The sequence below is a fragment of the Lycium barbarum genome, chromosome 4 (assembly GCF_019175385.1).
Source record: "Lycium barbarum isolate Lr01 chromosome 4, ASM1917538v2, whole genome shotgun sequence".
In the NCBI taxonomy this organism is placed as follows: domain Eukaryota; kingdom Viridiplantae; phylum Streptophyta; class Magnoliopsida; order Solanales; family Solanaceae; genus Lycium; species Lycium barbarum.
Genome location: NC_083340.1, coordinates 30,054,453 through 30,122,075, shown reverse-complemented (window position 1 = coordinate 30,122,075; position 67,623 = coordinate 30,054,453). Strand labels below are relative to the sequence as shown.

The 67,623-nt window shown below is 35.3% G+C and overlaps 3 protein-coding genes across 3 annotated transcripts; all 3 read right to left on the bottom strand.

Annotated features, from left to right (window-relative positions):
- Positions 1-19,402: 19,402 nt before the first annotated feature.
- Positions 19,403-19,843, bottom strand: LOC132637356 (uncharacterized). Its single transcript, XM_060354456.1, has one exon. The coding sequence runs from the start codon at positions 19,841-19,843 to the stop codon at positions 19,403-19,405; it is 441 nt and encodes a 146-aa protein (XP_060210439.1).
- A 16,785-nt stretch (positions 19,844-36,628) lies between these two features.
- On the bottom strand, positions 36,629-48,223 carry LOC132638333 (syntaxin-61-like). Its single transcript, XM_060355261.1, has 7 exons — positions 48,171-48,223; positions 45,746-45,860; positions 45,306-45,422; positions 45,027-45,220; positions 37,077-37,167; positions 36,860-36,925; positions 36,629-36,739 (listed from the first exon to the last, which is right to left on the bottom strand). The coding sequence occupies exons 1-7, from the start codon at positions 48,221-48,223 to the stop codon at positions 36,629-36,631; spliced, it is 747 nt and encodes a 248-aa protein (XP_060211244.1).
- A 6,692-nt stretch (positions 48,224-54,915) lies between these two features.
- On the bottom strand, positions 54,916-59,500 carry LOC132635764 (aspartyl protease family protein At5g10770-like). The gene is made up of 2 exons (XM_060352275.1): positions 59,273-59,500; positions 54,916-56,423 (listed from the first exon to the last, which is right to left on the bottom strand). Exons 1-2 carry the CDS (start codon positions 59,457-59,459, stop codon positions 55,117-55,119), a joined length of 1,494 nt encoding a protein of 497 aa, XP_060208258.1. The 5' UTR covers positions 59,460-59,500; the 3' UTR covers positions 54,916-55,116.
- Between the last annotated feature and the right edge of the window lie 8,123 nt (positions 59,501-67,623).

The following is a 67,623-nucleotide window of genomic DNA, read 5'->3' as shown; positions in this document are numbered from 1 at the left end:
TATGGGCATCAATTTTGTGTCTTCAATTCAACGATTTTAAGCTTGTGTTTTGCCCAATTTTTTTCTTATATCAGCAACCAACACTCAACTCACATCACTCAACAACAAACAACAATTTATATAACAAGAATTTCAACAATTTCATCACATTTTCATGCTTAAATAAATGGAGAAAAAAAAAATTTAACTCACAATTTCTAACATGGAAAGATGATAAAAACAACCCTAGGGACAAGATAATGGAGGAATCACATACCTTGTGGTTGCAAGTTGAAGAAATTTTCCGAATTTTTGAAGTTGAATTTGAGAGAAAAATGAGATTTTTTTTTAGGAAAACTGAAGAAAATGATGTTTTAAGCCGTTATGCCCTTTTTGATCTGTTTTGATACCTGTAAACGCGCCTCAGCGCGTTCGCGTGACCTTCGGTCGCGATCGCGCTGAGTTAATTTTTTTTTTTTTTTTAAACCGCGATCGCGTGAGGTTGTTGCGCGATCGCGTAGAGTAAAATTCGCCCAAATTTTTCCAGATTCAGAAAATAAGCACAGAAACCAGTCTAACAAATTACAGAAACCAGCAGCTACTGATTTGTGGCTGTTCTGAAAACTCCACCTATTCAAAACAACTCCAAAAATTGTGAAATTTTGCAGATTAGTCACAAATCATAAACTAAACAATTCTAAAAAATCAAATTTCAAAAATGATTAAAAATTTTAAAAACGATGGGTTGCCTCCCACCAAGCGCTTAAGTTAACGTCGCGGCACGACGGATACCAACTTTACCGCTTTTCTCGCCATTTGGAGCTTATGAATTGGGCCCCTAACTTGGAATCAAGTTTGTGACCACGAGCAGCGGGGGGTGGTAAATATCTGATCACGCCAAGTAAAATATTGTTCATTCTACACTTCTTGGCTTTCAAGTGAGGAATGCCATTTTGCCTTGTTGAATTTTCAAATTGCAGACTATAAGGCTCTTGAACTTTTTGAACTATGACATCCTCTTTTTCCCCCGGATTGGGGTCAACACCAACCATATTGTTCAGAACAATGGTTGACTCCCATTCATTTTTTTCTTTGGCATTCCCAATAAACTCATCTTCATGATTTACCCTTTTATCTTGAGCATTGGGTAGTTCATAATGATTTGCCCGTGGAGGATTTTCTTCTTCTTTCATCAAACCAAGTTGGAGACTAGTTTCCAAGTACTCTTCAAAAGCTTTTTGGTTTTCATTACCCTCACCTAGTAGACACTCCATCATGAATTTGAACTCACCAATTTGGCCATGCTCACAATAAAAGTCATTACTAAACAAGTTTTCATGGAAAGATGCCATTTTTTTTTTATATATAAAATAAAACACAGAAAACAACTACACAAATATTTACGGTATTTTACCAACTTATCTCTTCTTTAATCTTATATTTTTGCTATGTTTGCTTGAGAAAATAGTGCATTTAATATCATTTACATCTATTTTACAGGTTTTATATGATTTATAAGTGATCGGAAGAAACCAAGTGAAAATAAAGTAAAAAAGAGGTCAAATTGGACAGATTTGCAAAACTGTCAAAACTGGACAGTTTTGCAAAAATGGGACAGATTCGCAAAAAACGGGCAGAACTGCAAAAACGAAAATCTGGGGCATATTTTGTCATTTTTTGGACTTGGAAAAATTGGGAAACATAAAAGGAAGACTAGGGGGCAAAAACATATCATCTTTGGCACAACACACAAGTTCTTGGAGGCTAGGGTTCATCACCAACACCTTGGAAGAGAAGATTTGGAGGCACCCAATGAGAAATTCTTTACCCATTTCTTCTACTCTTGTTTTGTATTGAATATTTATGTGTGTAGTATTTCATTTCAATACTTGAACCTTGTTTATGGAAGTATACATTGTTTAAGTTTGGATTGAATCTCTTGTTTTGCTTATGTGTTGAATGATTTTATTCCTAATGAAGTGGGTTATTGTTTCTTTAATTAATCTCATTTTGAATGATTCTTAAGGGAGTAGCTAACCCTAAGACTTGCCCATTTATTTCGATTTAAACTTGGAAGAGGCAAACTCGGGATTGAGAAAGATTAATTAACAAGAATTTGGGGTGTTAACCCTCATCTAATGGAAATCGACCTAGGGATAGGCGACACCACTTGTAGCCATATTCGGGTGTTCAATTAGGTAGTCTAGTTAGTCTTCGGAAGAAGCTAATTTAGAGTCATTATCCGAGGCTAAGTAATATAAACTCACCATTATTTGTAAATCATGAAGTACATTGGATCGTTACTTGAGCGTAGTTTCCCTTGTATCCATGCTTGTGGTCATTGATCATTTTACTTGTTTTCTAGGTTAGTTTACATTTTTGCATTAGCTATAATTTTCTCCAAAAACCAAAATATTATCAAGTGTTTGGCTTAGTGTAGAAAGTGAAAATTCCTACTTTTCCTAATCGCCTACATATTGTTCTCTGTGGGATTCGACCCCGACTCATAGTTGGGTAAATTATATTTGCATACGACCGTGCCCATTCTAATTAATAGGGTGGATTTGGACGTTATCAAAAATGGCGCAGTTGCCGGGGAACAATTTGGCGTATTTGGTTTAGTTTGGGATTTAAGCTAACTTGTTTTGGTCCAAACTTTCTTTGCTATATAAAAAAAAAAAAAAAAAAAAAAAAACTGATCAGTTTTTGCAAAACTGTAAAACTGTCTAGTTTTTATTTCTGCAAAACTGTCCAGTTTTTGCAGAACTGTTCAGTTTTTGCCTCTGCAAAACTGTCCAGTTTTTGCCTCTGCAAAACTGTCCAGTTTTTGCAAAACTGTCCAGTTTTTGCAAAATTGTCCAGTTTTTGCAAAACTGTCCAGTTTTTGCAAAATTGTCCAGTTTTTGCTTTTGCTAAAATAAATTAAAAAAAAAAAAAACAATGGCATCTTGTAATGAAAATGGGTCGGATGGAAGTTGTTCATACTTTGATGACCCTTGTCCCTATTGTGGAGGACCCACTCTTGGCAAAATTGTTTAAAGTCTCCCGGGAGAGGATTGTGCGCACAATCTCGAACCCATGAGTGGAGCATATGTGATAGATGTGTTGGTCAAAATGGCCATTGGGCTAATTGTGCTTATGTGTCCTTCCCTTCCCCGAACCCCCACTATGACGATTCTACTTTTTGTTGTGACAATGATAGGGAAATGAAAGTGGAAGAAGTTGAGAATGGACAAAATGGAGAGTTCAAGCTCATGATGGAATGCCTACTTGAAGGAGGAAATGAAAAGCAAAAAGCCTTGGAGGAGTACTTGGAAACTAGTCTCCAAAATGGCTTGATGAATGAATACAAAAACCTTCCGTGGGCATTTGAAGAAGAATTCTCAAATGCTCAATATGAGGAGAGAATGCCCATGTTGGAGGCCAATCGTAAAAAGGAGGAATCAAGAATTGAAAATCCTCCAAACGAATCCATTTTCATTAGAGATGCCAAAGAAGAAAAGAAATTGGAGTCAACCGTTGTCTTGAGAAAAATGGTGGAAGTTGACTCTAGTTTGGGGGAAAATGAGAATGTCAAAATCCGGAAAAATTTGCAAATCGGGAGGTTGAAGTCTCATTCCAAGCATTTTTCAACATTGGATTTGTATGGTGATATGGGAATTGAGCCACATACATCCATGTTGGATGGTGAAGAAGAAAGACAAGTGCCTTACATCTTGCAATTCGAAAGAGTAAGAACGCAAAATGACATTCCTCATTTGAAAGCCAAGAAGTGCAGAATGAAGAAAACGTTTGGCTTGTTCATCTACTTACCACCCCCCACCGCTCATGGTCACAAACTTGAGTCCAAGTTGGGTGCCCAATTCATAAGCTCCAAATGGCGAGAAAAGCGGTAAAGGTAACCGTCGTGCCGCGACGTTAACTTAAGCGCTTGGTGGGAGGCAACCCATCGTTTTAAAAATTTTAAATCGTTTTTGAAATTTTATTTTTTAGAATAGTTTAGTTTATGGTTTTTGACTAATCTGCAAAGTTTCAGAATTTTTGGAGTTGTTTTGAGCAGGTCGGATTTCCGGACAGCCCCAAACCAGTAGCTGCTGAAAATTGCAGCACTGTTAACAGAACTGTTTTGCACAGTTTTTGCAAAACTGTCCAGTTTTTGCAAAATTGAACAGTTTCTGCAGAACTGTCCAGTTTCTGCAGAACTGTCCAGTTTATGCAAAACTGTCCAGTTTTTTTGCAAAACTGTCCAATTGCACAAAAAAAATAATCTATTTTTATGTTTTGTTTTGATTATGTGCAATGAGGACACTGCAATATTTTTAGTTGGGAGTGGCATGTGGTAACACATTATATTTTGTTTATGCTTGATTGTGTGCCCTTGCCGGGCTTATTTTGTGACTGTTGGTTTAGCTGTGGATAAACGTTACAAATGGAACTTGCTCAAATTCTTGAAAATTTCGTTCTTTTTGCATGTTGTGGATTAGTCACTTTTATTATTTTATTTCCGTTCTAAGTTAGGTAGTTTAGGAGTAAAAATTTTTGTTATTTTATTTCCGTTCTTAGTTAGGTAGTTTAGGAGTAAAAATGGTGTTGGAATGTGATTTTTTACCCCTTGGCTAATTTTTGGCTTGCTTGGTACCAACTTATTTAAACCTTAACATATGAACTCTTGATTTTTGAAAAAGAAAAATGATTGAAGTAAGGTTTCTTGTTGTGACTTTTAGATTTAATTTTTGGCTCTTACTTTCACTAATTAGTCTCTTTAGGCTATGAGTGACTTTTTGAGTTCATTTGTTTCAATTGGTTCTTGGATACATATTCTACTTGAGTTTTCATGTGCCATGTGTGATGAGGTTTATTTGTGAGTTCTTTTGCATTATTTGTGGTCTAGAACTTGCCCGGAATGAGTTTCAAGGCGAAATCCTAGACTACACTTGGTTTGAAAAATGATGTTAGGCCTTCCTTGAACCGCTTTTGTGCCTTAAATATCCTACCCTTGCATATTTTCCCTAGTCAACCCCGTTTGAGCCTTTAACCTTTTCTTTGGCAACCATGTTACAAGTTTTAACCTTTTGTTCTTTATTGATCTATCTTTTGGTACCCTACCTCCTTAAGTGCGTTGAAAGTGCAAACGTAGGCTAAAAGCCTAAGTTTGAGGGTGATAGTTGGAAAAAGTTGTGATGTGGGAGTTACTTTAAGGTGAAAGAAAAAAAAATGAAGTAGTAGAAAAAAAAATTGGAAACTTCCTTGTTATTTTGAAAAAGAAAAAAATAAAAATAAAGGAAGGAATAATAAAGATTTGTGAATAAAGGGAAGACTAGTTGGCGAAATGAAAAATGAAAAAAATGGTGGAAAAGCTTGAAAGGAAGTGTGCTTTGATTGTTGAAAATTGTAGTGCTTAGGGAGGTTTTTGAGTCACTATTTCCAAATTATGTCCCTACCTTAACTAAAAGCCTAGATTACAACCCTTTAAGTCCTAATTGATTTTGAACCAAGTGTGTCTATATTGGTGGAGAAATACATGAAGGGCAAGCTTATGGTACTACTTGTGCAATTGAACTTCTTTGTGAGAGAAGAGAGTTAATTCTTTCTATTTAATATCCCATTTGTGTTTTGAATTACATTTTCTAAGTGTGGGATTCTCTCTTGAGTGTGAGGGCACATGAGAATTTAAGTTGTGAAAGTGTTTCATTTTCCAATTGAGAGGAATGAACAAAAGAAAGTTATTTTGCGATAAGGAGGCAAATTTTGAAGCTTTAGTGTCATGACTTGATTGCTACTTTGATTAATTTGGTGTTTGAGCACTTGAAAGGAAAATGAAGTTTTTAAGAAGAAGTTGGTGATTCATATGTTTTGAATTAATTGTTGGTACCAATCAAAGTCACGTTTTTGTGCTTAAAGTAGACTTTTTAACTTGGTATGATGTTGGTGCACTATTGAGTCGATTTCTTCGAAAGAGATTGTATGTTTTGAATTGCTTGAGGACAAACAATAGTTTAAGTTTGGGGGTTTGATAAGTTGGTATTTTACCAACTTATCTCTTCTTTAATCTTATATTTTTGCTATGTTTGCTTGAGAAAATAGTGCATTTAATATCATTTACATCTATTTTACAGGTTTTATATGATTTATAAGTGATCGGAAGAAACCAAGTGAAAATAAAGTAAAAAAGAGGTCAAATTGGACAGATTTGCAAAACTGTCAAAACTGGACAGTTTTGCAAAAATGGGACAGATTCGCAAAAAACGGGCAGAACTGCAAAAACGAAAATCTGGGGCATATTTTGTCATTTTTTGGACTTGGAAAAATTGGGAAACATAAAAGGAAGACTAGGGGGCAAAAACATATCATCTTTGGCACAACACACAAGTTCTTGGAGGCTAGGGTTCATCACCAACACCTTGGAAGACAAGATTTGGAGGCACCCAATGAGAAATTCTTTACCCATTTCTTCTACTCTTGTTTTGTATTGAATATTTATGTGTGTAGTATTTCATTTCAACACTTGAACCTTGTTTATGGAAGTATACATTGTTTAAGTTTGGATTGAATCTCTTGTTTTGCTTATGTGTTGAATGATTTTATTCCTAATGAAGTGGGTTATTGTTTCTTTAATTAATCTCATTTTGAATGATTCTTAAGGGAGTAGCTAACCCTAAGACTTGCCCATTTATTTCGATTTAAACTTGGAAGAGGCAAACTCGGGATTGAGAAAGATTAATTAACAAGAATTTGGGGTGTTAACCCTCATCTAATGGAAATCGACCTAGGGATAGGCGACACCACTTGTAGCCATATTCGGGTGTTCAATTAGGTAGTCTAGTTAGTCTTCGGAAGAAGCTAATTTAGAGTCATTATCCGAGGCTAAGTAATATAAACTCACCATTATTTGTAAATCATGAAGTACATTGGATCGTTACTTGAGCGTAGTTTCCCTTGTATCCATGCTTGTGGCCATTGATCATTTTACTTGCTTTCTAGGTTAGTTTACATTTTTGCATTAGCTATAATTTTCTCCAAAAACCAAAATATTATCAAGTGTTTGGCTTAGTGTAGAAAGTGAAAATTCCTACTTTTCCTAATCGCCTACATATTGTTCTCTGTGGGATTCGACCCCGACTCATAGTTGGGTAAATTATATTTGCATACGACCGTGCCCATTCTAATTAATAGGGTGGATTTGGACGTTATCAATGAACCCTAGCCTCCAAGAACTTGTGTGTTGTGCCAAAGATAATCTGATATTTTGCCCTAGTTTTCTATTTATATGAACTGGGATGGAAGGCATCGTCAAAATCCGAGTTCTGGTCGAAAACGCTGAAAAATCCTTCAATGCGATCGCGCCACGTCACTGCGCGATCGCGTGTAATTGCTTCGTTTACGAATCGCGAACGCGCGAAGAGGAACCGCGATCGCGCAGGGTCACGGACGCGCGTGACCGCGACCGCGTGAACTAACTGCGCGTTCGCGCAGAGTCACGAACGCGCGTCACCGCGAGCGCGTGATCTTGCCGCGCGATCGCGAAGAGCAATATTTCGCGAAAATTTCCAAAACTTCCAGTTATCCCCAGTTTTGCAACTTTTTTGCTTGCTTTCCACACTTAGGCTCTAGGGACCTCGTATAACCTGAAACATGACAAAAACCACGTAAAATAATACAGACTTGCTTAAAAACAAGTAAAACTTATAGTTAAAAAGCATCGATTATGGTGTAAATTCACGCCACATCAGCGGGATACGTAGGCAGCCCACATAGGGTTCGGTTGCATTTAGAACCAAAAAAAAAAAAAGATTTTGCATGGTACGAACTACGTTCTGACCTGATTCTCATGGTGAGATACGTAGGCAACCCACATAGGGTTCGGTTTCTTTATAACAGAAAATCCAAAAAATCCTTACACAAAGAAAACCACACAGGGCCTGATTCCCTTGGCGGGATTCGTAGACTATTAACATATAGATCCGTCACACCTAGATAAAATCCAACAAACCTTCTACCATTTATATAACAAAACTACGCCGACCTGATTCCCTTGGTGGGATACGTAGGCAATCCACATCGGGTTCGGTCCTTTTATTAGAAAACTTCAGACCATTTTATGTTTCACGAACTACGTTCTGACCTGATTCCTTTGGAGGGATACGTAGGCAACCTATACAAGGTTCGGTCACACCGCATCATAAATTTAGCATACTTTTCTGAACCCAAAACTGGGGCATATTTTGAAAAGATATAGACAAAAGAACAATTGTGCATCGACAAGATTAAGGCTACCAGACAGGAAGTATTATGAACCAATTACTTTAGAAGTGTCACAATCCGAAGTTGGCAGAATATTTTACAACTTACATACATATATTTACATATATATCTTTCCTTACGTACATACATTTACATATACATATTTCACAACTTATCTACATATAGTTACATTTCCTTATACATATTCTTACATACCCACCTTTCAAATGAAATACTTTCTTTCAATCATTTTCACTATTGTTCATCTACCGAGGTTTAAACGGAGATCACAAGATCCAAACAAGCAGGATGAGTGGAGCGCCAACAAAGTCAAGCTTCGAGTCAACACGAATCAACTTCCCCCCTCCCAAACTAAGAATTTTTCTTTGAGTGCAGGAATCAAAAGGCCACGAGATCAACAGTCAAGTCTATCACTCAGGGCAAAAAAGCATCAGTTGGCTTCATTATGGCCTCGCCTTAAAAGCCAAATGGCTTTATTCCCAACTTTATCTGTAATTTTATTTTATTTTATCACGACAATTTTATGACTTTATATACTTGTTTTTGTAGGTTGACGAGATTGAATGCGAATCAAATCAAGATTACGTGAATTATCATCAAGTCCCCGAAGACAACCGGAGACACATCATCAAATCTCTGAAGACAACCGGAGAAACATCATCAAGTCCCGAAGACAACCGGGGCATCACTTGGCTATACGGCCTCATGAGCCAGACGGCTACACATCATCAACTCTAACGATTTCACCTTGAACTTTATAGGAATATCATCAAGTCCCCGAAGACAACCGGAGACACAGCATCAAGTCCCCGAAGACAACCGGAGACACAGCATCAAGTCCCCGAAGACAACCGGAGACACAACATCAAGTCTCCGAAGACAACCGGAGGCATAGCATCAAGTCCCCGAAGACAACCAGAGACATAGCATCAAGTCCCCGAAGACAACCAGAGATGCATCATCAAGTCCCCGAAGACAACCGGAGACATAGCATCAAGTCCCCGAAGACAACCGGAGACGCATCATCAAGTCCCCGAAGACAACCGGAGACATCACATGGCTATACGGCCTCACTCGCATAAGCCAAACGGCTATACACTTACTTTACTCCTTACTTCATTTCTTTATTTCATCATCTACTTTACCTACTTTAACGAATTTACCTTAAATTTCGCAGATATCATTTATCGTTGAGTCCCGGAAGACAGCCGAAGGCCTTGTCATTATCATCTTCAACTGCAACTAGATACCTTATCACATCCTCAGCATACGCATCACACATTCATTTAAGTCCTTGAAGACAACCAGAGACAACATTTGGCCATACTGCATCATTATAAGCCACACGACTTCATCTTCATTCCCACACTCATGTTTACTATCATTTTACACTCTTTATAATTTTACACTTTCAACATTATTACTAATTTTGACACGAATTTCAGTTTTGGCAGAATGTACAACCTGCAGAGACGCAACACAACGTGGAACTTTATCTTACGCAGTGAACTGGGGCAAATTTGCTGAAGAGGAATACCAAACTCACAAGCAAAGGTCACGAATCTACTCTCGAACTCAATTCCACCTATGTCCACAAACACGTGATACGTAGGTTAAATTCTCTTTCACATCCTCCGCTAAAACTCTACTAAATCTACTCTTTTCATAATCGCATATTCCTTCCTACACCCCAGTGTCTCCATAACTCAACACTGGGACATCTTTGAAGGATTTACATCGTGCCTAGTAGGGTCCTACTTAAAGGTGTGTTGCGCGCCACATTTATAATTAGGAGGCTATAAGCATATGTTCCATTCTTGAACGCTCTCGTCACCTGTCTACAACCCCCGCAAGATTATGAATCTACAAAACTTTTGAACTACACATGGCCTGATTCTCGTGCAGCCCTAGATATGTAGGCAACTCGAAGCTGAGATTTGACCATAATCTTCCATAATTCGTTCGGTCCTCATAATATTTTCCATCAATTTTCCAAAACCGTAAATTCATATTTGTTGGTCGGAACAAAATTGGCTATTACGTCAACTTCTTCGCCCGAAAATTCTTACATCATATCCGGTCGAAGAGGGGCATCTGTTGACACCCAATTTTGTCCCTCTTTTATTTAATTTACTCGGGTTTCTAAATTTTCTGACGAGCTAAATACTTTATTTTTCACAATATCTTATTGCCACTACTATTAATATCACTATTTTTATTTTCAACATTATGAGCATTACTTTATCACAAATTGTAAACGGTTAGTCATCGTTTCATTTTCGGGCTTGGAATCGTTAAATTAATTACAAGACAACACTTTGTAAAAATATTTATCTTTCTACATATTAATTATTTATTGTCCTTACATAGTATATGTTGTATTAGTTATTAAATTAGAAGCCCAAAAATAATTAAATAGAGGAGGAAGGATCAACAATTTTCAGCCAAATCAATGGCCCAAAATACAAATGCAATATTATTTCCCTACCCAAATAAACAACCCACATTTAATACCCAACCCACATTTTTAACCCAACTAAAATACAAAACGGACCAGCCCATTAATTCCTACCCGACCAGCCCATACCCGTCTTTGACCCGGCCCAACCCCTACACTTCAACTTCTAGACCTAATCCCTCACTTCTTCTTCATTCCCTTCTTCTTTCTCCCTCTTACCCGCCGCCTCCCTCGTCTCTCTCTACCCTACCCCCCTTTCTTCACTCTCCTCCCACGCTCCCTCCCACTCACCACTGTCCCATACCTTCTCCCTACCATCTCCACCTTTCCTTGTTCCCCACGCCCTGTCCTCCACTAGCTACACCCCGCTCCTCTTCCATTTAAAAAAACCCAATCGCAATCCTATAAAAAGGGGGACGACCGAAGACTTTGGGGGATTCAACATTCTTTCGGTATCCCTACTTCTATTCTAAATCGGAGATGTGTTAAAATTCCATTGTGTTTTCGGAATCATTTTCAGACGCCTGAATCCTTTCTAAAATATTCACATTTTTTACTATCCCTGGAAATACTCTGAAGGATTAAGTGGATTATTCCTTCTGTTGTTACTTTAAAATTCGAGCGTAGATTCGAGACGTCGACACCCACTTCACTGCGCACGAAAAAGGTAAACTTCGACACGTTCATCGCTTATCGTCTTTAATTTCTGCTCGTTTTAAGAATTTAAGTTATTCTGCCGTCTTGAGTAGTTATATATTTTCTTTGTTGTTGTATCGCTTGTTCAATGTTTGGGAGCTGTTAGGATAGGATGTTAATCGCTAAAAGATGAAATTTGAAAGATGTCTGTTGTAGTTGGGGTGATTAGATGGAATTTACAGGACTTAGAACTTATTTAAAGGTCGAATATACATAGGATATACAGTGGGTTATCAAGGTAAGAAGAACGTATACATTCGATATACATCTGATATACACGCTATGGTGTGTATATCTTAGGTATATTATGTATATAATTAAAGCAGATCGACATTATTCCTCTTTGCTCTATTTGTTGTAAATAACGTATTCGGTCGTGAATGTAATTTATTTGGTTTGAGATAGGACGAAATGATTATACGACATGTCGATATTGGTTGTTGATTTTTCTACAAAGTCGTGGCTGTTTTGTTTAAGCTGATAAGATTAATGTGGAATGGTTAGTTTGAGACTTAGGTTAGCTTACCACGTCATTACTGCATGGTTTAAGTCGAATTCGATTAATGCTAGATGATAGTCGCCTGTCTGTTTAGTTGTGGTTTCCCCAGCTTGCATTATCATGATTGTGTTTGCTAAAAGATAGAATCTGGTTGATGTTAAGAGATAATGATGTGCTTTTATCTGTTCAAATGAGTTGGTGTGATTTTTTTTCTTTTTTTTCAGATTATATGGTTTGGCCTTCAAAGGCATAAGTGTTTGGTGTTAATTTAAAACTTGATTGTCGTAGTTATTTGGGTTAACTGTCTGGACACATACTAACTGTCACATGACTCATTTCAAAGTTCTGTGTGTGAAAAGGACTTATTTAAATGCTACTCTACTCTCAACATGTTTAATCAGTGTGTTTTAAAAAAAAATATGTAAACCTTCCATGTTTAAACCAGCCTGCTTGTTTAGTTGGTTTACCCCTCTATCCATGCTTGTCACACTCTGCGATGTGTTAATTTACTTCACTTGATTGGTCTATGCTACCATTGCTTAATTTTAGCCTCTGGTTGCAATGAATTCGTGACCAATGTATGGTTACTAAGGTCACTACCTATCATTCTTATAGTTATTATGCATAATATGTGAGCCTGGCAGTCTGAATTTTGCATAATAAAGCTATTTGTTTTAGTTTGTGTTGACTGAGGCTTGACTGTTTAGTGTGAACCTACCTGGGAGTTTGTTTGCTGCCAAGATTTAAGTATTGATAGGATGCCCTTGTCTTGAACTTATCATAGCCGCAATTTCTGAGTTTGCTTCTTGTTTGTCACTTGTTTTTTTTAGCTCCACTGTGGCCTGCTAAGTGTCTAAGTCCAAGTATGATATTCATGTCCTATTTCTATAGATAATACTACTTGCTTGCTTGCTGTTAATCCTGAGCTTATTTGCTTCTTGAACTTGCCTACACTCTATGCAAAGGTTAAATAACTGCCTTATATTGTCCCCTACTTGCATGGACCAGATATTGATCTTATGTTGTACATTGTATGTTGTCTCAGTCATGAAATTTGAACTCTTGGGAATATACCTTCTTCTTCTTCTTCTTCTTCTTCTTCTTCTTCTTCTTCTTCTTCTTCTTCTTCTTCTTCTGTTTCACCTCATCTGAACCATTGGAAAGTGCCCCGATTCTATCGCTATGGATTTTTTCTATCGAGTGCCATGTTCGACGTATCTCCAATGACATTGGGCTGCTTTGTTCCATCTGTGATTCAATGCTTGTTTCCTTTTTATACGTTCATGATAAAATGAAAACTGATTGTAAAAAAATGGAACTAAGAGGTGTTGATATTTTAATTCTAGCATTGTAAGCCACTGGCAGTGATAATATTTTCCTATAGATCTTAGTGTTATGCCTTGTCAATATAAAGAACGTGGATTAAAAAATGAACCTGAGTACTATGATATCTCTCTTGAACCTAATAGGTGTTCTGTATGTCTCAAATCTGCCATGCTTACACTCGGGTATGTACTATGTTTGACATTTGAAGAACATGTTACGTCCAAGTCATTCTTGATAATCAGTTTTCCCCTTTAGCACACTGAGATTCGTTATTTATTTTTTCATTAAAAATGCTTAGTTTGGACTTCCAGCATGTTTGTTTTGCTTGTCCAGTATTTTGTTATCCAGCTTTTTGCTGATTTGCCTGAATGAATACTAATTCTTTTCGTTCGTTTTAATGCATGACTATCGAGTACGAGTCCAAGGGACTCGTCATCTTCCGCATCCGGTGTTGGGCTAAAGGCCCAACGTAACATTCCTCGAGTCAGCCCCATATAGTAGCAGCCAATTCGCAGCCAAACAAGGGAAATAAAATCTGGGCCGAAGCCCAATAAGCGTGACAACAGCAGTAACAAATAAAAATTGTTACTGGGCCGAAGCCCAGTTGCAAACGGATCACAGCAATCCAAATGGGCCGAGCCCATTTATAATATATCTATCCCTCTATTTTCCAGTTTCTGTGTGCATTTAACATGTATTGTATGACTAACATTTATGCTTGTTAATTAAAATAAACTTTAGTAACATTAAGGGTTCTAGTTTAGTTATGGGTAGTTAATTCCACAAAATTACATTCACTTCTATTTATGTTCTAAACTACTTATATAGTATCTATAACATTTATTTGAGTAATTGATTTTCAAAATAGCATGATTACATCTTTTGGCTTAGGGAATAATAATCTATGCTTACTATTTTAGAAACTTAAAACATCGCAAATCTTACACTAATATTAGCTTACTCTAAGGAACAAAAGGTAACTAATTCAACGAACAACCCTTTCGCTTTTAGTTCTTTTTCAACACTTAGAAATACACATTGAAATACATATTTATCTATAATAATTTTTAAAACTTTATTAAATAACTCTTTTAAATTTTAGTCATTTCCTCCACATATAGACATTACATGTTCCGCTTTCTTTTAGTTTATTTTTAACTAAACTCTTTTATGCAATTGCTATTTTCTACAAGTATTATTTTAAACAACGCTATTATTACTTTCGTCTCAAAACCTTAACAACATTTATAAGTATTTCAAAATAGCATTAAAAGTACCCTTTTATACAAATCATTATTTTCTACAAGTTCTATTTTAAGTAGCATTCTTACATATCTATCTATAACTTTAAGCATACTTACAAAGCTACTTTCCCTTTTCTATAATACTATATTTACACTTAGCCTAATTAATTATAAGTCCGGTCGGTTAACCATTGTTAATGGGTCTTAAAGGATGTCTAATACCTTCCCTTTAGACTAATTGAACCCTTACCTAGAATCTTAAGTTTCGCGGATCTTAAACAGAGTTAACTTTAAACATAACTTTAATGAACTTTAGGTGTCCTAATTCACCATAAATAATTAGGTGGCGACTCCTTAACACAAACAAAGAACAGGAATCTCCAATATATTGTACTTCTAATTTAACCCGGTTAAAATGGGGTATGACAGTGAACCATTTTTAAAATTTCTTCCTTTAATTGATCTGGAAATTGTATACTTTAATAATTAGAGAAACGAACTTAAAGAAAAAGAGTTGTTAAGCCTCTATAAAAAAAAAACAGTTGGCAAATATGAACGATGGACAAAATGTGAAAACTTTTCCAAAGAATCACCAAATCATATATCCACCACCCAATAATAGATACCTGGCGAATCAATCACTTTGTTTCATGTTTTGCTCTTTCTTACACTTTTTTTTCTTTTCTATTGGGGACAGTGTGGAGGGGAGAAAAGGACCAAAATCATCCATAATGTTTGGGTTTGGATCAAAATCATACATATTCTTTCACATGGAGCACTAATAGAACATTATGTTTGCATAAGTGGTGCACTTTTAGTCAAACTCCCAAATAAATTTAACGGAAAAGAACAAAAATGCCCCTGAATTTTTAGAAAAGGTATAAAAATACCCTTTATTCATCTATTTTGCTAAAACTACCCCTCAATTCAACTTTTTGGCTCATTTATTCCCCTTGACTAACGGACAACACTAATTTTTTTTTTTTAAAATTAAATTGCACATGACATTTTATTACTGAAAAATTGATTTATTCTTTTAAAAAGAAATCTGAAACCTTGGAATTTTTTTAAATTTGATTTTTTTTTTAAATTTGGAAAACTTTTTTTTAACGAGTAAAACCTTGACTAACGGACAACACTAATTTTTTTTTCTTTTCAAAATGTGAAAAATTGGATTTTTATAAAAATCTGAAAAAATTAAATTTTTTATGGAAAAACTGTGTTTAAAAAAAAACAGAAAACTATCTTTTTTTTTTTTAAATCTAGAAGAAAATTATGGAGTATTAGTTTTGCACATTTTACTTAAAAAAACAATCAGTTTTTCAGATTTAAAAATTGAATTTTCTAAAAAAAAAATGGGGTTTCCACCCGTTAAAAAAAGTTTTCCAAACTTAAAAAAATTCCACATGTTTTAATGAAAATCCAATTCTGTTTATATATATATATATATATATATATATATAAAAGGCTTGCTACATTTGTTTTTTAAAGAAACGGATGTTGAAAAATTATTTTTCCTTATTCTACAAATAACGAGTTTTCAGATTTCTTTTTAAAAGAATAAATCAATTTTTCAGTAATAAAATGTCATGTGCAAATTTTTTTATTATTATTTGAAAAAAAAATTAGTGTTGTCCGTTAGTTAAGGGGAATAAATGAGCTAAAAAGTTGAATTGAGGGGTAGTTTTAGCAAAATAGATGAATAAAGGGTATTTTTATACCTTTTCTAAAAGTTCAGGGGCATTTTTGTTCTTTTCCGTTAAATTTATTTGGGAGTTTGACTAAAAGTGCACCACTTATGCAAACATAATGTACTATTAGTGCTCCATGTAAAAGAATATGTATGATTTTGATCCAAACCCAAACATTATGGATGATTTTGGTCCTTTTCTCGTGTGGAGGGGTAGGGCACACCTTTTGTTTGTTTCCCTTTAGGAGGGAACCTATTAGAATTTACATGGATAAAAATTTAAATAAAATTAATTCAAAGTAATTTTCTCGTTGTAAAGAATTGATTTTGTTCAATTAATCCGCGATAGGTCACCGGAAGGTAAAGTTTACATTGTAAAGCTTTACTCGAATTCAATATTTAAACTAAATCATAGCTACTTATTATGATTAGATATTTAGTGAGGTAAATTTATATATTAATTAATCATGATTACATGGGAATAATTTATATGCAAACATATGTCATGTCGTGTTTTTCTAGCCTCTTAAATTTGTCTAAATCTATTTTTTCATTCAAAAAGCCTGCAATCAATTTATCCAAAATATTTTTACCCTTAGGGTTAATATCATTTTTGGTCCCTCAGATATTGATAAAATGTGATTTTGGTCGTTATAATATCTTATTAAGCACACTAAATCTTTAATTAGATTTTGGTCGTTATAATATCTTATTAAGCACACTAAATCTTTAATTAATTAAATTATGATGCTTGGGTATATTCACAATTTTTTCATAATTATCAATCATTCCATCACTTTATTACTCATGTGTTATATTAAGTTTGGAATGTTATTTCATAATGACGGTAATATAGTTTTCTAAATAATCAAGTATGACATATTTTCTATATGTAGGGACCATAAACACATATTTAGTTTATTAAAAACTAGCTGAGAAGCAAATCGAATATACCAATAACTTAGGGACCAAAAATGTTATTATCCTTATATTTTATATTTAAAAGCTTTTTTTCAAATTACAAAGACTTGAAGTCATGAGCGTAGCTTTATTCATCTTGTTTTTTGGGTTTTCTATCCGGTATTCGATATCTATCTTGAGGCTCGACTTGACTTGACGTCTAACTGAAAGATTTTCCAACCTTTTTGAGCAGCAATAGCTAGTAACAACCTTATAATATCAAGCCTAGCAACTGGAACAAAAGTTTCTGAATAATCAACTCCAAAAATCTGTGAGTAACCTTTCACAACAAGTCTCGCCTTGAGCTTGTTAACAAAACCATCAGCATTCAATTTCGTACGAGAAACCCACTTCACACCAATGATCTTCTTATGTTGAGGCTTTTTCACAAGCTGCCAGGTCTCACTCTTCTCAATTATTGCAAGCTTCTCCTCCACTGCGGCTTGCCACTTGGGATTTGAAATGGATTCCTTGAATCTAGAAGGCTCTAAAATATGCACATTACATCTCTGGTATATATCAGAGAGCAACCTTGTTCCTCTCACAGGTTAATGATCAATGTTCTCATTAGAATGCAGCAGATTGCTTGTAATCTGCTTCTGCTTACCTTCTTCCCAATTCCGTTGCTCATTCTCCATAAGAAACACATCTCTGCTTATCATATTTTTCCCTGTTTGAGGCTGCAAAATTCTGTAAGCTTTAGAGATTGGGCTATAGCTGATAAACACTCCGGATTCAACCTTCTTGTCTAACTTGTCTCTCTTAACCTGTGGAATATAAGAGAAACACAAACAACCAAATATCTTTGAGTGTTTCAAGGAAGGCTTATACCCATGCCATACTTCAAAGGGTATCTTTCTCTCCACTGCTTTTGTAGGCAACCTGTTCAGCAAAAACACGGCAGTGTTAGTTGCTTTTGCCCATAAATTCTTTGGTAGGCCCTTCTCATATAACAAGCACCTAGACATCTCCATTATCGTCCTATTCTTCTTTTCACTGACCCATTTTGTTGTGGAGTATATGGGGCAGTGAGGTGATGCTCGATTCCTGCATTTTCACGAAACTTTTCAAATTGATCAGATGTGTACTCAGTACCATATCTAATCTCAGCATTTGCATCCTGCAACCACTTTGATTCTCTACCAAAGCTGTGAACTTCTAGAACACTTCAGGTACTTCAGAATTGAACCTGAGGAAATAAATCCAACACATTCTTGTCATATCATCAATGAATTCTATATAATATTTACTTCCTTGAAGTGAAGCAGCCTTATGTGGTCCACACAAATCAGTATGGACTAATTAAAGCTTCACCGATGCTCTCCAAGTTGCCTTGGGAAAAGGCACCCTGCTTTGATTTCCTAATTGACATGTGTTGCAACTTGAGTGTTCCTCCTCCATAGGTGGTAGTCTTTGAACCATATCATTCATCGACATGTACAAGAGTGCCTTGTGATGGCAATGTCTGAGTCTCTTGTGCCATACATATGTTGTCATCTCTTGGATCTGATAGGCGGCTGCTTTTCCTCCATTAGATCAAAGGAAAAACTTCTTCCTCTCATTTTAACTTGACAGATTTCTTGACCCTCTGAAGCAAAGATCACACACTTCTTGTCCGCAAAAATTAGCTTGGAATTATTCTCCAAAAATTGCTCTATGCTCAACAAATTTTGATCAATTTCAGGAACATAGAGCACATCCTAAATTAACTTTGTACCTGAATAGCTTTCAATAGCTATTGTTCCTTTCCCTTTGGCAGGAAGATAATCACCATTACCAATTCTGACTTTAAAGATTACAGATCTGTCTAGCATTTTGAAAAACTTCTCATCATGAGTCATATGATTTGTACAACCGTTATCAATTAACCAGCTTTCACTTGAAGTACTTTTACTTACAAAACAAGTAGCCACAAACAATTGCTCTTTTTCTTGTTGGTCTGCAATTTGTGCTTCATATAATTGTTGTGGTCCTTTCTCTTTGTAAATAATCTTAGCAGGAAGATAATCACCATTACTAATTCTGACTTTAAAGACTACAGATCTGTCTAGAATTTTGAAAAGCTTCTCATCATGAGTCATATGATTTGTACAACCGCTATCAATTAACCAGCTTTCACTTGAAGTACTTTTACTTACAAAACAAGTAGCCACAAACAATTGCTCTTTTTCTTGTTGGTCTGCAATTTGTGCTTCATATAATTGTTGTGGTCCTTTCTCTTTGCAAATAATCTTAGCATGACCATGTTTATGACACTTTTTGCATCTCATATCAGGTTTTCTCCAACACTAGTGTGGATGATTTTTCTTCCCACAATGCTGGCAAGCTGGATACTTTCCACCTTTGTTGTTGTTGTTGCTAGAATTGCCATCAGTTGCAGCAACTTCTATTGACGTAGCATAGCTCTTTTTCTCCTTTTGCTTCTTGCATTTGCCTCCGTAGTTGAATTGTTGCCTTGCTTGCAAGGCTCCTTCAACAGTTCCCTCATTCCTCATCAATCTTCTTTGTTCTTGTGCTTGTAAAGAGTTTAAAAGTTCTACCAAAGTAATGTTTGACAGATCTTTTGTATTTTCCAGTGAAGCAATTGTTGCTTCAAACTTTTCAGGTAAAGTAACAAGGATTTTCTGCATAATCCTTGTATCAAAAAGTTCGGCACCAAGTAGCTTTACCTTATTAGCCAGATTGATAAGTCTATCTGAGTACTCTTTAATTGTCTCAGATTCCTTCATTTTTTGCATTTCAAATTCCCTCATCAGGTTTAAGACCTTCATGCCTTGAATTATTTCATCTCCATGCTATTTTTTTTGTCCGAGAAAATCTCATATTGCCTTAGTCGATCTAAGAGTCATGATTCTGGAAGAAATAGTAGGAGATACTGTAGCATAGAGACACCTTCGCCTTCGACTTCGACTTCCTGGTCTTCTTCTCCTTGTGAGTTTTGAGCTGAGCCATAGTAGGATTTCCTGGTAAAGAAGGATCTTCATAATCCTCCTCTACTGCCTCCCAGAGATCACATGCATCCATGTAGGCTTCCATCCTGACAGCCCAAACCTGATAGTTTTCTCTATCAAAAACGGGTGGAGCAATTGATGAGAAAACACTCTCACCTTCCATAATTTTGCAAACTGATTTTATGGATGGTCTGGTTAAGTATTTGGGTTTCACTGAGTCAAAAACTCTCAAGCTCTCACAAGTCCCTAAGAACAAAAAAATCTTTGATGCCAATGTTAAGATTATGATAGCAGAAATAAACAAGTAAAGTGACCTGAAAAGGCTGATTTTTATTGATCATGAAAGCTTGCTTAAATACACAAAGTCAGTAACTGACTGCTAATGAAAATATGCTAAACTAAAAAAGAGGAACTGAACTTAAAGATAGCTAACAAGCTTTCAAAATAAAAACAACATCCAAAATATCTGTAAAACAGATCAGCAGATTCTGATGCATGCTCCTCGAATCTTGCAGCCCAACTGCCAGCAATTTCAGCCTTGAATTCAGGTCCAGTAACCCCACTTGCAACAACACTACAATTTTTGAGGCAACTACAACAAAACTACATGAGAAGTAAACTCTATAAGAGAATCGCCAAATATTCAAAAATTCAAATTCCATCAAGCTGTCTCCACTGAATTAATTTAATATCAAATAGACTTTTTAAAATTTTAAGTTTGCAAATATTGTATTTTATTCTTTTTATTTTTGTAATATAATGCATTGATTTAATTTATTTATTTTTGGTACGACATTGATTTAATTGGCCCACTGTGTTTACTTCTAATATTTCTCATGTTTGAATGAGAATATAACGAAGAACTCGTATTATTCTTTTTAGTTTTTTAACGTATACGTTGATTGACTTTCTTTTGATGCATACATTGACTTAATTAGATTACAAAATTTACTTATATTAGTAATGTTTTTCATATTAGAATGGGAATGTAAAGGAAGGGTCGCGAGAAAGTAATAAACAGTTAACAAGTTTTTAATATAGTTATGGATGATAATGTGCAACTAAAATTGCAGGATTTTAAAAATATTTGAGAGAAAATATATGATAGATTTATTATCCAACCCATGGTTAGGACCTTGCTTTAATTAATTAAATTTCAATCATTAATTTTAAATTATGACATGCTTCTTCATTCAAAAGAGAGTTGGAGAAAATGAAATATGAAGAGCAATCGAATCCCCCACTACGCATTCATTTTTCTTTTATCTTATCCTGGACCTCGTAATTAAAAAGTGGCACTTGGAAGATAAAACTTTACAAGATAAATCATTTAGAGCCAGTTTCTTATAATATTGGAGAGTTGCAGAGAGGAAGTTTGATATCTCCAAAGTAGTCATTACAATTTTTGCAAATAATAAGTCAATATACCAGATATTGAAAATTTAATAGTCAATATATACTAAAAGATAATGTAATTTTTGTCTGAAAAAGGTGGAGGTGGCAAAAGTACAAGTTGATATCTGTTTTTTTAGATCGTAATTGTAGAATTGTCAAAATGAATTTGGTCATGAGACCCAACTAAACCTGCTAGCTAGGTGAAATAGCTTATAACCCGTATACCATCAACTATTTTGAGATTCTTGACTCATTTAAAAGAACGAAATTTTGGTGTTACTTTATACCTCTTACTATGTGAAGTTGTAAAGAACACGTCTTATTTAAAGACTTGAATTTTACCAATCCATATAACAACGATAGTTTTTGTATCATCTTAATTATTAGTCTTTGTTTCTATGTTCTCTTTTTACATGGTGAAAAGATGGATGATGTTGTTGAATCTTGCTTAAAAAATGGCACCATATACCACTTGTTCACAAAGAGTGCATTACTAAGACAGTAGAGAAAATAAGATCTTTTGCCCTCTTATAATTTGAATAAAAGGGCTTCCATCTCTTTCAAATCAAAATTATTGAAGGGCTAACTTTTGGACTAGATGGCAACCAGGAGCGGAGCCAGCCCTTCGGGTGGGATTCGGCCGAATCCAGTAGCTTTTGTCCGAATCATATATTTGTATTAAAATTTTTGTCAAATATGTACAAATTATTAATTAAGAACCCAGTAAGTTTAAAGAATTAGAACCTCGAACTCACATGATTCGAATCCTGGCTCCGCCTCCGATTGACAACTTGCTTGAGCTAATAGTAATAGCGCGGGCTAGCCACATTTCATCCATATAATTGAAAAACAATCATTATTATAGAGTGTCAAAATTGCAGGAATTGAAAATTGGCTATTTGGAATTTTATTTGCTTAGCTAGGCTAACTCGTCCGCCTAGGCTCGACTAGAACTTTAAAAGCAGATTGTATAGACATGCAATAGCCCAAAAAAGTTCACAATAACGCTAATTTTTTTTTTCTTACAAATTTTAGCAAGTATAACTGTGTTAATCAGTGTGTATACATGCATGATAATTTTATTATATGTTTGTTATATACCGGTCAGATGGGTGAAATAGCTCCAATTTAAAAAGCCTGTTTGGATTGGCTTATTTTATGTGTTTTTAAGCCAAAATAGCTTTTAAACATTTTTGTAGTGCTTGGGTAAGATAAAAAGTTTTTTTAAACATGCGTTTTTAAGCCAAAATAAGACAAAAGCCGTGAGTTCCTAACTTATGACTTATGCTTATAAGCCATAAGTTATAAGTCCATCCAAACAGGATCTAAAAGTCCTTGCAAATTAAGGGTTGTCTGTTAGAGTAAGCTGTTGAATTCTATAGCCCTAAAGGTTGAGCTGAATTAAGTGAAATGGTTTTCCTCGTTTACTTAAAACTGTGAAGAAAGTGTAAAATAAATCTTCATTCGCTTGACATAATCGAACACAGCAAAATAATATCATCAAAAACCAAAATTGTTCACAAAACTTCAAACTACATCATTGTCAAAGTAAAATATTGAAAGCTGTCAACTTGCAACTTAAGAACAAACTATGTAGTAATTTATTATGGAAAATATTTTTGTTGTTATGTACCCAACTAAATTAATTTAATTGGCAGAGAAGGGAAAAAAAGAACCCCAACGAGACTTTGTCTAAGCGGAAATCATGAAAACTTGAATATTAGCTCTTTTCCTTTTGGTTTTTTCCCTTATCTTTTTTGGATTGTTTTTTTGGGAAATTAATTTAATAGGTCCTACTCAACATATGCAGTTTATCTTGATTTCGAAATACAAAATTGGTAAGCTTAGTGGAAGCTGTGTAGGGATAAAGTTGTTTGTTGCCTACTTATTTGAACGTAATCCTGCATTAGCTATTTGTCTTATTCTCCCCGACCTTAGGTATGATCAGGGAAGAAACTGAGTCGAACTTTCTCTAAATTTCATTATTTTTAATTATCATGCTTATTGGGCTAATTTCTAATTTGTCTATAGACAATTGTGACCAATTATTGGGTTTGGACTAAAACATGTCTTCATTTCAACTGATTTGAGTTTGATTGGTTCATCTGCACTTAGAGCCAAGGATCTATCGGAAACAACCTTTCTATCCTCACAAGGTAGGAATAAGGCTGCCTACACATCACACTCCCCGGACCCTACTTGTAAATTACACGAGGTATGTTATTGTTATTGTTGTCGTTGTTGGTTCATCTGCACTTATTAGGGTCAATTTGGAAATCACTGTGTAATTACATGGGTGTGTAATTACTAAGATATCAATTACACACTTTATTAATTATTTGGTATAGTAATTTCAATGATTAGTTTATCATAACGTAATTATAATATAATTATCAAAATCATGTTTGTTTGCAGGTGTTACATGCATGGTTGACTTTTTTTTTATTTTATCAAAGTTAATCATAAAAATTAATATTTTGTTTTATATAAACTAGTAAATAAGTTTTAGTATGTGAAGACAATATGTGTATATAAGAAGTATTAAAAATGGAAAAATAAATAATATGAAACATCTTTTGGATGTAATTACCCCTTATTCCGCGGTCCCGTGAGATATGAAGAGGGTAATTGCTCCCCCTCAATTACATTTAATCTTATGTTGACCAAGTACTAATTACTTAATTAGACAAATATGCCAAACTATGCAATTATACTCAATTACACCCAATGATAAGATGTACTTCGAAAATCCAGAACATCTCAGTAATCAATAACAAATTTTAGTTTCTTGGTTTTGCCCTTAACTCATGATTATGTGGATTAAAGTTCTTGTAATTTTAATTACAAGCAATTATAGTCTGAAAAATGAACTTCGCCTCAATTATTTGAGTTAGTAAAAAATGATAGGGAGATCGGGTTTATGGCGTGTTAAAAATATTTTGTAGTAACATGACTCATTTCACAAATCTTTATGTTAAGATGTATGAGATCGGTAATATAAAATAAGAGATATATTTATACAGTCGTTTTCTTTTATTCAAATTATCAATGATCGTAGGAGATAATTTTCTCGCTAGCAAAATATTTTAGCTTATAATATATGGTGTTATATGACCTATTATAAAAATGTTCTTATGATTATATGGCCCATTTCTTGGGAGATTTTTATGTTAAAATATAGCAAATCCTAATATTTTAAAATACAAAAAACTTTGTTGAATTATTCTTTTTTGCTCAAATCATACTGATTACGTTTTTTATCATTTCATCTATATTTGTTGTTTGTCTAAGGTTGACCGATTCAACCAAGTGTGATGGCCAGAAGGGGATGGAGAACCGAATATTGGAAAAGGACCGTTCAATTTGAGAGCTATCAGCGCCTGTAGAAACTAAATAGTAACATAGAGGGTGTGTTTGGTAGGAAATAAAATATTTTTTTGAAAATTTGGTAATTTCTTATTTATGTTTTAGTGTTTCATAAGTAAATAAAAATATTATCTTAAAATTATCTAATATATACTTTGCCTAAATTCTATGAGGATGAAAATAGGATGGTGTGGATGAGGTGAACGTCGAGGGGCGGGGGTGAGGTGGGGTATTGAGGATCTTAGGAGACAATAGACATTGAATGTTACTTATAAATTTTTTTTCCTCTTTTACTTTATTCCTATTAAAAAAGTCATTTTCTCAATTTTAACTTTTTTTAAATGAAGTTAAAAAATATTTTGATCAACTAAATATTCCTTCGTATGAATCTCCAAGAGCGATGTGAAGAGACGGAAAGGCTACAGTAGCCACAACTTAGGCAGCATGTTTAGGTTAGTGGACCAGAAAAAGTACACATTGAAGATACAGTTACATGTCTTAGAATACTCAATAATAAGCAGCTTCTTAATGGAACTAGACTTCTAAGTCAATGATAAATTGCAAAAAGAAAAAAGGGAAAATGGATGAAGAAAATCACATCAAGTTGCTCATATAGTGGATCACAAACAGTCAAGTGCACCTCCCTTCTTTTAATTCAACGAGTCAGTGGCACACCTACCCACTAACAAGTCACGGCATCTAGAAAGGAAAAATGCTGGAGGTTTAGTTTTCATTTTTGGTTTTGAGTTGAATTGTAAATTATTTAATTTATTCCAAATTAAGTTCACGTGACATTATGAAATAAGTTGGATAGTTTCTTTGAATTATTTATATTGCATTTTCTAGCTGAATTTGTGTTCTCAACTTCTACATCTTGGAAAAGGTTAAGGAACAAACCGGTGCCTGTGACTTAGTCTGCTAGGCATGTGTAGTACCCTCATAGTCAATTCTTTTTTTTTTTTTTTTTTTTTTTAAAAACTAAAAAATGTGGAGCGTGTTACATATGAAGCTACAACAAATGACATCACTGTGTATGCAAATATCATAGTTTGGTTTCCCGGTTATGTGCGCATGTTGCCCTTACAGCATACTTTGGTAAATCATTATTAGGTTGAGGATCCTAAAGGATCGCAATGAAAATTTTGGTGTTTGCCTACTCGTTAAGAGCTAAGAACTATGTTTATAAATTATTAAATCCAGCTACTGAGCTACACAGCAATAGATATGTTCAGGTTCTTGTTTAAGAAGTCTTGTGTACTGAGGAGAGTCAACTTATTAGATTTTATATTGCCATGTATTCCTACACTAGCATTATTGCCTTTGCGGAAAAGAAAAAAGAAAAAAAGGTTGGGGTCTTTCAATTTTGACCGGGGTCGTTTGGTTTAAAACCAGAATCGATATTCTGTGATTATAATCAGGATTATAACTTGGATAATTAATCCCACCTTTTAAATGAGATAAGTTATATCAAGACTTAAGTATAAAAATAATATTAATTTCAGCTAATACCTCTAATCAAACACGGGATAAGTTTATCCCCAAAATTTATATCAGAATAACTCACCTAATCCTTTAACCAAACGTCTCCCTAGTGTATGAAGGTAGGGCTCCATGTCAGTTTCATCTCGTAATTATTTTCTATTAATAAAATGACTTGTCTACAGATTGTTATTCTTCAAAGTACTTCCCTAAAAAATATGTTGATAAGCATGCTTCTTAAAATAAACAATCACTTAAAAGTCTGGCCAAACAAACACTCTCAGTAGGTACTGTAATTCCTTTTCCTTATTATATATATATAATAAACATTAGTGCTTTTCTAACATAAAATAAAACACTTAATTGATGGAAGCAAATGGGCAGCGGGCTTAACTTTCAGGTCGCTGTCGTGCTTTCTCACAAGTCGTTAATAATGAATGCCACATGGAATCTTGCTGCTAGTGCGACTGACTCACAAAACCTTAAAGAAAAAGTAAGAATCTCAAAGACACTAAAATTTGTTCCCCTTTATGAATATTCGTTGATTAGCAATTTAGGCGTAACATCATATTCTTATTGTTAGGATTTGAATCCCAAATCCGACCTTTGTAAGCAGGTTCCAGGAAAGATTAGAGGGTCACAGCTGGACCACTTAAATACCAACCTCCTTAGACAGAACCTACTTACGTCGTGATGTAAGCGAAGAATAAATAACACACACAGATTTATAGTGGTTCACCCTCAATGTGAGAGCTACGTCCACGTTGCTGCTGCAGATCTTATTAAAGAAGAAATATTACAAGTGTTTACAACACTCAACCTCACAATCCCAATCTCAATTACACTGAAGAATTTTTACTAAAAATTCTCTCAAAGACTTCTCTTACTTAAGCCTTTCACTAAGAGTATTTCTCTTAGAATTTTTTTTTCTTTATGGGATGTGTTGTCTTCTTCAATTTTTGGTGTGTCTAGCAAATGAGAAAGCTTCCCTATTTATAGGTATGAGATGAACCTATTGATGTCATTAGCGACTCAAGCAAGCACTTGACAATTTTCCAAAGACAAGGAAGATGTTTTCTTCCTCAAAACAAGGGAAGTGTTTTCTTCCCTAAAATAAGGGAGGTGTTTTCTTCCTCAAAATAAGGGGATGGACCCAACAAATCTCCCACTTGAAGACTAATTTTAATTTGTCTTCACACTTTGATCGATGCAGCAGCTCTTTCCTAGTTTCATACTTCATGCAGGCCAACTGAAGCTGAGCATAGCTTCAGTTTGTCTATCGTCACTGCCTTTGTCAGCATATCTGCTGGATTCTGACTCCCTGCGATCTTCTCAAGCACTAGCGCTCCATCTTCCAAAGCTGATCTAATGAAATGGTACCGGAGTTGTATGTGCTTCGTTCGAGCATGGTAGACCGGGTTCTTTGCCAAATGAATGGCACTTTGGCTATCACAATATAGCACACTTCCCTCGTGGTCCTGATCCAATTCCCGCAGAAAAGATTGTAGCCACATCATTTCCTTTGTGGCCTCCGTCACAGCAACGTACTCAGCCTCACAACTAGAGAGAGCTACTATCTTTTGCAACTTGGAAACCCAAGAGATTGCAGTACCTCCGAAGGTGTAAACATACCCGGATGTGCTCTTTCTGCTATCAACATCACCACCATTGTCAGCATCAACATACCCTTGCAATCCTGTTTTTGATTTTCGGAAATACAGAGCTGAACTCGAGCTGCCTTTCAAATATCTGAATATCCACTTCACAGCCTCCCAGTGTTGCTTTCCCGGATTGCTCATAAATCGGCTGACAACTCCCACTGCATGTGCAATGTCTGGCCTTGTACATATCATTGCATACATAAGACTACCGATTGCAGATGCATAAGGTATCTTGTCCATCTGCTTCTTCTCATCCTCGGTTGTCGGCGACTGATCCTTTGACAACCGAAAGTGTCCAGCCAAGGGAGTGCTGACTGGCTTAGCATCATGCATGTTGAACCTTTTGATAACTTTCCTCACATATTCTTCTTGTGAGAGTTTGATGCCCTCCTTGCTTCGATCGATTCTCATCCCAAGGATTTGCTTTGCAGCTCCCAAATCCTTCATTGCAAACTCTTCCGATAACCCTTTTTTCAACCGATCAATCTCCTGTAGGTTTGCTCCTACGATTACCATGTCGTCGACATAGAGTAGCAGTATCATGTACGAGTCTTCAAATTTCTTGAAGTAACAACAGTGATCTGCCTCGCACCTTGAAAAATCAGCTTTCTTCATAAAGCTGTCAAACTTTAAATACCACTATCTTGGAGCCTGTTTTAGTCCGTACAAACTCTTTTGAAGTTTGCGCACCAGATTCTCCTTTCCTTTGACTTTGAATCCCTCCGGCTGTCGCATGTAGATTTCCTCTTCTAGATCACCGTGAAGAAATGCAGTTTTCACGTCCATCTGTTGCAGATGTAGATTTTCCTTTGCTACCAGTCCAAGAACAGTTCTGATAGTCACCATCTTGACTACGGGAGAGAAGATCTCCGTATAGTCGATGCCTTCTTTCTGTTGAAATCCCTTTGCAACCAGCCTTGCTTTATAACGCTTGCTTCCATTGGGTTCTTCCTTTATCCGATAAACCCATTTGTTTTGCAATGCCCTCTTATCCTTTGGCAACTCGGCTAATTCCCATGTATGATTTGCCGATAGTGAATCCATCTCATCTTTCATTGCCAGCTCCCACTTGGTCGATTCATCGACTTGCATTGCTTCTTCATAACATTCCGGCTCCCCTCTATTAGTGAGTAGAATGTAGTTGAGGGATGGAGAGTACCTGTGAATCGGCTTTCTGATCCTGGATGATCTACGTAGTTCTGTGATTGGCGTCTGCTTATTTGTTTCAGAATCGACACTTTCATCAGCACCTTCTCGGATTGTTTATTCCTCTGCCTCGGCTGTACCTGGCTGCGGCTCAGGTGTCGAGAAGTCCCTCAAATCGACTATTTCCGATTCCTTGTCCTGACATTCTGAATTTTTTTGCAACTTGTCTTTGTACAGTACCTCTTCGTTGAAGACAACATTCCTGCTTCGGATGATCTTCCGATTTTGTTCATCCCAAAATCGGTAACCAAGCTCGGTGTCACCATAGCCAATAAAGTAACACTTCTTTGATTTTGGATCAAGCTTTCTTCTAGCCGTATCATCATTATGAACATATGATAAGTAGCCGAAAACTTTTATAAATGAAAGATTTACCTTCTTGCCACTCCAGACTTCTTCTGAAATTCTGAAATCCAAGGGAACTGACGGTCCTCGGTTAATTAAGAAGGCCGCGGTATTGACTGCATCTGCCCAGAATGTCTTGGTCAGTCCAGAGTGTATTCTCATACTCCGAGCATGCTCGTTCAACGTTCGGTTCATTCTTTTGGCTATTCCATTTTGTTGCGGCGTTCCAGGAATAGTCTTCATCATCTTGATCCCATTATTGGCACAGTACCGTTTGAAATCACCATCAGTGTATTCTCCGCCATTGTCGGACCTCAAACACTTCAACTTGAGGTTTGTTTCATTCTCAACCATGGCTTTCTATCTTTTGAATACACTAAACACATCGGATTTATTTTTCATGAAGTAAACCCACACCTTCCTGGCTGAATCATCAATGAAGGTCACGTAGTAGTGTGATCCTCCAAGAGAGGGGACAGTGGTATGTCCCCACACGTCTGTGTGCACCAATTCCAGCTTCTCGACCTTCAACTCTCTGCCTGCATTTGAGAAGCTTACTCGCTTTTGTTTTCCGAGAATGCAGCTCTCACACGTATGAAGGTCCACCGTCTTCAGCTCCGGAATTAAGCCATTTGTCACCAACAGCTTCATCCCCTTATGGCTGATATGTCCCAGCCGACAATGCCACAAATCTGTCTTCTTTATGTTGTCAACCACAGCAACAGTATCACGACAGCTAGTCGTCATGTAGAGAGTGCCAATATTCTTTCCTCGCCAACTACCATAGCACCTTTCGCCACCTTCCAAGACCCATTACCAAAGTTGAGATCATATCCCTCATCATCAAGCTGACCTACTGAGATCAGGTTTCGCATCAGCTTTGGAACATGTCTAACTTTTGTAATCTTCCACGAGGATCCATTTGACATCTTCAAATTAATGTCTCCCGTGCCAACAACGTCTAGCGGCTCTCCATCGGCTAAATAAACTTTGCCGAGATTCCCAGCCACGTAGTTTGTCATTATATTATGATGTGGGGTGGTATGAAAGGACGCTCCTAAGTCAAGCACCCAAGACTCTATCGGGCTGTCAACCGATAGCAACAACGCATCGCCAATGTCTTCCGTAGCAGCGTTGATTCCAGCCCCCTTGTTGTCCTCCTTCTTTGGTGCCCTGCAGTTCTTCTTGAAGTGACCTGGTTTTCCACAGTTCCAACACTCAAGTGTTCGTCCTGGTCTGGATTGACCCCTACCATTCCTTGACTTCGATCTGCCCCTATTTCAGTTGTAGTTTCTGTCATAATTTCTGCTTCTGTTTTCAACATTAAAAGCAGAACTCGTCGATGCCTCTCCAGAATCTGTCCTGCGCACCTCCTCAGCAAGGATACGATCCCTAACATCGTTGAACTTTAGTTTGTCACTGCCGACAGAATTACTAACCGCTGCTCTCATTGGCTCCCAGCTATTTGGTAGGGATGCCAACAAAATTAGAGCTTGTACTTCATCATCGAAATCAATTTTTACCGATGACAATTGATTTACAATGGTATTGAATTCATTTATGTGTGCAGCAACATGAGCATTTTCCATCATCTTTAGATGAAATAGTTTCTTCATGAGAAATACCTTATTATTTGCCGAAGGTTTCTCATACATATCAGACAATACCTTCATCATATCTGCTGTGGTCTTTTCCTTTGCCACGTTGTGAGCAACGTTCTTCGACAGCGTCAGCTGAATGACTCCCAGAACTTGTCTGTCGAGGAGATCCCAATCTGCTTGCTTCATCTCCTCTGGTTTCGGACTCAGAGGTTCATGAAGCTTTCTGCCATATAAATAATCTTCAATTTGCATTCTCCAAAACAAAATCTGTACCATCGAATTTACCGATGCCGTGCGCCGTACCATCTTCGCCTCCCATCGTTTCTAAATCACAACACAACCTGTTACTCTGATACCAGTTGTTAGGATTTGAATCCCAAATCCGACCTTTGTAAGCAGGTTCCCAGGAAAGATTAGAGGGTCACAGCCGGACCACTTAAATACCAACCTCCTTAGACAGAACCTACTTACGTCGTGATGTAAGCGAAGAATAAATTGCACACACAGATTTATAGTGGTTCACCCTCAATGTTAGAGCTATGTCCACGTTGCTGCTGCACATCTTATTAAAGAAGAAATATTACAAGTGTTTACAACACTCAACCTCACAACCCCAATCCCAATTACACTGAAGAATTTTTACTAAAAATTCTCTCAGAGACTTCTCTTACTTAAGCCTTTCACTAAGAGTATTTCTCTTAGATTTTTTTCTCTCTATGGGATGTGTTGTCTTCTTCAATTTTTGGTGTGTCTAGCAATTGAGAAAGCTTCCCTATTTATAGGTATGAGATGAACCTATTGATGTTATTAGCGACTCAAGCAAGCACTTGACAATTTTCCAAAGACAAGGAAGATGTTTTCTTCCTCAAAACAAGGGAAGTGTTTTCTTCCCTAAAATAAGGGAGGTGTTTTCTTCCTCAAAATAAGGGGATGGACCCAACACTTATTGTTATCAAGAAAAGAAAGGATTGTCCCTTGTCCCTTTTAATTGATTTATATGTCCTGCCATGAATTGCGTTACAAATATTTTACCCCTTTCACACCCTAGAGAATGATGTTGAAAGGTGAAAATGAAAGGAAGTTGTTCATGGTTGGAGTTTATTGGATTGGATTACTTATTAGGTCTTTGTTTATTTCTATTTAATTAAGGCTAACAAGCAGTGCCGATTCAAAATGTTTACTAAGGTGATTCAAAATATAAAGAAGCAAACATACAAAGAAGCCGAGGAGGTTCAACTTTAATATCTACTATATATACATAAAAATAATATTAACCTCATGTATTGTTTTTTTTACGATGGGGGATCAGATCATGAACCTCCTTGTCGTATATACCCTAGCTTTGCACATTGCTACAAGACATAATTAATCTTTTAAGCTTTCAGTAACGAGTTTGGTTCCTTCCGGTCTCTACTTTTAGGAACAATTCTACTTGGTAAGTTCCCATAAAATGAAAGAAAAAGAAAATTAACTTTTAATGATTTTGTGCAAGTGGCAAAATTGAGGGGAAATTTTACATAAGTAACATTTTATAGTTAAGGTTTCAAAAAAAAAAATCTAGTGATAATATTGCTTTTTTAACAAAATCAGGTCTTGATAACTCAAAACAAGCAAAGAACATAAAATTAGATACTTCGAATGATTGACTACTAAAGGCATTTCCATGTGCTTAGCTGAATTGACAGAAATAATATGTGAAACCAAACTTTAAGTCAAGACTTTGTCACATTATTTTACGCGACGAATATAAATGACTTGGAATTTGGAATTCTGTTTTTTTTTTTTTCAATTTTATTTTTGATCTTAAGTATGCTTAGGTTATCACGAGATAGTAATAAGAACATGGAATGATCAGGATAATCTGACATGCACACAACAATAGTGGATGATATTTTAGGACTGTGTTAATAATGTAAATGAACGAACAGAAAGTGAAAAATAAGCCTAGAATTAATTATTATAACTAAAGAGGAATATTAACAAGTATTATTCATTGATTTTATGTCAAAAAGAAAATTAGGAAAAAGACTTCCTTAGACTTGCACCAAATTAGTAAATACATGACATTTGTCATTCTTTTTCACTTAAATATAGATCAATTAAGAAGTATTTCATAAACAGTGTGAAGTAAATTCTAAGAAAAATTCAATTTACTTATTTATACTTTTAAAACATACAGTAGCATTATATTATAGTGTCATCATAATATGGAAAAACAATTATTGCAACTGGTAGAACAAATTTTTAAAAAGTCATAGTAATGTTTCACGAAAAAGAAAAAAAAAATGATAAAACAAAACTCACCTCAAGCTTTAACTGGCTTTTTTTTTGTCCTTTTACTACCGATCAATGTCCATTTCAGTGGGTTAACGCGGTTTCTTGAGTGCACATTGCATCCTTTGTTGCTTGCTCGGACCGTTCGCAAGTTTCAAAACTTGACTTGAGGTGACAATGGTAGTTCGTCTGCTCGGTCATCTGATTGAAAATGCATGTTCGATGTCAAGAGATTGTCCATATCATGTGAGAGAATTATATTAAAGAGTAGTTATACTATATCTCATGTTTAATTTTCCTTTTTATTGAACTAAAGTTCAATCAATAGATATTGTATTTTTTAGAAAGGCCTTTTCATAGCATATTAACTTTTTTATGAGCTACTCATTTGGTATGATTGTATAAGAATTAGGGAAATTTTGATAGTTTTCACAACTTGTAAGGTTTTTAAGTTTATGAGAAAAAAAATACAACTTATGAAATCCAAATTGCATGTCCAAACAAAACTTCAACTTCAAATCAACCTGATTCCATATCATGATTTCAAATCATGTCCAGACGGAGCCTAAAAGTAATTTTCTTTTAATATATATATATATATATATATATATGTAGACTATTAGATCCCCTTAACATGATGAGAAAAATCTGGCATACTAGTAATTGGCATTCAAGTTCCCAATTATGATATTCTTTTAATGATTTGAATTCTGTTTATGTAAGTTTCTAATTCATTAAAATAGAATTTAAAATTCAAACCCAAATTATTCAGGAAAATTTACTTGTCATAACTATCTCTGAGAGGTATTTATTGATAATAACTACTATTTAATTTATTTATATTTTAGTAGCTATAGTGATTTTCTAATTTACATATCGTAGCTATACCAAATATTATTCCACTATATCAAGCTTCTCCCTCACCTCTCTCTTCTTTCCCTCTCTCTTCAGCCCCATACTCCTCTTTATCATCCTCTCCCTCCACCAAAACCCTAGCCCTCAAATCAGAAAACCCTAATTTTCACTTTCTCTCTTCTCTCTACCTCAATATTCACCATGCATAAGAAGCGAAAAAGCAGAGCTTCCGAATCCACACAACAACAAGTTGAAGAACCACAAACATTAAACAAGAACCTGATGTTGAACAAGAAGAATAAGAAAACGATGTCGTAGAAGAAGAAACGGTACATGTAGAAGACGGAGAAGAACCAAATCCCGAAGACGAGAACCGTAAAGAGACATCGATTAGATCCGCCACCCACCTTCCAGTCACTGGCGGAAATTCTTCCACCGGTGAGCAAATCTTTGAGGGATTGGATCTGAGGCTTGTATTCGTTTTTGAAAACTGGAGACAATCTCAAATTGAGCAAATACACTTGCTCTTCATTCTCTTTTTGTATCTTAGATCTGAGTATATTTAAGTGTATTCCATGGCTTCTTCTCCTTCTTGTATCTCAGATTTGAGTGTATTCATCATTTTTTTCAATGCAAATGTTAGTTTAAGGTGTTTGGCTGATTGTATTTTTGGGCAAGCTAGATGTATTTGACTATATGTGTTGTTTGAATGATCTATATACGTATGTTTGTATACAATTTTTCGAGTAAATACAGTGTATCAGAAATTTTGTACCTGAATTTTTCTTGCTTGTATACAATTTACCCGTCATTGGTTGATACACCCAAAATACACTCTGTAGCAGTGAAATACTAACCGACGACAGCTCAAATACAATAAAATACAATTGAGCACACTCAACCTTTACGACGTCCGGCTGTGACTTTGCTGGTCGGAGCTCGAATACATTCAAATATAGCCAAACAAAAGGATACAACAATACATAAATATACTGGAATACACAGCTCCTTCGTGTATTTAAATAAAATGGAATACAATTATTTTGAATACACATGTATTCAAAGAAATTAAGGTTGCATATATTTAAATACATGTGACATCAAATAAGATTGGATACAACTAAACAGTGTATTCAAATACACTCAAATACAGTGAATTGCCCTAAATTAGCTACGAAATGTAAATACATAAAATGCAGCTAAGATTGTTAAAAGTTCTTAAAAGATAGTGGTTTATGTAAGTTGCCCAACTAGAGTGACTTTTCCTTGTATTCTTTTCCTTATCTTCTTTTATTGGAGCATGTATTGTTTGATAAAGTGCTATTGCTTATTAATTTAAAAAATAGTAAAAATTCTAATTACAACTACAATTGTCGAAGAAAATGAAGTATCGAACTACAAATACCATAATCAGGAAAATTACAATCAGAAACTCCAGAATTTAAACTTTTAAAAATTCTCGTAAAATAACGTATTCATATTTGTACACCAAATATCTTTTTATCTTATATTTGCAACAAGTTATATAAAATAATGTCTTAATTGTAGGTGATTCTATGATTTTACTTGTTACATAATTATAAAGAAATTTGCACTTTTAGTCCCATAATATCCACAAATTATGTTATTGGTCCTTGTGATTTTAGGTTAAGCACTCTCAACATTTAATTAGTTGATATATTTACTTTTGCTCCCTCTGACAGTGAATCTTCGTAAGTTTATCCAATAATTAAGTTCTAAACCATTTAATTTTTAATGTGTTATGTTAGTCTATATTCGAGAATAATATATATAGTTCTAATAGTCTAAATATCGCTTATTTTATATATATAGGGACCAAAAACACACATTCTATTTAATTGAAGAGCAAATCTTAGCTACATATATATGACAAGAACTAAAATCAAAATCTATCAAAAATCTTAGGACCAAAAGTAATATTATATTATCCCTATATAACAATTTGTTCTTTTCCTTACAGATATATTTTCAAGTATATGTGCCACAACCCACAAAGTATTAGCTTTTCTTTACAATGGATAGAAAATAACACAATTACACAAGTGTTTTGCACCCCTCATAAATGATGATGTTTATTCTTTAGGGTTTCTGCAAATGATATCGACCAAAATGTGGATTAAATAATGTTAATAATGGGTACCAACTATATACGTTTTGATGAAATTTAGCCCCGTTTGGTCATAAGAATTATTCACTTTATTCCGGATCTTTTTTTCACTTTTTTCCGGAATTAGCGTTTGGCCATGAGAATTCCGAATACAACTTGAAATTGTATTCCGGAATACTAAAAACTCAAAAAACTTGTTTTTCAAAAATCAGAATGAATGGAATAAAGCAAAACTATCAGAAAACAAATAAAACTAGGTCAAGAAAACTAGAACGAAAAGGACAGTGTACAAAACTATCAGAAAATAGATCATCATCATCTGTCCCTTGACGCTGGCCTTCTTCATTACCATGGCGACCTTTTTCTGCACCAAGTTGTGGTTTCCGCATGATCAGAATACTATTAACAATTATAAATGTTCATAGAGGATGTCGCTCAAACAAATGGAGAGAATTTTGAAAACTAGAGAAGCACTGGCAGTCACCTCAACAAAATCACGACGATTAGATGTACTGTCCATCTCCATGCCCAATTCATTTACGATCTTGTCCTGCAAGAAACATATATTGATTTAACTACATTTTCCTCCAAAGGAGTTTCAATAGAAGATTGAGAAAATTAGTAAAGCTGCTGCATTTGTTAAGTACTAAGAAATCCAAGCAACTGATTAAGCAGGTTACACTAGTAGTACTAAATCTCACCTGTGCAAGAAGTTCATCATGTGTGGTGAGCCCGACATCACCAATTCTAACTACACTAGCACTAAGCTCGTCTAGCTCATCATCCTGTTGCCTGCACAGGGCATCCATTTTGCTGTCAGACGTGCCCCAGAGAGTGGCTGCAATCTACTCCCAAGGAAAAATAAAGAAAACGGGCTTTCTGAAAGTTTACATGATGACTGAGAATAAATAAAAATGAAAACCATGAGAACGCCACAGTACAATAACAAATAGATCCAAGATTCTACTACATAGTCTATAGTTAATTAACCTCTCTGCATAATTTAGTAGGTATTAATGAAGTTGAGCAGACAATTTCAGAAAGCTAAAAGGACAAAGGCAGAGTGGTTATGATTATGACATAAAGATCTTGGGGAGGTTGATGATACATATCCTCCCCCCACAAATAGAATCAATGTGTGAGGTTGATGATACATATCATCCCTCCCACAAATAGAATCAATGGGTTAGGTTGATGATACATATCCTCCCCTCCCACAAATAGAATTGATAGTAAAAAAATAAAATACCATGCATAAATATAATAATATTTCAATTTTAATACTATTACTTTATTTTTATTGCGGGAAATAATTAATTTAATCAACAATGAAAAAACATGATACAAGGATCTTAATTTTGCAAGAATATTAACTAATTAATACGGGTGTTATATCCCATATTTTTATATATTGGGACAATCCAGATTAACTATGATAAGTTAGGGCCAAGACTATTCCGGGATTTGAAGTCGGGACTTTTGACCATTTGATTTTATTTTGAGACATAAGTTATATATGAAATTGTTGGTATTTGAACACTTAGGAGAAATTGGGACCACAATTCATAAAATTGGAAAAAAATGTGGTGCAAAATGCCTTGGTGGCCGTGTGAATTAAAAAGGGGTCTCACACATTATGTGGCCAATTTTAATTGGTCCAACACATTGTGTGGGCCAAAGTCACTAAGAGATATTTTGGTATACTCTTAAAAGATGAAGACCAAGTCTTCTTTTATCATTTGGCTCATTTTAACACTTAGAAAATAAAAGAGAGAGAGAGAGCACTAAGCCATGGAGGCTCTCGGCTGAACCAAGGGAAAACCAACCCCATTTTTAACTTCCCTAAAAATTATTTCCTTGGTGTTAACCCACTATATTGAGGTCCCTAAGTAGCGTGGAAGAGTTGTTTGGGTCATCCAACCATTAGTTGTACCCATTTGCAAACCCTAGCTATTTGGTGGATTGAAGAAGAGAGGTATGTCTTGCTCTTGTTTTTGTGTTGTGAACGTTTATTTCATGTTGTAGTATGCTAATATGGAAGAAAATCATGAAATATAGAATGATGAAGTTGGGTCTTGTGTTTGGTATGTGGGCCGTGTGGGATGTATATGTGTGGTGTGGGCGAATGTGAATTTTATAATGTGTCAAAGATCGTAATACTATCGCTTAGTATTTTAGTTGTCGTCGATACGAATTCTAGTTGGAAGTAAGTGTTTAAGTGACTCAAGATTGATGTTGAGAAATTGTGGGCTGTTTTGAGGCTAGTTGTGCGTTTGACGTAAATTGTATATTTTATGAAAATCATATCGTTATATTGTGGATTGTGATACAAAACATGACTTGAAAATGAGGAATGGAAAAGGGGGGGGGGGGGCTGTTCTCGGAAAAAGGGGACTGTTTTCGGCCAAGCAGTGGAAAAAAAAAAGATTTCGGGTCGTTGGAAATGGTATGTGAATTGTTTACAATGTCCTTGAATGTTGTTAGTATGGGCTTGGGTTAATAATCGAATGTATGAGCGATAATAATGTGGCTTGAATGTAAGCCGTCGAAACGAATATTTGGAAAGTTGTTGAAAGATGTAAAAGAAAGCTATTAATGTTGTTTTGCCTTTCGAATTGGTTATCAATGTTACTAGGTTGGTTATTGTGGTTGTTGTTGTTGATTTTGAGCGAGATAAATTCTCGGGATGGCCTATTTGCAGGGGAAATGCTACCGAATTTTCTGTAGAATTTAGTGATCAGTTGGAATGAATGGCTTAAATGCCCTTATCTAATGTTGGTATTCATTGGCGTATTTGTAGACCTTGGGGAGCCCGAGGCGTAGATTGGAAAGTTACTTAAGGTTGGCCATCTTGGGGTGCGTACGAGGTATGTAAGGCAACTTCCTTTCTTTTTGGCATGTCTTAGTTTTTCATAGGCTAAATTAGAGCCTTAAGGAAATTCCAAATCCGATATCCGAGCATGTTATGATCCGTATATGTTCTTTGGCATTCTTATGCATGATTTGATGAAATATGAATCTTTATGTATTCGAAATAATCGTTCTCCGAACTTTGCACCAAAAGGGTTTCACTTTAAAGAATTCGTAAAATTTTGAATGTCATATCTTTCGTATAAATGCTCGGATTGCTCCAATATTCTTATAATGAGTATGTTTTCCATAAGCGGGCCCGACTTGGGTCCCGTCCGTGGGTTCCGCGACTTTCCTTTATGTAATTCAGGAACTTTTGAAAGAGTTTGTTAAGACTATTATTTCGATTTTCAAATATGATTATTTACTTATGTTTGAATTTATGATAATGATTTTATGCATATGACTACTCACGACTCTATTCGTGCACTTTGTTATTCCCTTCGCCGAGTCCCGGGCCGGTTCTGTTATCGTGCGCGCTTTGATATACTCCGGAGTTATGCTGTGTTTATGGTTCTCCGAGCTACTCGCTAATGAGGGTCGGGTTCCACTTATGTTTGGTGTTATGCTGTATATGGCGTTATGTTGGGTTATGATATGTGACGGGGATTCGGAGAATTGAAACTTACATCTGGTGTTATGCTGTGTATTGGCGCCGTTGACAGGCGGGCGACCATATTCTTCTGTACCCTATGCATGACTTACATATTTTTGAAAGTAAACAAATTTTGATATGTTGGATTTGCGCTTATGTTTGATACTTCCATTTCGCTTATGTCTCATAATTGCTTTCTGTACATTCTGCTTTGCATACTCAGTACATATTTCGTACTGACCCCCCTTTCTTCGGGGGGCTGCGTTTCATGCCCGCAGGTACAGACGCACAGTTCGGTGATCCCCTAGTGTAGGATACCCCTTTTGTTGTTGGAGTGCTCTTCTCCTTTCAGAGCATATCTTTTGGTATATACTTTTGTTCGCTATGTGTGTATGTATTCGTTCAGGGGTACGGCGGGGCCCTGTCCCGCCATATGATTCGTTTGGTCTGTTTAGAGGTCTGTAGACGTATTTGTGGGTGTGTGTGCCTACTTCTGTACAGTTGTGTTTATATGATCTCTTTCGTTATGGCAGCCTTGTCAGCGTGCGTTTTGTATATGTTTTGGGCCGTTGCGCCATTTGATAGCCTTGTCGGCTTTTGACACATTTGATAGCCTTGTCGGCTTTTTGATATATGTATATGTATATGTTTGCGCTGAAATGTGTCTAATACAGTTTGATATAGTTTGAGACGGCATATAGCATTTATAGCCGTATATGTTGTTTATATGAGATTCGATATGGGTAGGTATGTCAGGGTGCCCAAGTAGGGCACTAGTCACGGCCTACGGGGTTGGGTCGTGACAACGGGTTTCTCTACTTCTCTTGCGAAATTCAGAAATTAAGATCCTTGTATCATGTCTTAAATATTTGATCGTCCTCGAGCAAAAGAATTTAATAAATATAGTGGCTAAAGATTTTAAGCAAAATCATAAAAGCTTTGGTAAGGACGAGGCAATTAAGATGAACCATGAGGTTAACTATCTTTGATCGTACACATGTTCACTTATTGAGAACTAAAATAATTATATATTTTTAAATTCCAAGTGTGTCTCACCAAATGAAGAGAGATGATCATATATCACACAGTATACCGATATAGAACATAAAAAGGAATAGATAGAAAAATCCGCTCACTCTCAACAAATAAGTAGCTCTAACTACCAGAAATTGTCATAAACTTGATTATCATGTGGTTCCCCACTAATGTATGAGTCTTTGAGTTGAGATCATGTAGGAATTTTATAAAGTTACAATGTAGGTTTAGAGATGAGTAGGATTAGATATATACAGATAATAGTGACTTAAATCCCTTATAGACACAACAATTTACCTTGTCGTTTGAACAATCTATACCTCCTTCCATATTTCAATCCTTATACAATTTTTCTTCATAAGTGGAACTGCTTCTTTATTTTTAAACACGATTATTTCCCGATCCTCCTAACAGTATTCTTAAAGATCAACAATAATCTTTTCTTTCTACATTATTCACCCACACTTAGTTTTTAAAATTAGATTAGCATTGAAAGCGCCCCAAGGGGAATAGGGTGAACAGATAACAAATTATGAGGACGAACAGGTTAAGGGTTAAAGTTTTGCTACCAAAAGAAAATAAGGGATAATTCATTTAGGCTCAACAGGGTTAACTAGGGATAAAAAAATCGTAAAGGTAGGTAAATTGAGGTCATGGTTTAGCAAGGAAGGTCTACTTTGATTTTCTCAACTAAAAGATCTACCTAAAATTTCGCCACAAACCACATTTAAGACCAAAATAGAGAAAATAACTAAAAGACCTAAAGTGTTTGGTTCAAAATATTACGATCATGGCAAAGAACCGAACAAAATATCCATAAAATAAATTACCTTCAAATAAAGCGACTTATATGTTTTTTTATAACAAAAATACGTAAAAAGGAAATACATATCTTTTGTAATTTTTTTTCTTTGATGAGTTGTCAAATTCTTAACTCTTTGGACAAGAACTATTTCCATTAAACATAGGGAAAAATTATAATCCATGTACATTTAGGTAATTATAAATACTATGCATCATTATGCTAATATTTATCATATACTCCCTCCATTTCAATTTATGTGAACCTATTTGACTGAGCATGAAGTTTAACAAAGAAGAGAAGACTTTTAAACTTGTGGTCTTAAATAAGTCACATATATTTTTTGTAGCTGTAAATCATATTGCATAAAGGTAAGTTGTTCTCAAATATAGAAAGGAGTCATTCATATTGACGGGGACTAATAAAGAAATAGGTTCACATAAATTGACACGGGGACATTATTATGCATCCTTATAATAATATTTAAGCCGACTAGAAACAGAAACTACTCCTAGCTGAGCTCTTGCTAAAGAGCTCATACAAAAATTTGTTTCTACTTACATAGCATACCCACGTTATTTCACAAACACCAACCAAACAAAAAAGCACAACCATCCGATAATTTAATTTTTTTTCCTAGACCGGGACTACGCACAAAAAGGTGTTACCTCCCCAGTACTTAAAATCTTACATAGTCCTATTTGTAAAACTCAAGTTGGGGGTAGCTGGTTCACTACTCCTCATCACTTGTATTGTTGTTGCCCTCACTTTCCTCGTGAACTTGGTTCAGTTTCTGAGAGTTGTTTGTTCCTCCACCAACCTCCCGTACGAAAATCATATTGATGTCACCAATAGAGACTGGTTACCAAGTCCCGAATACTAAAATGTTCCTGGGTTCATGGCAAAATTGTATCCATTAGTCTATGGTGCCAATCCTAGTGGTATTAATTCTTTATGCTCACCTTCATTTACCTGTTCCACGTCTCGTGGATTTCTCTGTCTATCTGCATATGGATCATCAAGAGCTTTACCTGAGCTCAGAGAGATGGCTTTGAGATGTTCTTTTGGATTTTTCTCAGTGTTGCTTGGCAGAGCTCCTTGAATTTGTCCAGTGTTGCTAATTGGCGTACCTGGATTTCCAAATTCTTAATGGCTGAATGTTGACTTTCAACCTTCTCTTCAGTAGTTGTAATATGTTTGTGTATAAGTCATCAATAGTCATGATGTGTTTATATATTAAGTCTTCGAGGCCTAATTGATAATTTATTTGGGGTTGTTGATATTGTTGGAAGTTTTGTTGCCCGTTGTTTTGATTTTGGAAACCACGTGGTACTTGTGCCTGCTGCTTTTGACTGAAGAATATTTGAGGATTTTCAACACCATTAAGACTACTCCATTGGAATGCAGGAGGTTTTGGTGTCTTTTGAGATGGTTGCAACACCACTCTGCCCTGCTGGAACAAATTGACATGTTGACGTCCGCAGAAATCAGGCCTAGTCTGCTACTAGAGATCTCTTAGTTTACCAACAAAAGTTTGGATGTTATTTTTGAATGGTCATCTTGTACCAAGTCTAAATACCAGTCCGAGCACTTAGGGCTGCTTGGTTGTATGCAATAAAGCATCGACACTCTATCAATGTGGGCCAGATGTGGGCCAAATAATCTGTGAAAATATGAAACGTTGTCGTGCAAACTCATTAGTAATCTCTTTTTTTCATGCCTCTACTATTAATAAACTGATTTTCCTGTACGATAGACGACCACCCATTGATATGGGATATCATCATTCTTCTGATATTGGAATGGACACTTTCTGTACTCCAGGGCTATGTGTTAGACCCGCAAATGAGCAAGCACAAGTTCCTGCACAGGGAAGGCGATAATAACAATTGGGGCGCCCGCCAAATGCTACCCATCTTCAAAGGATCGAGGACAAAACTGATAACCTTCTTATGAATCAACAAATATGCGTGAAAACATCACTTTTATTAGGACCACTTTTCTTAGTTCCATGGTGAACTTAATGTGGAATATTGGAAACACCCCAAATATCCCTGCTATATTTCCCCACATATCAATCCGAATATAGTTTTTCAATTTGAAAATGCAGGTTTGCAAGAGCAACAAACCATGGACGCCAACCAGTACCCGAGGTTTGCCTTCGAACAACAGCATCTCCAAGAAGCTGTACCGCTAGGATTGGCACCACAGACTAATGGATACAATTTTGTCGTGAACCCAAGAACATTTCAGTATCTGGAAATTGGTAACCTAGTCTCTTTTGCTGAGAGTGATATCGATATAATTTTCTTACTGGAGGCAGGTGGTGGAGCAAACAACTCTCAGAATCCGAACCAAATTCACAAGGAAAGTAAGGACAACATCAGTACAAGTGGTGAGGAATAGTGAAACAGTTACCCCTAACTTGAGTTTTACATAAAGGACTATGTGAGATTTAAGTGTGGAGGAGGTAACACTTTTTGTGCTTAGTCCCAGTCTAGGAAAAAAATTAAATTATCGGATGGTTGTGTTCTTTTGTTTGGTTGGCCTTTGTGAAATAACGTTGGTGTACTATGTAAATAATAATTAAACAATTTTTTGTACGAGCTCTTTAGCAAGAGCACAGCTAGGAGTAGTTTCTGTTTCTAGTCGGCTTAAATATTATTATTAGGATGCATAATATCTGTTAATTGGTTTTTTTTTTATAATGGTAACTTGAACCATAGATACAGAGAAATAAGGCAGCAGATCCAACTATGAAATCCTAACCGTTACAAAGCACCTATCAGATCTACTAAGGATACTGCATCCTCCACAAAACATTCTTTACACCAAAAATGAAGAAGAAAAAAGCTCTTCATCTTAAAATTATGTAAAGAGCTACTTCTTCCTTCAAAAATTCTTAAATTTCTTAATTTCCAAACTGTCCACATAAGGGATTTAAGTCACTATTATCTATAGGTATCTTACCCGTCCCAAAGCCTACACTACAATCTTATAAAAATCCTACATGATCTCAACTCAAAGACTCCTACATTAGTGGAGAACCCATGATAATCAAGATTATGGCAAATTCTGGTAGCTGGAGCTACTTCTTTGTTGAGAGTGAGCGGATTTTTCTATCTTTTTTTGTTCTATATCGATATGACAAAGCATTTCCTCACAAAATATAAATGCATCAACTGCATGCAACACTTTCCGTGACAACTACTACGCCTCAATCTCAACATTTTCAGTGAGACTGGATTATCGATCAGGATAAACATGATATTTGAGGAAATAAATACAAAGAAATGCAGGGAAGATTACTTCATAAGAAGCAATTGTCTATCTGATTCTGATGATATAAAGTCATCATTATCTCGGGCAGAGTATGCATCAGATCGCTCATTCTGATCAGAATCTGGCAGTCTCAACAGTTCTCGCCGCATCCCATTAAGATTAGATGTACTTGTCCCGTTTGACTCCTTTCCAGCTACTACTGCTTTCTTCATGCTTCCTACCTAATTAAATGCAATTAAATTAGCTCTTTTATTTTAAGGAACAAAGGAGATTGAGAACAAGTATATATGGAATCAACAGCTATACTTGAGCACGGGCATTGCTGGTCCATCTTCTTCTTTTATCAAGCTTGATATGATCAACGCCATACCAAGAAGGATCTCTCGCTGCAACAACAATTGTTTTGTCCAATTCATCCACCATCTCATCAAGAAAACAGGAACTTAGTATCGATAAAAGGATATGAAGTTAGTTAAAGCTGCAGAAGATCAATGTCAAATCACATCCACAGAAGCTAATTTTTCCCTTCAGAGAAAAGATCGACAGATTTGTCAGTACAGATTCATAACCCGAGCTTAAGAGTTAATACAGGTACAACCCATAAAAGAAGCTATTGCATATGGCTCTAAAATCATCATTTTTCGTTCATGAGCAGACAATCAGGAAGACATAGAATGAGAATTTAACGAACAAAGAGCAATAAATATCAATTGATCATGTTTCAAGGGCCATGTTTTGGCACATACCTGCCACTCAATGCTCTCACATGCAGCAAGAAGTTCCATTGTAAGATGTACTTTCTCACCACTATCTGCAAGAGTTTGCTCCCATCGATGAAACGTGGACAAGAGCTTGTCAATCTAACCAACCAGAAAATTCAAGAGTATTAGATTCTGCAGTCAACAGACTTCAGCAAGATTGAGAACAAACAGATTCTAACACGAGAAAAATTATTTTTTGAGAAAGAAAAATTATGTAAAGGTATGCTTGTTAAGAGGTTCGAACGCGAGGAAAATTCTTAGTTTATCTTTTTTTTTTTTTTTAATAGTAAAACAAATGGATAAATTTCAGTTTATCTTGCTTGCTATTCTATTTTCTACAATAATAGACACTAACCTCAAAAAAATTCCAAAATTAGCTTGCATTCTTTTTTCTCTGTCATTATTTCCCCCCTTTCAACAGGATATAGCTTATGGGAAAAAGATCTTAAGGACTATCTTTTGATAGTGACAAAAAGCTAAGCAGGTCTCTCAGGTTCTCTATGATCAATTACTAATTGCTATGCAAACAATAAATAAGCACGTGGGTAAAGAATTATGTGCCCTACTGGAACACAATAAACATCACTGAGCTCTAATAGAATCATCTCAAATCAAATCATATGCAGATGAATGACACTTGAGGCCTTTCCAGCTCACAGAACACACCTCAAAAGCTTTACCTTAAGAAATTACTTTGATTCTTTTTTTTTTTTTGGGGGGATAGGTAGATACTTTGCATTCTTCTGTAAACAAAAACGAAAAATAGACAGAGTCTAATAATTATGTTCTGTCATCACAGAATCACTCGGCCAGGAAAAATCTGGTGCCACTATTCTCGGTTTCAGGAACTGTGACGGGAAGACTGAAAGAAACCAAGGAACTAAGTGACCAATATGTAAGGATATATAAGGGAAAGAAGAAACTTCTAACTGATATTTGAAAGATCTAGACTCTGACTTATGTTTTGGGAAGTGGCAGGTTAGTAAGATGGAAGGCCAGTCCTAATCATTAAGCATTTATCACATGATTTGCATTACGTGGCTTATTTTTCAAGCCATGCCAAAACTTTTCTTCTACATAAATATTAGTGAAGGATATATACAACGAACACTTGCCAATATGAATGACTAAGCTTTAATACTTCGAAAATCACGTTATTTGAAACTCTGTTGGTGAACTTGACAGTTCGAAAATCCCCTATGAACCACCTGAAACAGTTGGCTGGAATTGTTAGAATTACCAACATCAATATTCTGGCAATTTCTCCCATATACCGATCTGCTTGCCCAAATAAGCCTCATGTTCCCAAGTTATTTTGTCTTTTGCAGGCAATAATTATCTACCTTCAATTTGTGTAGTAACATTTTCAGAGTTTTTCGTTTGTCAAGACTATTAATGCCTCTTACATTGCAACTCATAATTTTGAAGTTCAGTTGATCATTCTACGATCTTGTTTCCTGCCTCATACTGCTGTTCCCATACCCTTCATAATTATTATGAAACTTCAGCTTTTTCAAAATCCTCTCCTTTTTAAATGACTGAGCTCGGATTTTTGGCCTCCAGCTTTCCCCTTTTCCCATTCTCCCTTTTTTGTCATTCTTGGTCTCAAAAGTCTTTGCTACAATGACTTCCCTTATCCTTTACATTTTTTTTTTTGAAAGGTTATCCTTTACATTTTCTTATAACCGTTAGCAGAACTTGGAAATTAGGAAACATTAGATACATGAATTTGGCCCTGCTTCCATTTGTTCGAGTCTGTTTGTTTTGACCGAATTAATAGAAGAGTCAGCCTAAGATTTAATTATGTAGGTCAAGCCACGTATCAATACGTCTGCCTTACCCCTTTGTGTATCCGCATTCTTTTGTGCTGGTCAAAACATACTGCTGTCCTTCCCAATGTCTGTCGCCACACTTTTTCAGCAATTTGCATCGGCGCGACGACTAGCTACGCAAATACACCGTAATGTCTAAAGAAGACACCTTAATGAAGCCCTCTAGTATCAAAAATTATGTTTTAGTCAGTAACCTTCATCATATAGATCATTTCCTGTGTAAACAATGCTAATTGATTATAGAAAGCATGATATTTTATAAATAGAAAACTAAAAATATTTACTGGACCACAACAAATATTGCTTTGCATGTGTCTGCTCTACCTAAAAGACCACTATTTTTCTATTTGGAATCGTGTTAGGTCTAGTTCCTATTACTTTGGCTGGATTATGTAACTGCATATTTACAATATGCATATGAGGTCAAATTCCGATTGTTATTAACTTTCTAAATCTTTATCCCATTCATGAGGATGAACAATACACTTATTAAAAAAGCAAACTTTAGACAAATGACATTTACTTTTTTTTTTTCAAGACTACTAGAATATTACTAGATAGTAGAAGATGAACTTAGAGATTCTTGAATTTGCTCCTTGACAATATAAAAGGGATCTTGAGCTGAAGACATGTTATCACCAATAGTACAATGTTTACCTGCACAAATCATATAATTGTGAATATAGGTATGAAAGGCATCAGAACAAAGCAGTAGTCGTAACAACTCTACTCAAACGAGAAAATTTGATCCACGAAATCGGAGAATAAAAGCTTAAAGTTGTCTGAGAAATAGTACAAAATGAGATGTGCCAAAATAGTGAAAAGAAGCAAGCTTTACTTACGGTATTTTATATCATTTGAAATTATCAAAATTCAAACTAAACTTATCCTCTTTAAATAAACGTAGCGACGCCGGAGAATGGACCGGAGAGAAGTTTGAAATAGGCCATTAACGCAAAAACAGAAAGAGAACATGAAATTGGGCTGATATACAATAAAGGCCTGTGTGCAGTACATAATTGGGCTTTTCTCTAGCCCAAATACAATCAATCGAGTGAAAATTACATCACAGGTCAAGCTTTTAAAGTTAGACACATAAATAGCACAACTTTTAAAGTTTTTCAAAAATAACACCATATATATATATATATATATCCTATAACTCCAAAATTCATCCGTGTATAGCTTTCAAACTGAATTTCTCTTTCACCCTCAAATTCACTCTCTCCCCCTCAAACCCACTACCATATGCTTTAGGATAAAAATTGATGGTGCTTTTGGTGGAATTTTAATAGCAAAAATTTATGAACAACGATAATTTTAAGGAATTAATCCCTCCCCCACCCGCCCTAAACCCCTTTCTCTCGCTAAAATAAGTATCCCAAAAGTCATAAATTCTTCTATGCTTTTACTATTGACATGGAGAAAATGAAAATTTTGTGTGAAATAGAAGCAAGAGCATTTTATAAAAGATCGTAGTTTGCATGTTCAAATCTTAAGTTGTTGCATTTGATTTCTCCTAATTCTTCATTTTTCTCAATTGGTTATTGTATCTAGGTACTTCTTTTTCTGTTCTTTCTGAACTCATGTATATATCAAAATGTATATTATTAATATAGCAGTGATATTGTGAGTATAATAATATCTACTAATTATACTAGTAATAGTATGAGTATAATGATAGTTATACTTGAAATATACTATAAATATTACCTATTCAAAATACACCATGAATATTTCTCTAAATAAACATAAACACATATATATTATACCATTATTATACCACATATATAAACACATATAGAAGTCATTCTAGTGTATCTTTTGGAGGGAACATAAAACATAATCAAACTATAGCTGATACGATTTATAAACTATAGCTGACACGATTTGTAATTTCAATAATGCTGCTAAACTTTTGTAAATATTTTAAAATAACGCACAATTATGTTTTTTCCCCATAAATCAACTGGCCCATTTGATGCATTCAACTCTGGATTTTTTTTTTGGGGGGCAATTCGCAGGAATGCCCTTTTTTTGGGGCGGTCTTTAATTTTTTTCTTTCGTTAGAACCCCTTAGTTTCGGGTTCGAATCCCCGTTCAGTTAAAAATTAAAAAAAAAAAAATCGCAAAGCAGAGTTTCTACCTTAAGGTAAAATTCTGCCTAAATGACTTTCATGTTGTTTTGCATATTCTCAGCATGGAAAGTTGGCAACTCATCCATGCCACTGCTTGATTTTTCAATCGACCCATTTTCGTCATCATGCACAACCATCACTGCTTGCAATTTTACAAACATCAAGCATTTAGAAAACAGAAATTCAAAATGCAGCAAAAGCGACTTGGAAGTTCTGCCTTAAGGCAGAGTTTTGAAGGCAAAATACTTCCTTGCGATTTTTTTTTACTGAGCTAGGATTCGAAGCCAGAACCTTTGAGTATTAGGTGAAAGACAAAAATTAAAGACCACTGAGGGCAAAAAATTAAAGACCACCCCAAAAGAAGGTCAATCCGCGCAAAAAAAAAAAAGAAAGATTTTTTGTAGAATTTTTGCAGGGAGATACCAACTGAGTGAATGATTGCCATGAAATCGACAAATTTTATATTAATGGCAAGATCATGCTCATATTGGTATTTCTAATTCAAAATTTGGCAAACCTATAACAACAACAACATATTCAGTGAAATCCCACAAGGGTGGTATGAGAAGGGAGAGTGTACGTGTAACACCTCGTGCATTCCGGCTAAAGTTCGACTCGTAAGACGGGGGTATAATGGAATCAATATGATGAGTAGAGGAAGTGTTTTGAAAACAAATCAAGTCATAAGAAGAGTCTTTGGGCAAAGCAAAGTCGAAAGCCTTTCTACTGAGCATGTTTTCAAGTGAGTTTGTAGAAGGGCTTACTTCAAGCGACTATAATTCCTTTATTAATTGAGAATTTGGGAAAACTTTCTTGATGGGTCAAACGCAATGGCGGAGCCAGAAACTTTGTTAAGGGTTTTCAAACTTAGCCAAGTAAATTTTCTTTGAAAAGAATAATGGGTGCACCAAATTTTTTAAATCAAACTATCATATATATTTAGTTCAAAAATGGCTTTTAAAATTTGTTTACTTGAAATAAGATTAACTAAAAAGTAAAAAAGAAAAGCCAAACAGAGATGTTGTGAATTGGTACAGGTAATTTTGCTCTTTAAAAGAGTAAAGCCGCTGGCTGCTGCTGAGAATTGAACTTGGGCCATCCAAGACCTTCTGAACAGCCTTTACCGCTAGACCAACTTTTCTAATTGATTCAAGGGTGTTCAGAATATCATATATCATGATATAAGACAGTGTTTCACCTACATACACCGTATAATTTTCCGGCGAAGGGTGTTCGCCTGAACACCCTTGGTGGGCTGTAGCTCCGCCCCTGCTCAAACGGACATCTGTACAAAAGGTTATGGCCATTTTACTGAAGGGTCGCATAGCAGGCTAGTGAAATACTGCCTGTAAATGCGGATCATATTTTGAAATACGGTCCGTATCTTGGGGCCGTGTTTAGTGAAAAAATCAGCTTCAACATTCTGTTTTGTGCTATGATAAAATACGGACCGTATTTATGATCCATATTTCTCCGACGCAGTTAAGTATAAATACACCAGTTCAGTCTTCAAATTCTATTTTTTCATTCCTTCAAGCCCTAGAATGAAATTCGTCTTCTCCCATCAATCCAAGTTAAGGCAAGCCATTCCAAGTCAATTCTAACATGTATTCATGTAATCTAATTAGGAAATCATTGTTCCTAACTTATGGTTTTCAACAAAAACCGATCTCAAGGCTCAAGGTTTAAGCTTTTGGAATTCCATTACGAGTTTTGGAGCGTTTACAAGTATGTAAGGTTTCTATCTACGTGTGGGAACATCATTATTCTTCCTCACGCCAAGTTCTTCCATGATTATTCGAAAGTTTACTAAAAACTAGGATTCTAAACATGTTCATGATAACCCTAAGTACATGTGCCATGATATACCCTGTTTGTATTGATAATTCGTTATTGTATTCTTGATATTCCATTTTGGTTATTGAGAATCTGTCCGTAATCTATGAAAACCCATACTTTGCATTCCATGGGTTCTTACATGCAAGATATGAACTATTATGTTTATTTTCATGAAAATCCTAAATGTCTCCATGTTTTCATGCAAGTTATATTATGTATCTATGTTCATGTTAAACTATAATTATAAACCACGTTACAAGTCATGTTTATGAAATTCGTGGGATTCTAAGCCAACTATATCCATGTTCATGTTTTGGGAGTAGTATAGATTACAGAGATAGCTCAGATAGCCTGAAACTACGTTTACCAGCGTAGGATAAAGATCGCTCTGCCCAGTTAGGACAATACCTTTATGTTTACCTATTGCGGATTGTTGGATCCATTCATGTTCATGTCTTGTACCCCGGTAAGGTACATGATGGCTTATCTGGTCGGGTAAAGATCAGACGCCACATACTTACGTGGTGGTTATATGTCAGTTATACTAAGGCTCTCCACTTAAAATGTTTTGCTCATGTTATATATATATATATATATATATATATATACTCTTGTTCATGTTCAGCATACATTTTCAGCTCTATGATTTGATGTTCCATGTTTATTGACTTCAATTGCTTTACATACCAGTACAGTTCAAGTGTATTGACGTCCCCTTTTATTACCTGGTGGCCTACATTTCACGATGCTGGTATTGATTTACAGGACGACGGATCTGCTCATTAGGACATCGCTTGTATCAGCTTTTGGTGAGCCCTATCTCATTCAGGGTTTAGTCATTATTTTTACTTTATGTTAGTTTTGCAGTTAAGGTATGCCAAGGGACTTGTTTCGGTAAACAGTTTAGCAGTCAGACTCATGTCAGAGGTTTCATAGACTAGTCCAGTTATGTCATGTCAGACGTTCAGTGTTGTATAGTCAGTATTGGCTCATTACTTATTACGTTTTCAGACTATTCCGCATTCATGATAAATTATTATTTTCAAACTTATGATTATTAATCCCCACGTTTATTATAAGTCATGCATGTTTTATTGTGTTCCGCATCAGCTTATGCCCCGTGTTGATTCAGCAGGCCATGTGGTTCGCTCGGTCACACGCAGTCAGGCACCGAGTGTCGTGTTACGCTCAGGCCATGGTTCGGGGGGTGACAGTACGCAGACCTTACCCCTACCTTGGGAGGGAGGTGTAGAAGTTGTTTCCGATATACCCTCGCCTCAGAAAAACCTATAAGTGTTTCAAGCTTATGATGAAAAAAAAAAAAACTAAAAAGAAGGAGAAAGAAACATGCGGTCCTCCCCAATTAATTTGCTACATTGGTGAAGTCCCTCGTCTTTCTCTCGCAGAAAGTCCTAGTACACGGTAAGGATTTCAAGCTTCAAACATTACATAAATTAATCAAAACTCTCTCAACTTACAGGGCTACAAGAGCATACGATTCTTCCACCACCCCACTCGTACAAAAGGCATACATCATCAACGAGCATGATGATGTTCTCCATCATTGAAGTTTGAAGGTCGAAGGTTTGAAATTTGAAATCCAAAAAGGTGTTGTTAAATCGAATGGATTTGGTTAGAGTAGCTTGGAGGCATCTTTAGAAGCTAAATCTGAATTGAAGTTCATTTGGAGAAGATTTGGTGTGATTTGGTTCATATATTAGTAGTTATCTCAGTTTTATATTTGTGTATATCCTTATGTATATCCTTTCATACTTACATGTATATAAGTATATACCCCCTTGTATACCCATGCATTTATGTCTATGTTTGTATATTCATAACAAAGTTTGTGTCCTAACACTGATAAAAATCATATACACATATTGTAGGTGTTTATTACAAATGTAATAGTTCTATACATGGGTATGAACCAATATATACAGGGATATACATGCTATTGCCATGAAATGTCTGAATTCGTTAGATTGAATATTTTGGTGAATGAATGGGATTTTCTTAGACGAATCTGCATTTTCTTGGTCAAACACTACTTGCTGCTAAAATGCTTTTCAAATTGATTAGTTAAACACAAACTGCTCATCACCAAAAATATTTTTTTGAAAAGCATTTTTCAATAGGCTAATTTTAAAAGCTTGGCCGACCAGATTATAAGTGTATTTTGTCAAAACTCAAAAGTGCTTTTCAAAAAAGCACTTTGGGGAAAAACTACTTTTCTCAACTTTTAAAACATAATTTTTGTTTTTTTACTCAAAGACACTTTTTCTTCTCCTAAAAGTTTGGCCAAACATCCTAACTTTGATTATTTTTTTTTAATTTTAAATAAGCACTTTTGACCTTGGAAAAACTTGGCTAAACAGACTACTAGTAACTCCAATGAAAGTGTAGTTAGTTTTTGAGTATTCACTATGATATTACTTAGGAACATTCTTAACAAACAAACTAAATTCTATTATTCGGTGCACGATTTTCTTTTCATGCTGAACATATCTATCAAAAAATAAAGTTCACCATATTTATCCTCGCAAGTCACATTGTCACAACCATTAAATTTAGTATGTTAGAACCCACATGCATATTTAAAAGTAATCCAGAAAGAGCATGATATTGCAAAAGTTGCGAGACAAATACATGGTTAGTTCCAGAGCCTTAATTGTTATGTTAATGTAAAATTTGAAACATGAACCATAATTACATTTTATCCAATATGAATGTAGCTTATTTAATTATTGAGCGTATAAACATTTTTTTAGCATTTTTCTTTAGATTCGTACATTTATAATAGAATAAATATATACTACTATTTAATAAGTAGATATTTTGTAAAATAGTTATTATGGTGATCTTATTTGTGAAAGTTTCACAATTGAATTGGTTTAAGTCTAAGATAACTAAGGAATTTATGATGGCTGAATCGATTGGTTACTTGAATTTCTACTTTATTAGTGAAAGTTTGATACTATTCCTCAACTTATATTCTTTTTTCATTTCTCCGGTTCTCCCCTATATAATTTTTTTTCCTTTAAAATGACAACTAATCCTTTAATATGAAAAATTAGAAGTGGGAATAACTTTGACGTTCCAAAATTATTTTTAGAGCGTGTTTTTGCATCATAATAGAAATAATTTTAAAAGCTATCACAAAATTCACTTCTTTATCTCCGGTATTTTTTACTTAGGTATCTTGCACTTGATCATCCATGACTTGTGTAATACTTATATTTTATTGTGTTCATATACGCATATGCATTTTTCCTTTTAGATTTTTAATGTTTTAACAACAATGCCCCCTGGACCCGATAATTAAATTGGGATAAAAAGAAGAAAATGAAAAAGTAAACCAAGTACTCATTTTGTAGCAATAGCAAGTAGTACATGCTATTACTATACAATTAGCTTGCAACTATTTATCCAAGATTACTTTTCATAAACTATAAATCGGTATACATTTTCCAGTACTTTTGCAGTATTGCAATATTTTTTTCCCAACTGCAGTATTACGATTTAATTACTAAAATTCACCAAAACTTTAAGAACATCCCCCATAACCAAATCCTAATTTCTCACCAGCAACATCATACACAATCTCCAATGTCTGTTGTTGTATATTCCCAAAAATTCCAATACTATCATCATCTCCATTTCCAGCAAAAGCCAAGCAAACCTGAGAAGCACCATTTGCTATAAGAATACCATTTGGGTCCAAGTTCACATTAGTTTTACCATTGAAGTTGAAACTGATTTTCGGAATACTAATGGAAGTGTTGTTGCTTAAATCATAACATGTGTCAAGCAAAGATAGGTCCGGTGCCCTGGGGTACTTGGTCATGAATTGCCGGAAAGTTGACCGCAAATTATCGTACGCTGTTGAGGGTAATCTGGTAATTACCGTACCAGAATCTATAATTGTTCCGGCATTCTTAAATACCATTGGACTTATCGATAACGCTTTCCCACCAACGGTAATACCTAACACATCAATGAAGTAAAATGATGCTCCTTGTGAAGGTGAAGGAGCGAATGGTGTGAACTGGATGGTCGAATTTGCCCCTTTGTTTTTACCGAAGGTTAAATGACCATTTGACCCTCTCCTAGTTGGAAGGCAATAAGAGAAGTACTTCCCGAATTTCTGAGCTGTTTGTGAAACAATGGATAACGGGTCGCGGCCTAACCCGATTAGCCCGGCGGTTTTACCGAATAACCCTTTGTTGTTTTGTCCACAACCGAACATAAACCCATCAAACACATCATTTGGTGTTAAAGTTAACTTGTCTTTAGCGAAGAACCCAATTGAGAATGACGCGTCACCGTACTGAATACCGTAAACGCATTTAGAAGAAGAGCAACCCGGGTCGTTTCCACTAGCGGATTTAAGACCTGAACAAGCAGTGTCGCTACAGGAAATGTTGGAATATGTCGCAGATGATGATGGGTCGAAAATTGGTTGTTGTTGAGCGTAACAAGATTTAACACATGGTTTGCATTGTGTCCATGTTAGGTCACTACCCGTGTCGAAAATCAGGGAAAGGTCCTTTTTTGGGGTACCAATTCCGAGGGTAACAATGTAATTTCCGGTGCCGAGAGCATTACCGGGCTGGGCCGGGAGATTCGCCTTTGACTCTTTTACTCTCTTGGACTTCTTGTTGGAAGATTTGTCTTTCTTTCTGAAGAGGTCGTAGTTTTGGGCTGTGATGCGGGCTTGGATTGAGTCTACTCGGGCTTGATCGTGGGCCAAGATTTCGGTGAGGGTTGGGGCTTTTTTTGCTCCCTTTTGGTTTAGTTGAGAACATGGGCCATGCCTGTTGACGATTTTCAATGATGCCCCTCCTGTTTTACCTGGAAAAAAAAAGAAATTGAATTTATGAATTAAATAAACTAAACCAATAATTAAGATAAGTACCGAATCAAAGTTTCAAGAAATGCAGATACACACAATATGTCTAAACTCAACAAAAGCTAGAGCAAACATATAATAACATATTCTAAAGTGTAACCAAGCATCGGTTCTATACTGACTCATTTATATAATAATACTCTTTTTGTTCCATTTTATGTCAATTTTCTTTTTAATCTGTTTAAAAAATAAACTTATCTATAATTTAAACTTAAAACCTTTTATTTTATCATGTATGATATGTTGTTGTAACACCATAAAAATGTCACGTGATGTTATAATCCATGTTCGAAGAGTCAAATATTGTCACATAAAATGAAATGATCTGGAGTACCTTTTGCAGGTAGAGGAAAAGTTCAATAATAATTAAAAGACAAGTATGAGTATCAAAATTTAAGTTGGAGTTATTGTGCATATGAAATCAAGTTTACATACACCGTAATTGAATATCATTTAAAATCTGAGATAGAGTATACTAGTTGTTAAATCAAATGAAAATCTAAAAGGTGGTCAAATAAAAGTTAGGGAATATGTGCAATAATTTTCCCTAAATTTTTTTTAAGTAGACCCGAGTCATTAATCAAAATTATTTCGAAGTAATCATTTTTGTTTGGCTAAATAAAGACAAGACAATGGTTTTCAGATGTCATCATTTGCTGCAAAAAAAATTGATTTGTCCATACAGCTGTCCCTCACTCATTCTTCATGTTTGGTTTTGAGAACTATAGGCCAAAATAGTGTGCTTTCTGATTATGGTGGAAATACTAGTAGTGTATAATATGAAGAAAAAAAAAAGTAAATGAAATTATTTTCTCTCTCTGTCTTGTGTCTACCATCAAAACAAAAAAGGAATTTACGGAGCAAGTGATTCCTTAAATAAGTTGATTGGAATATGTCATAATCAGTCTAGTGTCCGAATAATTTAAAGCATTTATGAAGATCTATGTACTTCTCAAGTTTAAATAAATGAAATAGACACACACATACACACTCTATTTCATTTATTTATATATATATATTGACGAAAAGTGAACATTTCAATTAATGAAAGGTAAATTATGATTAATTAGATATTATAATGATCAAAATTAGAATTTGTCTCTATGTCATGAACTAAAAAGCACAAATTTCCTTAATTATTGGGCTACAGGGTAGAAGAATGCTATATATGTATGACTCTGTACAGAGCAATAATGAAACTTAATTTTTTCTTAAAAATACAAACAGAGAAGGAAGGATAAATGATTAAGGAAATAAGTCAAATATGTTGCTAATGGGGACTTATAAATTCAAATGAATAAGCTTTCAGCCTTTCCAACTAAAGAATCTCAATTTATAAGTAAAACAGATGGCTTAAAAACTTGTAATAGAGTTTGCATGTTCTGGAATTCACATGATCACTCCGCAGTCCGCATTCATATTTTCTTATTGAAAACTTTGATTGATAGCAACAACAATCATTAAGATATTGATTACATTTTGACTGGTAGTTAGGTTGTATTTTGGATAACTCTTCACCAATTTATTTTTTCTTCTTTAACTTATTTTATCTTCACTATTCGGGAGTTATCTCTATTCTCTTTTCTTTTCTTTTCTTTTAAACTTTTCTGAAACTTGCATGACAAGGTGGAGCTCGAAATAATCGATATTAAAGTGAGTCAATAAATAAAATAACATAACAAATCATGAATATGAAAACATCAATAATTGCGAAGTAACGTGATAAATTGCAGGTGGCAAATTTAGTACTGAAAGCTAGATCCTTTTAAAGAGGCATAAGTAGGATTATAATTTGCAACTTACCAATAATTTTGCAACTTTTTGAACACTATTGTGAATTTATAGGTAACTCTGGGGAGTAACTCTTTTTTATTTTTAAAAAATATTTGTTGGCAAAACTTTGGTCCCCATCATAAATGCAACTTCTTATAGTAATAGCAATTTCAGTTCGAACCATATTTTATGCTAGATACATTTATTCTTTTTTCTTCAAATCCTTCTATTACATTTAGTGAAAAACAAGTGAAAATGTAGGAGCTGTATTCAATCATGTGGATAATTGCTTTTACTTTCAACCCCACAACTTTTTGAAAAGAGAATATTCTCCGTTCGTTGACCTCCGTTTCTCACCACAACCCTACCCCATCCAAATTTCACCCCAAAACAACAAATAAACAAAGGAAAAAAGAAAAATAAATTAAAGTAGGTTGATGTGAAGTAATATTCTATCCATTTCATTTTATACAATAGTGTTTGTTCGAACATGAAACTTATTTTTTTTAATTTTTTTTGATATATACCAAAAGTTACTTTTAAATTATGATCTTAATCATATCATGACATTTATACAAACATGATAATGAAAATTTTAAATTAAAATATTTCAAACAAAAAAGGTGTGCAGTTTTTGCAAGAGATTAAAAAAATTGCCATATAAAATAGACAGAGGGGAAGTAGAATTTCCCCTCGCCTTCTTCCCTCATCCAACCTTAGGCCACCATATGATCACATCAAAGAAAAGTCAAGGATGAAGATTTAAAATGAAAATGGTGATAGCAATATACAACATTAATACACAAACATAAGTGGACATATATACTTTATTCACACTTACACATAACTCTATGTGAACTTACGAATCTACATTAATTTTGTTGTCTCTATTTGAGTTAGAGTGCGGCCTTTCTTCGGATCCTGCAGGAAGCAGAGTGCTTCGTGCATGGGCTGCCATTTGAGTTATAGTACGCAAAAAGTAAATATTATGAGAATAAAAGGAGAGTTAATTAGTTACCTTTTCTAGCAGGGTTGCAAGAAGAGGAAGGAAGCAGAGAGCTGAGCTCGAGAGTATGGAAATGGGATTCTATGGTTTTTCTTCCTTCCAAAGCATGGCTTTTCTCCAAAGAGAATGAAAGCAAAATGAGAAGAAAAGAAGAAGAGAAGAACAAAAAGTAAGAGGAAGAACAACTTGGAGTGGCCATTATTGAAACAATGATTTGGTTTTGACAAGAAGCCCTTTCATCCTGCTTATTATATAGAGTTTTTGGACCCTCCACAAAGACACCTCAATTTTCTTTTCTTTATTTTTCTCTATAATTATATTATATTCTGGGGTGGGGGTGGGGTGTTTTTTTTTTTTTGGGTGGTGGGGTTGTTTCTATTATTAGAGAAATATAGTATAGATCGTGAAATTGGTAAATCTAGGTAATTTTGCATCTAATAAGACGTCAAGGATCTTAATGACATAAAAATGAAAGGCAAAGCTACCCTTCGTTCAATTATTAAAATAATTATCTAATTCAGATAATTATTAAGTGGATTAATTAAATATATGTACATGTTATATTTATGAAAGGACTTAGCTTAGCTAGTTTCCTTGCGTGGGAATAAAATTTAATAATTCTAGATTGAGGAACATAAAACACTAACGAAGTTTCCTTGCTAGACACAATCAATTATATGATTTTGTACCCATGTGGAAGGCTTTTCTAAATCTTTTCTTAACGGTGATGTCATGTCTATTTCTTTCTAACGTCCGCAAAGAAACTTTAACATGTGATGCAATTTGAAATTAATTCAAATGAAACTCTTAGCTAGCGATTAATTATGTCTGTAAAAGTTTCTTGCAAATGGCACATCATAGCCTATGTTGTGTCTCAGACTAAAGTTGGTTCGAATATCCGAACCCAACTACAAATAGTTGAATTAGAACCATCGATGTGAACCATTTTTAAAATTTCTTCCTTTAATTGATCTGGAAATTGTATACTTTAATAATTAGAGAAACGAACTTAAAGAAAAAGAGTTGTTAAGCCTCTATAAAAAAAAAACAGTTGGCAAATATGAACGATGGACAAAATGTGAAAACTTTTCCAAAGAATCACCAAATCATATATCCACCACCCAATAATAGATACCTGGCCAATCAATCACTTTGTTTCATGTTTTGCTCTTTCTTACACTTTTTTTTCTTTTCTATTGGGGACAGTGTGGAGGGGTAGGGCACGCCTTTTGTTTGTTTCCCTTTAGGAGGGAACCTATTAGAATTTACATGGATAAAAATTTAAATAAAATTAATTCAAAGTAATTTTCTCGTTGTAAAGAATTGATTTTGTTCAATTAATCCTCGATAGGTCACCGGAAGGTAAAGTTTACATTGTAAAGCTTTACTCGAATTCAATATTTAAACTAAATCATAGCTACTTATTATGATTAGATATTTAGTGAGGTAAATTTATATATTAATTAATCATGATTACATGGGAATAATTTATATGCAAACATATGTCATGCCGTGTTTTTCTAGCCTCTTAAATTTGTCTAAATCTATTTTTTCATTCAAAAAGCCTGCAATCAATTTATCCAAAATATTTTTACCCTTAGGGTTAATATCATTTTTGGTCCCTCAGATATTGATAAAATGTGATTTTGGTCGTTATAATATCTTATTAAGCACACTAAATCTTTAATTAATTAAATTATGATGCTTGCGTATATTCACAATTTTTTCATAATTATCAATCATTCCATCACTTTATTACTCATGTGTTATATTAAGTTTGGAATGTTATTTCATAATGACGGTAATATAATTTTCTAAATAATCAAGTATGACATATTTTCTATATGTAGGGACCATAAACACATATTTAGTTTATTAAAAACTAGCTGAGAAGCAAATCGAATATATCAATAACTTAGGGACCAAAAATGTTATTATCCTTATATTTTATATTTAAAAGCTTTTTTTTCAAATTACAAAGACTTGAGGTCATGAGCGTAGCTTTATTCATCTTGTTTTTTGGGTTTTCTATCCGGTATTCGATATCCAGAGGCTCGACTTGACTTGACGTCTAACTGAAAAAATTTCCAACCTTTTTGAGCAGCAATAGCTAGTAACAACCTTATAATATCAAGCCTAGCAACTGGAACAAAAGTTTCTGAATAATCAACTCCAAAAATCTGTGAGTAACCTTTCACAACAAGTCTCGCCTTGAGCTTGTTAACAGAACCATCAGCATTCAATTTCGTACGAGAAACCCACTTCACACCAATGATCTTCTTATGTTGAGGCTTTTTCACAAGCTGCCAGGTCTCACTCTTCTCAATTATTGCAAGCTTCTCCTCCATTGCGGCTTGCCACTTGGGATTTGAAATGGCTTCCTTGAATCTAGAAGGCTCTAAAATCTGCACATTACATCTCTGGTATATATCAGAGAGCAACCTTGTTCCTCTCACAGGTTAATGATCAATGTTCTCATTAGAATGCAGCAAATTGCTTGTAATCTGCTTCTGCTTACCTTCTTCCCAATTCCGTTGCTCATTCTCCATAAGAAACACATCTCTGCTTATCATATTTTTCCCTGTTTGAGGCTGCAAAATTCTGTAAGCTTTAGAGATTGGGCTATAGCTGATAAACACTCCGGATTCAACCTTCTTGTCTAACTTGTCTCTCTTAACCTGTGGAATATAAGAGAAACACAAACAACCAAATATCTTTGAGTGTTTCAAGGAAGGCTTATACCCATGCCATACTTCAAAGGGTATCTTTCTCTCCACTGCTTTTGTAGGCAACCTGTTCAGCAAAAACACGGCAGTGTTAGTTGCTTTTGCCCATAAATTCTTTGGTAGGCCCTTCTCATATAACAAGCACCTAGACATCTCCATTATCGTCCTATTCTTCTTTTCACTGACCCATTTTGTTGTGGAGTATATGGGGCAGTGAGGTGATGCTCGATTCCTGCATTTTCACGAAACTTTTCAAATTGATCAGATGTGTACTCAGTACCATATCTAATCTCAGCATTTGCATCCTGCAACCACTTTGATTCTCTACCAAAGTTGTGAACTTCTAGAACACTTCAGGTACTTCAGAATTGAACCTGAGGAAATAAATCCAACACATTCTTGTCATATCATCAATGAATTCTATATAATATTTACTTCCTTGAAGTGAAGCAGCCTTATGTGGTCCACACAAATCAGTATGGACTAATTAAAGCTTCACCGATGCTCTCCAAGTTGCCTTGGGAAAAGGCACCCTGCTTTGATTTCCTAATTGACATGTGTTGCAACTTGAGTGTTCCTCCTCCATAGGTGGTAGTCTTTGAACCATATCATTCATCGACATGTACAAGAGTGCCTTGTGATGGCAATGTCTGAGTCTCTTGTGCCATACATATGTTGTCATCTCTTGGATCTGATAGGCGGCTGCTTTTCCTCCATTAGATCAAAGGAAAAACTTCTTCCTCTCATTTTAACTTGACAGATTTCTTGACCCTCTGAAGCAAAGATCACACACTTCTTGTCCGCAAAAATTAGCTTGAAATTATTCTCCAAAAATTGCTTTATGCTCAACAAATTTTGATCAATTTCAGGAACATAGAGCACATCCGAAATTAACTTTGTACCTGAATAGCTTTCAATAGCTATTGTTCATTTCCCTTTAGCAGGAAGATAATCACCATTACCAATTCTGACTTTAAAGATTACAGATCTGTCTAGCATTCTGAAAAACTTCTCATCATGAGTCATATGATTTGTACAACCGTTATCAATTAACCAGCTTTCACTTGAAGTACTTTTACTTACAAAACAAGTAGCCACAAACAATTGCTCTTTTTCTTGTTGGTCTGCAATTTGTGCTTCATATAATTGTTGTGGTCCTTTCTCTTTGTAAATAATCTTAGCAGGAAGATAATCACCATTACTAATTCTGACTTTAAAGATTACAGATTTGTCTAGCATTTTGAAAAGCTTCTCATCATGAGTCATATGATTTGTACAACCGCTATTAATTAACCAGCTTTCACTTGAAGTACTTTTACTTACAAAACAAGTAGCCACAAACAATTGCTCTTTTTCTTGTTGGTCTGCAATTTGTGCTTCATATAATTGTTGTGCTCCTTTCTCTTTGCAAATAATCTTAGCATGGCCATGTTTATGAAACTTTTTGCATCTCATATCAGGTTTTCTCCAACACTAGTGTGGATGATTTTTCTTCCCACAATGCTGGCAAGCTGGATACTTTCCACCTTTGTTGTTGTTGTTGCTAGAATTGCCATCAGTTGTAGCAACTTCTGTTGACGTAGCATAGCTCTTTTTCTCCTTTTGCTTCTTGCATTTGCCTCCGTAGTTGAATTGTTGCCTTGCTTGCAAGGCTCCTTCAACAGTTCCCTCATTCCTCATCAATCTTCTTTGTTCTTGTGCTTGTAAAGAGTTTAAAAGTTCTACCAATTAATTAATTAATTATTTCCAGATTCTGACCCGTTAGTGACCCGGATCCGCGTGTCTGACCCGCGACCCGTTTCTCCCCATTCCAGTTAATATTCAGATTATTACTTACGAATTTTTCTGAAATCCTCTATTCTTCTACTCTTCTTACAAGTTTTCTTTTCTGTGTGATATACTGCCATTGAGTGGTTCGCCGCTACCAGAATTTGGAGTACTACTATTTTGGTAAGATAATCGTTCTATCCTGGGAGGGGATATTCCATCAACCTCGAGTACTGTGAGGGGAATAATTTCCTTAAGGACACACTTTGAACTAAGTGGGCTCGATTATGTTCTGAATATATTTTTTTTTTCCTAACACTGTTTCTGTTCATTTGTCCATTTTCTGTAATTTACTGGTTTTTAGTTTTTACAGATTGTGTAATCTGCTTTTACTAAGTGTTTTATAGATTCAGAAACTTTATTTAGACTTATACAGATTATTTCAAAACAACAATCTTAAGGAAATTACTATATAATACTATAATCTGTATTCTGTTTAAGGAGATTAAAACTTCTGTAGTTTTCTACTCCATATGAATATTAGTATTCTGACTTGAAGATATAAAAAACTTCGTTGGAATACCAAAGTTCATAAGTATACTGCGATTTGAAGAAATAAAATCTTCATCGTTTAAGTTTGTGATTTAATTGCTATTCTAGTTTTATTAACTAAAGCAGTTTGTCGATTTGACAGTGACAAAGAAAGAATGGCAATTGAGACTGAAACTCCCTCTGCGACTGGAACTCCTTCTGTGAACATTGCACCAGCGGTCACGCCTACAACCCGTGCCGCTGTGCCACCGGCTGAGAAACCTGCGAAGTTCACCGGTGCCAACTTTAAAGGATGGCAGCAGAGAATGTTCTTTTGGCTTACCACCCTTGGTATGCAAAAGTTCACCAGTGAGGACCCTCCCGTGCCTGCCGCCGACATGCCTGACAATCAGAAGTTCATGGTTACTGAGGCTTGGAAACAGGCTGATTTTTTGTGCAAAGGCTACATTTTGAGTGCCTTAGAAGATGATTTGTACAACGTCTACAGTGCAGTAGAGACCTCCAAAGAATTATGGAGTGCACTGGAAAAGAAGTACAAAACTGAAGATGCTTGCTTGAAGAAGTTTGTGGTTGCCAAATTCCTAGACTACAAAATGGTGGATGGAAAAACTGTTGGAACCCAAGTTCAAGAGCTTCAACTTATCTTCCATGACCTTATTGCTGAAGGTATGGTAGTGAATGAAGCATTCCAAGTGGCTGCAATGATTGAGAAGTTGCCACCCTCATGGAAAGATTTCAAGAATTATCTTAAGCACAAGAGAAAGGAAATGAAATTGGAGGATCTTGTGATTCGTCTCAAGATCGAGGAAGATAACAAAACCGCTGATAAGAGGTACCGTAAGAGTTTACCAATTGAAGGGGCAAGTGTCGTTGAAGATGCTGCTCCGAAAAAGAACAATAAAAGGAAGAGGCGTTCTGGAAAGGAGAAGTATCCTAACAAGAAAAAGTTCAAGGGCAATTGTTACAATTGTGGTAAAGCAGGCCATAAAGCTCCCGACTGTCGTGCCCCCAAGAAGGACAAAGAGAAAAACAAGGGTCAGGCAAACATGGTGGAAGATGTTGATGACCTATGTGCAATGCTGTCCGAGTGCAACCTGGTTGGCAACCCAAAGGAGTGGTGGCTTGATTCTGGCGCCACTCGACATGTGTGTGCCGTTAAGGAAGCATTTACAACTTACACTCCCGCTGGACCTGACGAGGAGTTATACATGGGAAATACAGCAACAGCCAAAGTTGAAGGATATGGAAAGGTTCTGTTGAAGATGACATCCGGCAAAGTGCTGACTCTCAACAACGTCATGCATGTTCCATCAATTAGGAAGAACCTAGTTTCAGCCGCACTACTCGTGAAAAATGGGTTTAAGTGCGTGCTGGTTAGTGATAAATTTGTACTTAGTAAGAATGATATGTTTGTAGGAAAGGGCTACCTCACCGAGGGCCTTTTCAAACTTAATGTAATGGTTGTTGCCAGTATTAATGGAAAATCTGCTTCTTCTTACTTATTGGAGTCAAATAATTTATGGCATGTTCGTTTAGGACATGTCAATTACAAAACCTTGCGGAAAATGATTAATCTTGAAATATTGCCAAAATTTGAGTGTAATATATCTAAATGTCAAATATGTGTTGAATCAAAGTTTGTTAAGAATTCGTATAAGTCCGTTCAAAAGAATTCAAATCCTTTAGACTTAATACACACTGACATTTGTGATATGAAGTCAATACCATCTCGCGGTGGGAAAAAGTATTTCATAACTTTTATTGACGATTGCACTCGATATTGTTATGTTTACTTGCTAAACAGTAAGGATGAAGCAATAGAAGCATTTAAGCAATATAAGAATGAAGTCGAAAATCAACTAAATAAAAAGATAAAAATGATTAGAAGTGATAGGGGTGGAGAATACGAATCTCCTTTTGCAGAGATATGTTTAGAATATGGAATTATTCATCAAACCACTGCCCCCTACACACCACAATCCAATGGAGTTGCGGAAAGGAAAAATCGGACATTGAAAGAAATGATGAATGCTTTACTAATAAGTTCCGGTTTACCGCTGAGCTTGTGGGGGGAAGCTATCCTTACAGCTAACCGAATACTCAACAGAGTGCCCCACAGCAAAACACAATCCATTCCATATGAACTATGGAAAGGAAGAAAACCCAACTTGAAATATTTCAAAGTGTGGGGGTGTTTAGCAAAAGTACAAGTTCCTTTACCTAAAAGGGTAAAAATCGGACCAAAAACTATGGATTGTGTTTTTATTGGATATGCTACAAACAGCAAAGCTTGTCGGTTTTTGGTTCACAAATCCGACAATCCCGAAATTCATGTTAATACGGTAATTGAATCAGATAATGCTGAATTCTTTGAAAATATTTATCCGTATAAAATTGAATGTGAGTCGTCAAGTGAAAGATCTAAACGATCGCGGGAAGAACCAAAGGAAAGTACACCAAGTGAAAAGGATCCAAGGCGTAGCAAACGTCAAAGGACATCTACTTCCTTTGGACCAGATTTTGTGACATTCTTGCTTGAAAATGAGCCTCAAACATTTAAAGCAGCGATGTCTTCTTCTGATTCAGCATTTTGGAAAGAGGCAGTCAATAGTGAGATTCAATCAATCTTAGATAACCACACATGGGAAGTGGTTGATCTTCCTCCTGGAAACAAGCCTTTAGGTTCTAAATGGATTTTTAAAAGGAAAATGAAAGCTGATGGCACTATTGACAAATATAAGGCAAGACTTGTAGTCAAAGGTTATAGACAAAAAGAAGGCCTTGATTATTTTGACACATACTCGCCTGTAACAAGAATAACGTCCATTCGGGTGTTAGTGGCTCTGGCAGCCGTGTATGGTCTTGAAATTCACCAAATGGATGTTAAAACAACTTTCTTAAATGGTGATTTGGAGGAAGAAATTTACATGGAACAACCCGAGGGTTTTGTGGTTCCTGGTAAAGAAAAGAAAGTGTGCAAACTTGTAAAGTCGCTTTATGGACTTAAACAAGCACCCAAACAATGGCATGCTAAATTTGACCAAACCATGTTGGCAAATGGCTTTAAAATCAATGAGTGTGATAAATGTGTTTACATTAAAAACACTCCAGGTCACGAAGTCATTGTTTGTTTGTATGTTGATGACATGTTGATAATGAGCAAAGAAATGGCAGATATAAATGCTACAAAGCGCATGCTGGCTAGCAAATTTGATATGAAAGACTTAGGAGTTGCTGATGTAATCTTAGGAGTCAGAATTCATAGAACTCCACAAGGTATAGCATTATCACAGTCTCACTACATAGAGAAAGTACTTG

Bases quoted from the DNA above. Each gene is read 5' to 3' on its own strand.
- LOC132637356 (XM_060354456.1), bottom strand. From the start codon at position 19,843: ATGAAGGAATCTGAGACAATTAAAGAGTACTCAGATAGACTTATCAAT.
- LOC132638333 (XM_060355261.1), bottom strand. From the start codon at position 48,223: ATGTCTTCAGCTCAAGATCCCTTTTATATTGTCAAGGAGCAAATTCAA. The intron at 45,861-48,170 runs TCTAAGTTCATC...TCTGGTTGGTTA, and splicing joins AAGGAGCAAATTCAAGAATC to GATTGACAAGCTCTTGTCCA. The intron at 36,740-36,859 runs GTGACTGCCAGT...AACTTGGTGCAG, and splicing joins ATCGTCGTGATTTTGTTGAG to AAAAAGGTCGCCATGGTAAT.
- LOC132635764 (XM_060352275.1), bottom strand. From the start codon at position 59,459: ATGGCCACTCCAAGTTGTTCTTCCTCTTACTTTTTGTTCTTCTCTTCT. The intron at 56,424-59,272 runs GTAACTAATTAA...TTTTTTTTCCAG, and splicing joins TTGCAACCCTGCTAGAAAAG to GTAAAACAGGAGGGGCATCA.